Source organism: Triturus cristatus, chromosome 3_2 (assembly GCF_964204655.1).
Source record: "Triturus cristatus chromosome 3_2, aTriCri1.1, whole genome shotgun sequence".
Classification (NCBI taxonomy): domain Eukaryota; kingdom Metazoa; phylum Chordata; class Amphibia; order Caudata; family Salamandridae; genus Triturus; species Triturus cristatus.
In genome coordinates, this window is record NC_140584.1 from 299,966,193 (window position 1) to 300,038,281 (window position 72,089).

Genomic DNA, 72,089 nt, shown 5'->3' on the forward strand with positions numbered 1-72,089 from the left:
TCCCAAGATCAGAAAGTTTAACTAAATTAATGAGAGGAAAGTCCTCTTTATCTCTTAGATTGGAAGTGCTATACCATCCTACTCTGTCAGTTGTTCTGTCTCTTCCTGTGTTATAACACACTCAAAAGCATACTAAACAATCATGCCTGTCCCATGTAAGTTCTCCTTCATTTTGCTTTTCTGTTTGATGGGGCTCTGATGACTAAGGACACCCAAATTTTACCTATTCTAAGTTAGATTGACTACTCGCTGATCATCCCAGGCTATACAGTGACATGTCCTAGTAGCAGCAGATTAATACTGCATTAGCATAAGACTTTTACCCAGTGTTGCTCACAAGAGACTGTGGTCTCTTGCCTTCGTCATGTGTGGAAGCTCAGTATGTGTTGATTACTAATACTGGGTGTTGGAAATGTGCCCCTTTTGCAGGGTCACCTCGGATTTTCTTGGTCTTTTTCGGAACCCTATTTTTTCTGGCCATAGACCTCTGCGCACTTTACCCCTGCTAACCAGCGGTAAAATGATTGTGCTCCTCCTTTCAATATGGTATAATTGGTATACACCTGATTAGTTTATTTAATTTGCCTATAAATCCCTAATATATGTTACAAAGAACACCTAGGGCCTCTAGATTAAATGCTACCAGTGGACTGCAGCACTCATTGTGCCATCCACTGCAGCAGCCAGTGTCATCTTAATAATTTTGAGGCCCTAGGCAAAAAGTATTTTGGGGATCGCCATTTGGAACAACATTGAATTTTGTTTAGCATTTCTTGCAAATTCAAGACCTATGTTGTCTAGAAATTTTGAATTATATGTTAAAGGTTAAGATACAAAAATACACAGAAGCAAGCTAGAGAGAAAGTTCACTGTCCTGGGGGGGATGGGGGGGGGGGCTTCAAACGTGGGTGCCTTGGACAAGTGTTCACTTTGCCCATGCCTTAAAATGTTTCTAGTAGTTGCACAGTAAAGCAGGTTTTCAGGCCTACCATTATAGCTTGCTGTGCAGTTTTAAAACTGTAAATTCGGCCTGTCAAAATAACCCATTCTGACATGAATAAACCTTCCTTTTAAATATTTATGTCACCCCTAAGTAGGCCTTATTGCCCATATGGTAGGGTGCATAGTATTTAAAAGTAGGATATTTAAATTGTGATGTTAAAATGTGACTTGCCCCTCACAGCTATTTTTACTGTAGCAAGGCTGGCTTTTCCAGAGGAAAGCATTGGGATGCTATATTAAATACTAATACTGTATCTCAGAAATTGGACTAGCTAGGAAAATAATTATCAACTATTTTTAGTAGTTATTATAGTTTTGTTCCACATATTACAGAAAAGTAACGTTTAAGAAATTACCTTCGCCCTGCCTGAAGTCCCTGGAAGCTAAATCTGAATTTTGCTCTGCCACTTTGGACAGACAGTAATTAGCATTTAAATAGGCATAAATTAGGTGTGGACCTGCTACCAGAAGCAAACAATTGGCTGATCTTAAAGGGCAGAAATGACTCATCTGAACCTGACAGCATATGCTGGAGGTGGGACTGGGAGAATCCGTTTTGACATTAAATTATCAAGTATTGCCTGAATGCCCTATACTGTTTGACAGACCTGCTGGGCATTTTCATATGACACATGGGCAACACTTCAAAGAGGCCACTAGGGGAGAAAACACTAGGATTAGCATAGTACATTCACCATGTATACCCCCGGTCCTAAAAGCCCAAGTTTAGTGAGGCCGAAGACTTCAGCCATCTTGAAAATACCTTAGAGGGGGAGGGAGTCGGGGGTTAGCCCCATTGGTTAGTATGCCCCCGGGATTCATTCCCACCCAGTAGCTTGTGACAGGCACAAATGTGCCTTCTCTACCCACCAACTTAAGAACATTCCTGTACCTGTGGAAGATCAGAATAGAACTGAAACTGCTATCTGAGACCTGAGAAGTGCCATTTAGCTGGCCTTCTCTGCTGCAAGCTTACCTCCATGACTTTAAAAACGTATTCCTCACAGCCCTTTTGTACCATTTTGGCTTGTCCCATTGCCTATTTTGTTTTTTTAATACCACCACGCATCCGTTGACCACTGGACTCTTCTTTCTGAGGAGTCCTCTCCAGACCTACCCCATGCCGACACGGAGGAGGTCTCACCAAATCTTCCCCCGCCCACTGATGAGGAGGCCTCACCATACCTTCCTCCCTCTTGGCTTGTGAAGTCCAACGCCACCTTCAGGCTTGCCACTAGGGACCCTGACATTGCTTCCCCTCGGGTGGGTGAGCCTCACTAGAGTCTCTTGAGTTCGGACCGGTGTTTACACCTGGAACCCAAACAAACTTGACGAAGTCTGCGATACTGGAGCTCCACCGTCACCCCTGCCTGTTGCCTCTCCTCCCTGGAACCCACACCCAGCTCCTTGCGTCCGACTCGAAGTCCCTGACCGCTGTGTTCCCCTAAACCTCCCAGATCTCCTCCTTTGGGCCCCCGATCCTTCCCTCGCATCCCGCTCCCACTCGCTCTCCTCCACCGTAGGACTCCTGAGGTGTGCACCCTGCTAGCCTTACCCCACCCCCCTCCAACCACTGCGTGTTCCCGAAACTGCTTGTGGCAGCAGTGCTCTTCCTCATGACTCATCCCTGGGGTAAACCACTGTATTGGGCCATTAGGTCCTCCCCCCACTCCTCATCGGCTTTGGGGTATTTTGTGTGTGACAACAATGAGCAGGACAAAACAGCTCGCCCTATGTTTTCAAATGCTCTGTATGCCGGCCCCTGCTTGTTTCTTCCTTTGCTTATTCACTTAAGATCTTTGCGCCATGCCTCATGTAGAAGGCGGAGTTCCAATTTAACCTTCCCTAGCTTCCCTTCAGACTTTGACAACCCTCTGTGTCCGAAACCACCTCAAAAACTGTCGACTCCACCTGCTTGCTACAAGCCACTGTGTCACTTCACCATAAAATGGTGGCCGGTAGCCGAATATGCCCGGATTTATAAGGTGATTACAATCCTGCCAACTAACATAGGCCAAAATCCTGTTACAATCATCTGGATTGTACCACCTGCCCATGAGTCCTGGGGGGCATATCTCCCCCTGGTTACCTGCCCCCCAAACTCCTAAGTGGGTAGCGGCTGGCAACAACTGCCCTAATCTTGGTTGTGGTTGCCCTGCTCCTGAGGAGGCCTGACAAGAGAACTTTGAGACTGGCCAAGAACACGCTGGCACAATCTTCCACATGATGAGAGGTGATCTAACTACCTGATAAAAGATTCCACAGCTCCTCCAGCCTCCCACTGAGCTTGCACATAAAGTGAAAAAGTAAAACAGGGTATAGAGTGCTGGACACACCACACACTGCCAGTCGCGTTGCAAGGATTCAATGGGCCCAAGGTCAGCAATGAAAGAGGGGCCTCCATGCCCCTTTATTTAATAGTGAAACAGAGCCACAATAGAGCGGAAGATGCCCCCATACGTAGCGTTGGCACCTGGTGCCACTACGCCGCCTGCACTACTGTTAATAGTTTGCGGGCTGACCGACTGTCCCCGCAGGGGACCCTCATAAGAGGGCAGCCCCTTTAGTGCCACAAGATGGCCCACTGGGCATCCTAGTGTTTTCTTAGACCCCGGTTGTGGTCCTCCCTGCACGTCATTTCCGGCCAGTGGGGGGTCGGGGAAAGGTATATTGTCCTCCCCCGCCCCCCTGACGGCCTCTTTGTTACTTGTGCCCGATGTGGATGCGCCGCCGACTTTGGTGCTGCATCCCGGGGTCGAGCCTCGTGGTCGAGTCCGCATCGTTCGATATTGGGCAAACTAGCTGTTTGCATTGCTGCAGACACGGATTTTATGTGTAAAGTAGACGGTTTTACAGTGTAATTACAACAATATCTTCTCTTTTGAGAAAAGGGTATCAAATTTTAATTTTATCACTCGCCCACTCTTTCGTGTCGGCCAGGTATAGCGGTATTTCCCGGTAGTGAGTTATAGGCTGCACTAACCTGTTTTTGTGCAGGCTAGGCCAGGCTCTCTGCATCGGCGCTCGCTGGTGTTTTCTCAAACACAGGATGCCTGTTGCCGGTAATATTGCGGTGCGGATTCGTTTGCCCGGCTTTGTGGAAACAGAGCTCAGACCTGCGGGCCCCTCCACAGTTTGCCTCATTTCCTGCGGGCCGGCCGACTCATTCCCCGTGTGGTCGCGTCCACATCCGGTGATGCGGAAAAAACTTGGAAGTTATCTCAGGGGGGGCCGCCCCCTGTATATGTAGGTTTACCCCGAGCTATGGGGAGACAATGCGGTCCGTCGGCTGCGCTGACGTTTCAGGTGTAGGTAACCAGGGTTCGAGCCTCCAACTTGTGATTATGGGCATTTCTATTATTCTCCCCGTCTATGAATGTGAAATGTAAATGCGGCGATATGTAAAGCGCTCCTACACCTTCGGGTCCATTGCGCATTGTATATTCCTGTGGGCCGTTTGTGATGGCCGCAGAAGTGTCCAGTTGGGGGCCTGCTCCTGCTCGGGAAGCTCACCACGCGCTGGGTGCTCGCTGGGGGGTTAGGTCGCCTTCAGTGTGATGAAGCCCGGATCATAGCGTTGCATTCGCGGTGGCGGCACTTGGGTCATGCTTCTCACGGTCTCGCTACCCAGGAGGCTCCCTGCAGGCCCTTGTTGGGGGGGCCACCGACATGTGGGGCTGGGGTATTTAGTGTTTGCACGAGACTAGGCCCGACCTACAGCCCGGTCACCAGGGCGCGCTTTCGCCCCCTCCCCTGCGCAGCAGAGCGGTTTGCTGCTTCATGGACGGACATATTTCGTGCCGTGCGCACAATTGTTTTCCTCGGCAACGCTCTCAAACGCAGTTTGCTCGTCTTGCTTTGGGATTCCAGGGCCCGGTGTTTAAGTTAAGCAGGGTTGGGCCCGGTTAGTACTTGGATGGGAGGCCTGTTTTGGATCACCATGATGCTGCAACCTTGCAACGAGTTCAGGGTAATTTTGGGCAAAATAGGATCCTGGGCAGGCAGCATTGGATACTTGGGGTTTCACCAATTATATTTCGGATTTTGCAAGTTTGGCGAGTTGTGAAAGCGTAGCTATTGACTTTTATGATAGGGACGCTACTGCAAGTGCTTGGTCATGGGATTTAGGGGAAGGGACCAACGCAGGGGGCGAGGCAAGGCTGATTACGCTCGCCTGGCTTCCACCCCACCCACCCCCCACAGGATGGACTTAGTGGTGGGTCGCAATAGCATATTGTGCATTTTATGGGTGTCTTTTAACGCGTCTCTTTGCAGGTGCTGTCAGTCGTTTGGGGACAGCTGCGCGGTGGTTCAAATGGTCCACGGCCGCAGCAAGGATCTGGGACACAGGGGCCTGCAGTGAAGATGCGACAGGGCACTGGGGATCATGGACGCTGGCCTCGTCCAGGGCGCAATAATGATTCTTTTCTTTATTACAGGTAATACAGTTGTTAAGGACGCGACGTCGCTAGGGGTTTGACGCAAAAGGTTTGACAGCTTGAGTTTCAAGTATTGGTCAGGGATCACACCTTCGGGTGGAAGCAGGAGAGAGGGGTCCGGGTCCCACGGACCACCGGGATATAGGGGGATGGGCGTTTAGGGTCTCGTTCGCGCTCCAGGATCCCCCGCTAACGTTTCCTTTTTCTCCCCCCCAGCACTCCCACTTCATCAGCACACGCAGGGCATCCGTTGAGCAGCCTTCGGGTGCGTCACGCCTCAGGTTCACTCCCGCTATCACACAATAAGTAAGTACAGGGGATTGGGGGGCAAGGAGCGTCTAGGGAAGCAAAGGGACTTGAGGTGTCCGCAATAAACAACCAAGCAGTATCATGTTTTGATCCAATAAATGTATCTCCTCAGTTCAGGGGCCCGGCTGGAGTCAAAGGTCGCCATGGATAGCCAGGGCTCACCCCCCCCTTTTTCCGGAGAGATCCCAGGTGGACGACACGATGCCGGGCAATTCGCAGGACGCACAGTGGGCTAACTTCTTTGAGATGGCCAAGAGCAAAGGCCTGGCATGGGCCAATGGCATCCTGAACGCTCCCGATCAGCAGGACTCCGGGATCGTCGGCGATTCTCCTTCTGCGGGACAACAGCCCGGTGCAGAGGCAGGCCCATCTAGGCCCAAGCGGGTCCGCAAACCCACGTCCAGGGATTTCTCGGCAGATTCGCTGCCACCACCCAGGAGCAGGGCAGCTCAAGCCCCCAAGGAGGTCGTTGCAGCGGTGGGTGCGCCCACGACCCCGGGGCCACTTACCCCATTGGACAGTACCGCGGCCCAAGGTAACTACGCCACTAGGGATGAGCTTGCCAAACTCTTGGACACCATGAACAGTTTCATGACGCAGCTTCAAGCAGGTTCTGTGTCCACCAGCCCCGCACTCTTGTGCCCCAGTGGGGGCACTAAGGAAGGAGCTACTTTAGCGGCGACAAGTGTATGGGCAGGAGGTGTGGGGGAGCCAGGGGGGCAGGTTAGACATACTCTGGCAGTGGGCATTCCTCCTACACCTATGTCTGGGGTGCTTAGCACAGCGCCAACCCCCGCCTCGCTCCCCTCCATTGCGGCCAGCCCAAGTACTATTGCGGTCAATTCAAGTTCGGGGGCCACAGCTGTTTTGTCTTCCATCTCGCCCGCTCCTTTGCCCACCTTAAGTCACGACTGCACCCCTGCTGTCTGGGCGTTGTTCTCTAGCCTGGCAAGTGCCCCAGGCAGCCAAAGAAGGAATTTGGAGGAGGGATTTTGTAGACATTTTCACCCTGCTAATGCTGGGACAAGAGGGGTTAGACGCCAGGAAAATGGGGGCGAAGGAGGATGACAAAAAGGTAAAATATCAACCTTGGCCGGAGAAGAACATAGCTAATTGGCTGGAGGCTTTCTCCATCTTAGCATCCGTCACTATGGAGAAATTTCCGGAACAGGGGCCAGGTTTGGTGCAGTACTCCAGGACCATACATAACGAGGCTATGAGGTGGGGGGGCACTGGATGGTTGAACTATGATAGGGAGTTCAGGAGGAAGATGTTCCAATGCCCGGAGATGGGGTGGGACCAAAAAGAGGTACAGCTTTGGATGGATCATATGGTGTCACGTTCACAGCAAAGTGTAGGCACCCAAGGAAATTCGCAGGGGGGACATTCGTCTTCCAAGGGGTCATTCCCAACAAGCGGAAGGGGCAAACAGTCATTTCGCGGGGCACGTAGGGGAGGGGGACAGAGGAGAGGTTTCAGGAGGTCCCCCCCGGGCACATGCCGACTGTTTAACTATGGGTCTTGCTCCTGGGGTAGGACCTGCAAGTTCCAGCATGCGTGTAGCACATGTGGCGGGCCCCACCCAGCGGTTTCCTGCCACACCAAGCGGGATAAGCAGCGAGCCGCCAAAGGCGGGCAACAAAGTTGAGGCAGGAACAATACCGATTGCGACATCTCTAGACACCCCACCCCAACTTGTCTTCTCCCCGCAGTCAGTCCAACTTCCCTCGGGCTCTTCTCCAAAGGCCCTTCCCCTGTCAGCCTTGCTAACATCACGCCTCTCCTTAGACGCTACCCCAACACAACAGATAGCCGCACACTGATTTTGGGGTTCCATGAAGGTTTTAAAATCCCCTACGTGGGCCCCCTGGGCAGGAGAGAGGCCGACAACCTCAGGTCTGCGAGAGAGCATCCGGAGGTGGTCAGGGCAAAGGTAGAGAAGGAGATGATTTTGGGCAGGGTGGTGGGTCCATTTCTACAACCCCGCTTGACAACTTTGTAGTCTCTCCCCTGGGGGTGGTGCCCAAGAAGGACCCAGGGGCCTTTAGACTCATTCACCACCTCTCTTACCCAGAAGGGGCATCAGTCAACCATGGGCTACAGGAGGGCACCTGCTCTGTGTCTTATTGTACTCTGGACGTGGCACTGGACTTAGTCAGGAGGGCAGGCAGAGGGGCCTGATTAGCAAAGACAGACATTGAATCTGCGTTTCGCTTGCTACCAGTCCACCCGAGCAGCCATCGCCTGCTGGGCTTCAGGCTGGATGGCAGGTACTTTTTTGACAGATGCATGCCCATGGGCTGCACGGTGTCATGTGCCTATTTTGAGGTGTTCAGTTGCTTCCTGCAATGGGCACTTCAGGATACCTACGGGGTGGCAGGGGTGACTCATTATCTAGATGACTTCCTGTTCATAGGGAGTGAGGGCACGCAGGACTGCAAGCAAGCCCTTGAGGATTTTTAACAACTGGCCAGGAACTTGGGGGTCCCACTTGCACCAGGTAAAACGGTGGGTCCTGCCCAGGTCTTAACCTTTTTGGGGATAGAGCTAGACACCATCTCGGGTGAATCCAGATTACCGGCAGACAAGGTCCGCGACCTCGCACAACACATCCAGTCTGTGGTTGCACAGGGCAAGGCCACTCTAGAATGCATTCAAGGGCTCTTAGGGAAACTGAACTTTGCAGCGAGGGTCATTCCAGCTGGAAGAGTATTTGGCAGAAGGTTGGCCAGGGCCACAGCCAGGGTTGTAAAAAAGCACCACATGGTCAAGCTAAGTAAAGGCATGAGACTTGACCTGGCCATGTGAGCGGATTTCCTGGCCAACTTTAACGGTTCAGTTATTTGGAGGGCCCCCTGGGCAGGCAGCCCTGACCCAGCTTTACACACAGATGCATCAGGCAGGGAAGGATTCGGAGCCATTCTAGACAGGGAGTGGTGTGCTGAGAAATGGACCAGTGCCTGGCACAGGAAAAGGATCACATCCAACATCACAGTGCTGGAGTTATTCCCCATTGTGGTGGCTTTCCATTTATGGCCTACAATTCTGTCGGCTAAAAGGGTCCTTTTCTGGTCTGACAATCTAGCAGTAGTGCAGGCCATCAATTCACAGTCACCAAGTTGTCCCTTGGTTCTGTGCCTCTTGAGGGAGTTGGTGCGGGCTTGTCTATACAACAATGTTGAATGCAGGGCGCGACACATTCAGGGTGTGCAGAACACAGCGGCTGATGCTCTCTCTTATTTTCAGTGGCACCGGTTCCGGGAGGCTTGGCCGAGAGCGAGAGAGGAGGGGACACCTTTCCCAGCACATCTGTGGTTCCTGTTGAAGTGGCGAGACGTATGAGGGGCCTGGGCGAGTTATCCTTAGCGCCGGGGACTAACAAGAGATATAAAGCCTGTGAGAATAAATTCTGCTCAGTGACGGGCCCATGGGATGGAGGCAAACTATCTTTAGCATCCAGAGTGCAGTCCTTCATATTGTGGGCTAAAGACAATAGGAATAGCCATTCCTGGATAGCGGGCTACCTTGCAGCAATCAGCCACCACGCTAGACTCAGGGAGGAGTCAGACCCAACGAGTTCTTTTGTAGTGAGAGCGGCATTAAAAGGGGGGGCCAGGAGTGAACCTAAGGTACCGGATAGCAGGTCCCCCATAGACTTCGAGACACTCCAGGGGATGCTAGATTGGATGCACGAGGCCACTCACTCTAAGTTTGAGGCAGCATTGTTTGCGGCCGCGTTCAGCTTGGCTTTCTTTGGGGCACTTCGCATTAGTGAGTTGGTGGCCAAAGCGAAGAATGATGAGTCTGGGGTGGCTCTGACTTGGCAGGACGTGGTTCTCACTGGAAATTCCCTCAAAGTAACTCTACGTAGGTCAAAGACGGATCAGAGCGGCAAGGGTAGGGTTTTCTGGCTGCACAGTTTGGGGGACGGGAGGTATTGCCCAGTTAGCCTGCTCTCTGCCTACTTGGCCCTGCGTTCGGCAGCAGATGCTTATCTTTTCATACACGCAGACAGCTCGCCACTTACTAAATTCCAGGTGGAACACATCATGCATGCGTGCCTGGCGCTATCTGGTAACAAGGACCCTAGCAAGCGTTTTTGCAGCCACTCCTTCCGAATTGGGGCAGCAACTACAGCATTTCAGGAAGGCTTGCCAGCAGAGGGGATCAAACAAGTGGGGCGCTGGCAATCCCACTGTTTCAAAACATACATACGCCCATGAGCCCACGAACTTTATGGCATTCTCTGCAGCCCAGTCATGGCGTGCAATGGGGGCATTGTGTTTTAAGTCTCTGTTTACATTTATGTACGTTATTTGGTCTGCCTGCCGGAACCGGTTTCCTGGGTACAGGCGGGAGTGTGGTGTTAGTTTAATTTACATGTTTTATTTTGGCGTGCTGTGTTGGTAATAAACGTTTTGCAAACATCACATTTCTTTATTTGCCAGGAACAAAGGTCTGGGTGATTGGCCATTCTGGCGTCAGCAGATTGGCACAGTGGGCTGCGAACAGGAAGTGGAGGCATGGCTTTTCAAACACCGAGATAACTTGGCTGGGTTACCAGGGAATGTGATGGAATGGGTTGTTGGACAAACTGCAGCAGAGACTGGGGGGAGTGACAAGTCCCCCAAACGTGCTGGTCATTCACCTGGGGGGTAATGACCTGATGGCGCTAGGCAAGAGGACATTGCTTCAAGATATGAAAGCCACTCTCTGCCAATTAAGCAGTAAGTTAGGGACATGTGAACTGCGGTGGTCGGAGATCACCCCACGGCTCCTGTGGCAGGGAGCACGATCTGGGGAAGCAATGGAGGCTGCGCGCAGGAGAGTCAATTGCGCGATGCGTAAATTCACCGAACAAATGGGGTTCGGATTCATAAGGCATGGTTTGCTTCATGTGAAATCCATAGGGTGCTTTGAGGACGATGGGGAACATCTCTCCAGAATAGGCATGGACTTGTTCCTCCTTGACCTAGGGGAGGCCCTAGAAATAGCGGGATGCAAATAGGAGCACCGGCCTTGGTGGGGGGCCCTGGCTGCGACGCTCGCCACACCCAGGGCTGTGGCGGAGTTACATGGCGATCCGGAGGCGGAAAGGTACTCAGGGGTACCCTCTTCTGGAGCACAAAGCGTGCTGAGGCCCAATATCCCCAGGAAGTCTGTGCGGTGGACCGTGGGGTGCGACGGCGCCCCATCTGTTCTACGGGCGGTTGGAAACCTGTACAACCGGGGGTCGCTTGAACGCTCTGCCCCTCGTAGGGGGGTGGGGCGTGAGCTATATGGTGGAACAAGATTTCACCGGAAGGGGGAGGGGCTATCCCCTCACCACAACCGCTAAGCACCGATTGGCTAAGACCACGGTGCAAGTTGGCCCATCAGGTGGTAGGCTGCGAGGGGAGGCTTGCCTTTGGATCGCCTGTAAGATAACCCACCATATTGGCATATTTGGTATGCTAATAAACCTGCAGCAATTTTCTCCACCAAAAGTTGTCTTGTCTGCTTATTTATGCTACACGTATGTTGCTGCAAGAGGGCTGGTGAGTGTGGCCGATATTGGCACTAATGCCCTTGCACACTGGCTTAGTTGGAATCAGGCGCGCAACACCCATTGGGCTCACCGGACTTCAGCACCCCCCCCCCCCCGCCCCCCCCCCCTCATGTGTGGTGTCAGCCCAGCTGAGACAGCCTCGCGGGCTGGCGTCCGTCTAATTGCCGCCGGACCCGAGTACTTCACAGGTCTTTAAAAGACCATTTTCTCGTTAATGAGGCTTTTGTTGTGTTTTCACCCCTTCTTACAGCCACTCTGCCTATGGCTGGAAGACTTAGCCCCCCCCCCCCGAAATCTCTTTCAGCCCCCCCCCCCACCCACCCCCCGAAATTTGTCTCTAGTTGCCCGCCTGGTTGGAATAGAAATAAATGTGAAGAGCAAGCTCAGGGTACATGCAAACAAGCGCCAGGCGAGAGCTATCCCGTCCCTCCCTCAGACCTCCCCAATACCCCCCCCCCCCCCACACACACACACACACACACGCACAATGAAAATTGGGAGGCCACGTACCCATACCAAGACAATAAATGCTAAAAATACCAAATGTGAAAGACTCGTCTATGACGTAAAGGAAATGATTTTGAAAAAGTCAACGACAGTGAGCAGCGGAGAAACGAAACCTATCGCTCGGGCACGGAAGGTAAATGCAAGAATCCTGCCAGCGAGGGAAAGGCGGGTGCTGGGAGGAAGGAAGCACACACAAAAAGACATTCACCCTCACGCAGCATCTAGTGCTTTGCCCGCTGTGACCGGATCTACACCGTCCCTCTACAGAGGTGAGTCGTGGCTCCAGCCACAAGATACCCTGCTTCAGCACTCTTTTCCGCCGCCTATTACGCCACTTCCCTGACTCACCAGCCTCGAGCCAGGCTACGTCACACAGCTGTACTGCATTCAAAGCGGATGTTTCAAATGAAGTCCACGGGAGGCATTTTGCTCGTCAGGCGGGTGAAAATGAGTGAAAGGATGTTAGTTAGCACCCTTCCAATGATGACGGTATGGGAGATAAGCGGTTTTTATTCACGAGCACCTGTAATCCTGTCAGACACGGCAAAAAATAAGAAAATATTCCATAACTATTTTGTTGGTCTTTCTTCTACAGGTAACTGCATTATATAATATAATGCAAACACCTTAAATGAAAAATAAATGGACGTTAATCTGGGTGAAATGTGTTATGGTGGGAATGCTCTCTTGGATAATCATACTTTAAACACACAGAATACACACTGAATGAGAAAAGTTGAATCCAATTTAAAATAAGATGCCATAAAATATGCCAAAAGATTATGTTTAAGTGTTTACAGAGCTTTCAGAATTTATATATTTGGAAATAGACAGTAAGACTGTTCTTACTGCAACCCTTTTTTGTAGCTTGACATTAAAAAAGGCGCATTCGAGAACTTCTAACACCCCTACAGCTCCTCTAAAAAAAATCGTTGCCTCCATGAATCTTCATCTGATTCTGGCAATTAAAGCTTAAACTGGCTCCCATCCCACCTTTTCGTTTGTTGCTTAAAGGTTGCGGACACTCTGGAGAGAAGGCTTGTTTCTTCTTCACCTGTCTGCCCCCCTCCCCCTTCCTCCATCCCAGTTGTCAGTGCAGGAAAGCCCCTTCTTGCCTTTAAACCAGGGGCAACGCAAGGTCGCACTACCAGCCCCCTTGAAATTATGAAATTATTACTTTCACCTGGAAAGTCTGGGTGACAAAATAGTGAATTACCAGTGGACAGGATAAGGAATTACAGATTCCTCTGGTATTCCCTCATTTATTAGGTCCTCAATATGAGTGCCCAAATACAAACCCCATTATTTGCCCACCCGGACATTGATTAGAGGCTGGAAATAACAGGGATTACGCGTTTTGGGGGCATAACATGTGGAAAACAACTTTTCAGTGCCCACTTTTGTGTGTTTTCCACCAGAAAAGTGCTGGAAACTTCATATGGGAAACTGAGAACTTGCATTCTAATGGACTGGTAATTAAACACCTCGGATTTACCAGGCGAGTCTGAGTTTTTGAGGTCTTTCCCAACTACAATACTTAAAATGCAGTTCATGCTTCCCTATCCCTCTCTTCCCACACCAAACCATGGACACACATAGATTGTTTTAAACACTGCCTCACCACATTGATGCAGCATAGCAGATTTGAAAGAGGGGATATACAGACTGAGGAGACCCTTAGCCAAGGCCCACGATCACCGGCTTTTTCAGCATAGGATGGATAATGGGAAATGGATAATTTACTTACACATAGTTTATCAGTATGTTTGCTTGAGGGCTGAGGTGTGCACAATTCCAATAACCATATTAAGTATTAAGTAGGGTTCTCAAATATTTATCTTTTTGTTTTAGTATGCAGAGAGTGCAAATATTCTGTTCCGCAAACGGAATTGGGGGAATTTTGGTGACTCCATGTTACACAGACTTCTGGCCAAGTTTCGCCAATCGCTGTGTGGCAGAATTTCTTTCTTGCGTGCATGCCGAAAATGGTAAATTGGCAGGCACAATCCAGATTTGGCGTCCCCTAGTGTGATTTTCGGTCGCTAAGACGACATCCAGCAAGATTTTTCCAACGTGTGCGGTTGCTACTGTTCGCGATCAGAAGACTCTTGCTCGAGTGGAAAATCTACTTGAGCGGCAGCAAAATCAGCTAGAGTAGCTTCACCCTCTTCTGCGACGCATGGTACCGTTCGTGCTGAATCACAGCGCAAGTAGCGCGATGTGCCTATTTCCGCTTATGGGAAGAACTCTGCAGAATCTCACTGAATTTGTTTGTAACTCTGCGGAATTCTGCAGAGTCAAATTCCATGAGTTCTGCCCACCCCAAATGCAAATATTTCCCATCTACTATCTTCCCCTTTGCCACATAGGCACACATTGAAATCCATCCAGTCCTTATCTTACCATTTGCTTTTTGGTGTTTGTAGTTTTGTTTTTACCATTATAAATACAGGGCCACAAGTCGCAGAATGCAAGAAAACCGGAGTGAATCAGCTACTGATGTGCATCACGGGAAAGACTGACAGCTCTCTCGTTTCTTCTTTGGGCTAGTCCAAAGCTTTCTGAAAAGTAACAAAGTGTACAACTTTTCCAGGACTGCTCTTTTTTTGTTTTTCTTAGATTTAATCTGTTTTATAGGTCTGGTATACTTCCCTTTGCATTCCTCCTGCATCAATGGTCAGTGCCATCGTTTAGCCTTACGATTTCCAAATCTGGTCACTGAGAGAGAGTTGTGTATGTAAAACCCCAAATCCCAAGAGTAGGGCCAAGTCAAATGTTCTAACCTGTGGGGTAAATACAAAACTCTAGAATCAGAGTGAGATTACATTGCTCAAAATCTCTTTAACTGTTATGGAATTTAAAGCTACATAAAATCTTTTAGCACCCAGATCTCTTGACACACAGCTCTCACAAAGACTACAAGAGTTTGGCTTCTGGAACGGCTGCATGGAACGTATGATTCCACTTCCTTGAGTAAGTACTGAAGGCGGGACTTGTATTTGGTGCATGGTGATTATCTGATGGGAAGAAAAGTTTTGCCTAAAATCCAACTATACTATTTTAAACCAGGAGTAAGAGACCGAAGATTGGCCAAAGGAGGCAGCTTTCTGTTGCAGAGGGGTGCAACTAAGGATTTACTTCTTCATTGTAGAAGGGCAGCAGAGGGCGATAGTCTGTACTTTTGCTCTTTGAGCGATGGCAGTACGCAGTTTTATGATACTATATCATGGTCCATATTGGTAACTAAAAAAGTATTGCATCTACTACATCTCCTACCGCTCTATAGGCAAATTAAGTACACATTTACTCTTCTTAACTCAGCATCTATTTAACCATATTTGCCTTGCGATGTAGTAGATAATCAATATCATGGTTCTAATATTTGTGTCATGTGACATAAGGTATGTGATACAGTGGGAGAGTACCAAATGATCAGTTCTCCTTTGAGTGTCTGATTTCCCCCTCAAGTGCCCTAGTTACACTCGCTGGTCCTCCATCACTCGCCTAGAGAGGAGCTGCTCCTAGTGTATGAGGGGCCGATTCACAGAACTAACTTAAAACAAAATCCTAAACTTACTACTTTTGGTATTCACAGAAGTTAGGATTTTGTCTTAAGTTTGTCTTAAGACAAACTTAAGACAGACTTAAGACAGTCTTAAGACAGACTTAAGACAGTCTTAAGACAGACTTAAGACAAACTTAAGACAGACTTAAGACAGACTTAAGACAAACTTAAGACAAAATCCTAACTTCTGTGAATACCAAAAGTAGTAAGTTTAGGATTTTGTCTTAAGTTAGTTCTGTGAATCGGGCCCATAGAGCGTGAAGGACCACAGGCCAAGTCCATTGTTCCTTCAGGAAAACGCTGCCTTGTAACTTTGTAGGGCTATGTATAGGACGTTGTGGTAAGAGGGCAGATTGTAAGGCTCTATTGGGTTCATCTGGAGATCCTGAGGGTTCTTTCTTTTTCTGAACAGGTTGTGGAGCGCAGCCAACACTCACCATGTGGAACCAGTGGAAGACAATTGTGATGCTGCTTCTCGTCTCTTCCAGCTCCCTTGTGGTCGGTAGGTGCCACTCACACTCTTTCATAATTTGTCCATTTGTTAGAGGGAGAGATCAGTTTTACTGCGGTTAACACAGAACATCTCCATTTCTCCTAGCATCTTTACTTGTGTGTTTCACCTATCCTATTTGTTATTCAGGTCTGAAGTAGAGTGGATATTATGAAAATGGTTTGATAGACATTTTGAAAACGATTTGATAGAGACAAATAAAATAATTTCAGAAAACTAAACAGCAACGTGCAAATATTTTGCCTCATAATGTTCTTGAAGTGATTGCTATTTTAACTGCAGGCCTTAATCATTTGGCGGAAAATGTTGTTGCCATATCTATACCACTTTGTGAGACCCTTAAGAACTGTGGGACTCTCAATCACTTGTATGCTGATGATACCCAGATCTACCTGAAACTCTCATTCCCAGACGACATTACCCTTTCTCCAATTCTCTGACAAGAATTCAGACATGGACGTAAACTCAGAACCCTAAACCTGACTCTCAAAAAAATATAATTCTTTCTTATAGCTCTGAAGAAATCCAACCTACCTGCACAAAAATTAATAGGATTCATTTCTGCCCTAGAGTGCCAACCCAACATTGTTCAGAATGCCACGTTGATTGGCTTAATCCACAACAATCAGCTCAACCTCCAGAGTCGAATCAAATCCATGGGCTAGCAACCAGATCCAACGAAGGTTGATCAAGGGGATCAGATATCTCATTCTGGAACAGAACTTACATTCAGTTGTTGGTTTTGTCTAGAGTAGACTTTATGAACTCATTCCTTTGAGGCGTCCCTAAAGCACACTTAGCTTTACTCAGAACAGTTCTACATGCTGCAGCCTGCTTTGTTCCTGGTCACAAGAAAGTTTACAACATCACACCTATCATGCTGTCCCACCAATGACTTCTATTGAGGCGAGAGCTCCGTTTAAAACTTACTGTATTACACATAAGGCCTTGAATTCCTCTTTGCCCATCTTCTTAGCAGCAACAGTTTAAATTTCAGGCGCAACACAGGGTTCAAGAAATGCACAATACCTTCTCTTCGAGGTTCCCACCTTCAAATGAGAGCAATATATGAACCAATCATTCTCATGAAGCATTTGAAACTCCCTTCCTCTGGCCCCATGTATGACCACATGCTGTGCTACCTTTAAAAAGAAACTTAAGGTGGGGTGCAAGTGGGTATCGCCCTCTGATCCTGGGCGTGTATATTGAAAGTACAGAGTTGCGTTGTCTGAACAGAAACAACGTCCCCACTGTGCACTCCGTTGGGTGATCACCCTCTAACGACTTTCTCCAAATAGTTAAAAGTGATACAACAAATTGCAGGCGTTTAGATCCTTAATTTCATTTTATTGGAAACATCGTGTTGCATCACACATATAGATCTTTTTCATTCAACACCTGTCTTCTTTAAGAATCACTTTTTTTGAATCCCTTTCTGGATCACTCTTTATAAATCCCAATGCATTTAGTGATGGTGCCCTTCATCACCCGCACCTTGAAATTACATGATTGTAGGATGCTAGAAGGTAGAAAAGTGCAGTAGTTCTGGCTTTACTTAATCAAATCTCAATGATGCGAAAGAGGAAACACCATCTGTGCACAAGCAGTCCGAGGTGAAAACTCAGAAGGAAATAGTAACTTTAAGCATTTACATGCCTGTGCTCATATAAAAAATCCAAACATATTCATGCGACCGTTTGAAGGTTGGCAAGGTGAGAGGTCCCTTATCTCATTACTTGCAATAATGCTGGTGAAAATCTTGCATTTATCATGCATTTGTGTTGAGAAAAGTAACCACGAAATGAATGCGTTTCGTGTTTAATGCATCAGTGAATCAGTGCGCGTCTTTTAGTTCAGTTTATGTTCCCCACGTTATTTTATTAAAGTGCAACACATATGGTGGGTTCAGATTTAATCCCCATATAATGTTGGTGCCCCTCGACCGCAACTTAGATCTAGTGCTACACGTTGTGTATATCATGAAATGAAAAGTGTAGCAACTTCTGCTTCGTGTTTTAATCCATGCATAACATTTGGTGCTCGACGAATTACTCAAATACCCCTCATTTGTACAATTTTAAACTGAACTGTATATAAATAAACTTCCGGTGTGAACCCACGTAGTGGATAAAGTATATCGGTGTGCAGATTGTTAAACAAGTACTGTTTCGTTTAATCAGGATCTGCATATCGGTCTCCCGGCTGCTTCCATGCAAAGCGCAAGTCCCGCGCGTGAAGATAAAGGAGCCCAGAAAGTGAAAAAGGCATGAGAGCAAGTGAAAAACTATGTTTACGGCACCATCTTGGAGTGTGTAGCACTTTGAATGAACATAACTACTTCTCCTGGCTTAGCGTTGGTTAAAAATTCCTCCAGGGGTGAAATAGTAAAAGCGTGTGTGAAATGATTGTTTCATAGGTACAGAAATACACAGAAGCAACCTATTGTTATTCATGGTAAGCAAAGGAAAACTACACTAAAGAATAGTAATTGCGCGTGTATGAGGTGTATTTGGGAAACTTCAAAAAAATGTATTTCGGAGTGTGTGAGAGATACCATGGAAAAGTACAAACAAGTCTCAAAGAGTGTGAGAACATACAATAATACAAATGCACGAGTGCATGGCCATCAAATTATGTGTGACATGTCTATACGATGTTTATGTGTGAGATACATTTTCCATAGATATAAAAGTGCTCAGAAGCGACCTTTTCTTATTCATGGTGAGCAAAGGTAAACCTTCTTAAAGAATAGCGGTTACACGCGTATAGGGCATAGTTAAGAAAATTCTAAAGTATTGATAAAATGTTAAAGAGTTTCAGAGCATGTGAGAAATCTCATGAAAAGTGCTAACATCTCGCAAAAAGTGGGAGAATAAACAAAAGTACGAATGCATAACCATTACACCACATGAGGTATGTCTATACAGTGTCTGTTTCTTGAAATCCTGACGTCATGATCAAACTGCAAATACTGCTCCATTATGAAGTTCCTTATGGCTGAGCATGAAAATAAATTTACAAGTAACAACTGAAGTCTGAACGTTCGTTTAAACTTTAGGGTTGAATGCGTCTAATTTGTTTATGCAAAATAGTTCCTGTTGCTGCAGCCACTTCTTGTTGTCTCTTCCTTCTGAAATTGGCACCACTTCCTACACTAAAAATCTCAATTGACTGACATTGTGTTTATTTTTGCCAAAATGCACTGCGACCGGTGATTTTTCTCAGTAATTTCGTATGTTGCTCTTATGTTCAGTTAGCCGGGTCTTGATCTTCCGTTCAGTTTTTCCCACATATACTAGACCTTGTGGGTATTTTAGTAAGTATACTACATTTTTTGAGTTGCAGGTTGCTGTGGTATAGAGTTTTATTGGTGTGCCTTTTGTTAGGTGTGTCATGATGTTGCCTTTGATTATGTTGTTGCGGTGACTGCAATTTAAACACGGGGTGGTGCCTTTGTGGATCTTGGTGATGGGTGTCACAGGTTTATTCAAACATTCTTTAACAATTTCTTGTTCTTTGGTAAGCAAAAAGTGGAGGGTTCACGAAAAGTCCCTTGAAATCAATCCCATTAGCCAATGTTCCAGTATGATATTCTTAATTTGGTGGCTCAGAGTGGAGTATTTCGATACAATCACAGGTCTTTTTGTCGTTTTTTGTGTCATTAATAACTGTTCTCTCTCTTGTTCTGGCTCTTTGGACTGCTTTTTAATAACATTTGTGGGATATTTCCTTTCTCTGAATTTCTTTACCATTTCTTTGGTGTTGGCTTCATAGTAATCATTCTTAGATGAGATCCTTTTCCACCTTCAAAAGCTGTGAATAGGGTAGATGTTTTTTGAGACCGATTTGATGGCAACTGTTATAATGAAGTAAATGGTTTCTGTCCGTTGTTTTGGTGAATATGTCAGTTTCTAGTTTCCTGCCTTGTATAGTAATGGATACATCTAGGTATGTGATGGTCGTGTTACTCATGGTATTCGTGAATTTAATGTGCTCATCAACGGTGTTCAATTGGTCGATGTTTTTTCCTTCCATATAAGAAAGATAGGTTCTGCGACCATTCTGGGTTGAGTAAGATGTTGTCAATTTCGAACCTGTGCATAAAGATGTTCGCATAACAGGGGATTGCGCAATTGCCCATCAATTTACCCGACAGTTGTAAGTAGTATTCGCCTTTCCAACTGAAATAACTGTGTAAAAGTGAAAAATTTGATAATTCCAACAGGAGTAACTTAAAATCGTCGTCAATCTTGTGGTTCACTAAAAATGATTCTACAGCATCTATTCCTTGGTTGTGGGGAATTGAAGTGTACAAAGAGCATATGTCTATTGTGCATGAGGTAGGCATGCTGTCTTCTTCAAATTCAATGCTTCTGATTTTGTTGAAGAGGTCCGTGGTGTCTCGCAGATATATGGCCATTTTCTGCACAATGGGTTTCAAGTGTCGATCTAAGTATCTTCCTGTCGGTTCGTGGATGGAGTTCTTCGTAGATACGATTGCCCGGAATGGTGGATTTTGTAAATTCTTATGCATTTTCGGCGCCATGTACAAGTAGGGAGTTCTAGGGTGATCTTGTATTAGATATTTCTTGTCGTTCTCGGTAATTGTACCCATCATGGTGCATGCTTTGTCTAAGATAATTTTTAATATCTTCAGAAATTCTTCAGTGGGATTCTGCATTAATTTCATGTAAGTTGACCTATGATGTACATGGTCATCAACACTTTTCGTGTAAAAGTCCGTATTCAAAATGACCAATGCTCCCCCTTTATCAGCTTTACAGCATTTGATGGTGGGATTGTTTGTCACTTGATTGATCGCTTGTCGTTCTTTTTGAGTTAGGTTTGTTCTTTTAGGGTTGGGTTTTTTTAAACACCTATTTTAGTTCTTTTGACACTATGGTTTCATAGGAATATACATTTTGTGGCTTGTAGGTGCCACAAAAGTGCTTTTCTTTCTAAGGCCCTTGAGGGATCCCTCTTTTCTTTGTGATCGTGATTCCACTCCATTGTCAAAGAAATGTCTTAGGCGTAGATTCCTCATGAATTTGTAAAAACTAATCTAATTTCAAATTCATTTGAAAGATATGTAGGAACAAAAGCAGTCCATTTTTGTAACATTTTGGTCTGAAATTTTGTGAGTTTACAGCTAGAAATATTGATCACTAGGTTCTTTGGCTCCTCGTCGATTTGGCTATCGGTTGATCTTTGGTTCCTGTAGCCATGTGCCCTCCTGGTTTGACGCTGATGTTCTGGCCTCTCTCTAAAAAATGCACATCAGGAATGGTGCTGGTGGACGCTGTTGCCGCGTTCAAAATGCGTGTTTCTTTGTTGGTGTTATCTCTCATGGGTCCTCCTTTGTCTATTGATTCATTGGACGTGGAACTTTATCCATCTGTAAATCTTGTTCAGAATGGTTTCTGTTGTCTTCTGCGGGCGTAAATCTCTGCCCATTATACACCTCTCCCAATTTATAGTCTATTGTGTCTCGTTTATATTTTCTTATTTTACTTTCGTTAATCTCTTTCGTATATGAGTTTAATTGTTTGTTGATGTCTGTTAGTACTGTGTCCAGTTCCCAGTCCAGTTTTAGTGTTGGTAGTTGTGCCAATTTCAGAAGGAAGAGACAACAAGAAGTGGTTGCTGCAACGGGAACTATTTTGGATAAACAAACTAGACGCATGCAACCCAAAAGGATTAAACGAACGTTCAGACTTCAGTTGTTACTTGTAAATTTATTTTCATGCTCAGCCATAAGTAATTACATAATGGAGTAGTATTTGCAGTTTGATCATGACGTCAGGATTTCAAGAAACAGACATTGTATAGACATGCCTCACATGGTGTAATGGTTATGCATTCATACTTTTGTTTATTCTCACACTTTTTGCGAGATGTTAGCACTTTTTCATGATATTTCTCACATGCCCTGGAATTCTTTAACATTTTATCAATACTTTAGAATGCTCTTAACTATGCCCTATACACGTGTAACCACTATTCTTTAAGATGGTTTACCTTTGCTCACCATAAATAAGAAAAGGTCGCTTCTGAGCACTTTTATATCTATGAGAAATTCATCTTACACATAAACATCGTAAAGACATGTCACACATGATTTGATGGTCATGCAGTCCTGCATTTGCATTATTGTGTATTCTCACACTAATAGAGACTTGTTTGTACTTTTCCATGGTATCTCTCACACGCTCCGAAAACAATTTTTTAGAAGTTTCCTAAATACGCCTGATAACCGTGCAACCACTATTCTTAAGTGTAGCTTACCTTTGCTTACCATGAATAACAACAGGCTGCTTCTGAGTGTTTCTGTACCTAGGAAACAATCATTTCACATAATGTTTTTACTCACCCTGGAGGAATTTTTAACTAATGCTAAGCCAGGAGAAGTAGTTTTGTTCATTCTAAGTTCTACAAACTCCAAGATGGCGTCCGTAAACATAGTTGTTCACTTGCACTCAGGCCTTTTTCACTGTCTGAGCTCCTTTATCTTCACGTGCGGGAATCGCGCTTTGCATTGAAGCAGTCAGAAGACCGATATGCAGATCATGACTAAACGAGACAGTACGTGTTTAACAATCTGCACACCGATATACCTTATCCACTACGTGGGTTCACACCGGGAGTTTATGTATATACAGTTCAGTTTAGCATTGTACGAAAGAGGGGTAGTTGAGTAATTCGTCGAGCACCAAATGTTATGCATGGATTAAAACACGAAGCAGAAGTTGCTACACTTTTCATTTCTTGATATACACAACATGTAGTACTAGCACTAGATCTAAGTTGCGGTCGCGGGGCACCAAAAATATATAGGGATTAAATGTGAACACACCGTATGTGTTGCACTTGAAGAAAATAACGCGGGGCACATAAACTGAACTAAAAGACACGCCATGATTCACTGATCCGTTAAGCACGGACCACGTTCATTTCGTGGTTACTCTTCTCTACACAAATGCATGATAAATGCAAGATTTTCACCAGCATTATTGCAAGTAATTAGATAAGGGACCTCTCACCTTGCCAACCTTCAAACGGTTGCATGAATATGTTTGGATTTTTTATATGAGCACAGGCATGTAAATGCTTAAAGTTACTATTTCCTTCTGAGTTTTCACCTCGGACTGCTTGTGCACAGATGGTGTTTCCTCTTTCACATCATTGAGATTTGATTAAGTAAAGCCAGAACTACTGCACTTTTCTACTTTCCATCATCCTACAATCATGTAATTTCAAGTTGCGATTATTGCGCCTTTTGCATTATTGAATATTGTGACATTTGACTATTTTTCTAGAAAGTTACCCCTGATGAAGGACACTGTCCTGAAATGCATTGGGATTTATAAAGAGTGATTCAAAAAGGGATTCCTAAAACGTGATTCTTAAAGAAGACAGATGTTTTATATGTATGAAAAAAAAACGTAAGTGTGATGCAACACAACGTTGCCAATAAAATGGAATTAAGGTACTAATCGCCTGCAATTTGTTGTTTGACTTTTAACTATTCAGAGAAAGTTGCTAGAGGGTGATCACCCCAGGCAGTGCACAGTGGGGACGTTGTTTCTGTTCAGACAACGCAACTCTGTAAATCTATGATCTGGCACACATTCTCAAATGCCAGTTTTTTCTCTTTTCCTGTGATGTATCTCAAATATATTCCTGTGATGATTGTTTGTAATTGTACTCTTGCATAGCTCTATAATGCCCCTGGGCCATGTCTGTGCTACATAAAATCACAAAAAGAAATAAATAAACCGGCAAGTTTAGCTGCTGAGCCACGGGCTAGCTCTGGAATGTAAAGTTGCATGTGCTCGAGTTAACTGGAACACGCTGAACGGCGGACAGAAATGTGCAGTGCCGTGTATTTTTAAGGCACTTGACCCAGCGCCATAGAGTTTGCCTAGGCCCCCTGTTGAGATGAGACAATAGACACTACTTGTGGTCCGAGGAGACTGGACAGGAAGTGGGAGGAGCTGATTGGCATTCTGGTGAACAATGGTGTAGAAGCAGCAAGATGGGAGACAAGCATACCCTGAAATTTAGGAACAAATCAGGGAAGAGGTTTTCCGTGACAAATAGCAAACTAGTGATATATCTGTGTCATCTGTTCCCCTGGACTTTGGAACTCCGCAAAAAAATGGTCCTTAGGGTCTGGTCGATAAGAGGAGATTATGCATCACTGGCAGGATACAAACTTAACATAAGCAGGCCAGAAGCATTACCTCCTCAGGAGACAAGACTGAAGACCAGATCCCCAATAGCGACTTTAGGTGGCAGAATCCAAGTGTACGTCATATGCAAATCGAGATGACTTTGCCACAAAACCGTTAAAATCATATGTTGAAGTTAATGAGGAAGGTTCAATGTAAATAATCTTTAAGGCCCTGAACACGACCGAGCCCATATTGCCGTTTTAGGAGCAAATTTCCATTTGTTTCTAAAACTGGATTACAGTGAGGGAAACAAGACAGAAGTAGTTGGTTCTGCGATTTGCTGCAGGTGAAAATTGGAGCAAACCGCAGAAGCACATAGTGCACAGGCACTGATTTACCCACATTGATATGAGGAATAATATGCATGGTTAGCATGTTATTCTCCATTCCAAGGTAGCCAACATGCACATATTTCGCACTTGCCTTGTTGCGACCCTTGTCTAGTCTCAAATTAGCGGGTGTGTGCAATTTTACCCAGATTGTAGCAGGCCAGTTGTGGCCAGGCCCTGAGTTTACAGTGATGATAAAATTACAGTTTTCAGTCATGAGCAAGTATTTTTCTGTGTTTCGTTTTTAGCGTCAAAGGATGAAAGCAGTTGGTCTTGGTCTTCGCTTGCTTACGTCGCCGTGGGTGCAGGTAAGGTATTACCCCTATTCCCTTTCTGCAAGCATCCTGTCATGGCGTTCCAGGCCAACGCAGCATAATGGGGGCACCAAGAGGCAACAGGTTGGTGGTTTATGTAGCATTTTAATATTCATATGGTCATCTACATTTTGAGTGACAAGACACTGGCCATGTCTAAGGGTGCAGATCCTAGGGTGTCAGGTAACCAGAGTGTGAGACCAGTGGGGGTAGCTGTAGGCGCCTGAAGGGGATTCATGTGTAAGGAAGACTCAGCTACTGAAGGACGAGATGGTGAAATAAGACAACAAGGCCTAGGAGCAGCAGAAGGACTAGGGAGCCTCGAAGTCCACAAAGCGCCATGTTCTCTTTTTGCAGGTAGTGATCCCGGCACCAGGGGATCACAGATGACAAGGAGAAACAATCAAATGGTGGAACTTCAAGACAAAGGCCACAGGGTGGGAAAACGTCTGTATTTTGTGCCAAAGCTTTATCCTTAGAACAAAGCTAATAAACACTTATAGCAATGGAGATAGAGGTGATGTATAATTGTTCCTTCTCTATTTAAACACAAATACCCTCTAACTTCCACCTTTCTAGCGCCGGTTCTGTAGAGGAAGACTGCAGTGCATTGGTAGTTCCAGGTTTGTTGGTAATATTAGTGGAATGAATGTGCAGAGGGACTGTAGGTCAGCGGTGAGCTAGATTTACAAGCGGTTCCTTTTTTAGCCTGGAATAATGGGGAAATTGAGTACTTTGGTATAGTTCATTGTAAAGGTGAGTGAGGTTGTTTCTCGTGTAACATTGGCCTCTGTCTCTTCCTCTGCACAGGGATTGCTACTGTTGCTGCCCCTGCTGTATTGGCTGCAGCTGGTTTTACAGCAGCTGGTATAACAACTGGGTCTTTGGGAGCAGCAATGATGCAGTCAACAGCTATCGCCTGCGGTGGTGGAGTGCCGGCTGGATCAGTTGTCGCCATCCTGCAGAGCGCAGGTAAGAGAAGCACGGTGTGAACTGGTGGAATCTCTAAAATGAGGCACCCTCAGTCAGATTTGAGAGCTTACCATGGCTCTACGGTTACTATCATTTGCATGTTTCTTATTAGAAGTCTTGCCTTCAACTTCTTGTGTGTGCTTCTCCCCTCCTCTGGTGCATACCTTCTTTACACTCTTATTGAATAGCAGACTTGTATCCTATAACTGCTCATATATAGGAAAATACTTTTTTCTCTTTCATTCAGCAATCCTTGAGAGTCCATGTGTTACTCTGTCTGCTGCTTTCCACTTCAAATACTGGACCCACATGCTGTGTTACTCCCTACCCCTCCCATCTTGTTTGTAAAGCATAGCAACAGGGATATTTTTGCTGGGCGATAGCTGAATAGTAGACTTTCCCTTGTATCCTGTTGAAGGAAAGTACAAACTTTGTCACACACAGGCCTTTATATTTCTTGGGGAAAGGCCAACTGTGGCCCCTCTGGCTGATCTGGTGTGTTCATTTGGGTTTTAAGTGCTGTCATATGCAGATAATACTCAAATCATTGTATCTATTTTGAACGACCTGCCTTTGGTGGTGGGAAGGTTCAACCAGTGCATGTCCAGCATTATCTGCTGGATGAAGGACAATTCCCTGAAGATTAATGCAGGCAAGACTGAAGAGATTGTGTTTGGCTCTCAAAACTCCATTTGGTCAAACACCTGGTGTCCAGATGTCTGCGGAACTCTCCCCACCCCCTTCAAGTCAGCTAAAAACCTCGGGGTCATCTTTGATAATACTTTGAGTTTTGATGCACAGGTCAGTCGCATTATCATCACTTGTTTTTACAGCATTAGGACCATGAAAAAGATCTTTCCTTACATTCCATCAGAATTGCACCAGACAGTCACTATCGCCCTTGTCACCTCAGGGTTCAACTACGATAATGCACTTTACCTTAGCATCAATAGTTCTTCGCTGAATAAACTTCAGGCTGTACAGAATACGGAGGCTCGCCTTATTCTGAACATTTCCAAACGGCACTCCTTTTACGACGGGATTTGTTCCCTTCATTGGCTCCCTGTCAAGAGGCAAATTTCTTTCATGGCCTTGTGCTTAGTTTTTAAAGCTCTTCATCACAAGGGCTCCATCCAAATAAATGCTCTTTTTCATTGGTACACTCCTGGCAGACCACTTAGATCCTCATGCTGTAAAAAACATAGGATCCCCAGATTCTAGAAGACTAGATGGGGTGGGTGCTCCTTTTCGGTACCACCCGCCAAAATGTGGAACACTCTGCCTACCTATATCTCAGAAGCAGATTATGTTATGTCCTTTAAAAAACATCTGAAAACCTGGCTCTTCTCATCTCAGAAACATGGATTCATAGCTGTGCTGCTCTTGCTGATTCATCTTAGCTATAGCGCTTTGGCATCTTCGGATTTTAGTGCTCTCTATAAATGTTATCCTATCCTAACTGCTGCACTCATTTAGCTGGTGTCTACGGCAGAAGGTGTGCTTAACATCATTCTTCTCCTTGAGGCCCATAAACCTGTTCTATAGGCTTCTGCAGACAACCAAATGTCTGGATTGGGAGCAAACTAATTTAGAGTTCGGCAGACGGGTTACTCTCTTACAAACGTGACAGATATCCCATCTGCCATATTACATGTGCCATTTGATATAATTATGGCTCCTAGTTTTATGGTATTTATGTTTTGAATGTTTCGGTCTGAAATTATCCATATTTATTTTTTGGCCATCTTATTAGTATTTGTGCATATCTATTTACTGTTTTGTGAATAAATTAAGTTGGAACCTGTATATTTACACATTTATTTAACTAATAAATATGCATTCATACTTTGATGTCCTTCAGGTTTTAACACATTGAACTGCCAAATATGATAAAACAATACACCTATATGTAATTATTTGCATTATACAATAAATATATGTTGAGATAAGCATTGATTTAAGGAAATCTCAACCAGTTTTTTGAAATCCTAATGCTGTCAATCTGCTCAACTGTTGACCTGGAATTCATGAATAACAACATGGAAAGTCGCTCCAAAGATGCCCAATGATTTGTATTTTTCTGCCTCTAAAAATAAATACCAAAAGGAAACATATTGTTTATTGTCTTTATTTTTCTGTAAATATTAGTGAAACCTTGAAACTGGGAGTCTTGGATATAATGCACTAATACGGCGGATGGGATGTCTGTCACATTTGTGTCAGAGTAACCCGTATGCCAGACTCCAAATCAGGCCCTAAATTAGGCATTGAAGTGTTTCCCTATACATTCTGACACTTTCTCTATTTTCAATAAAATTCTATTCAGATTTTCTTGAGTGAAAAGTATTTAAAAAATAAACCACTCCATATATAAAGACTGAAAACATTCAATTCAATGACCAGATTAGAGATACCATAAAATGTGTTTGCTTTTTTTCTCCAGTATTTTTGCTTAGATTTCTTTTATTGGCTTTTAAGAACATAAATCCACTTATAAGCCCAGCACAAGCAATGATCATGATACCGAGGACCAACAGGAGGGCCATCTCGATGGGCGATGAACCATAACAGAATACCCAAAGTCCCACCCTCTCCCCCTTCCTCTCCAACCTTCAAGCTCTACAAAGCAAAACAGTGAGTGACCAAAGAACACACTGCAAGATTTCCCAATGGCGTGATTCTAATGGTTTGCAGGAGCGTCCGTGTCTACACTTGTGAGTGGAACCGCGAGTCGTAAGAGCCTCATATACTTAGGGCAGGTGAGCTCTGTGAACTCTGTAGTCGGCAGAGAGGGGAATGTTTTCCACAGGTCATGGAAGGTGGCACCTGGGTGCGTGAGTGAGAGTGAGATTGTTTTCATCCCAATGATTCCTCAAAGCCTGTGTAGCCAGCCCAGGTAGGTTGGTGCCTTCGGAGTACCCCAGCAGGAGAGGATATTTTGTAGGGCAGCCCCTAAAGCTAGCGCCATCTGCCGACCCCTTCGAGACCTGAGTGGAAAGATGAGCGGGTTGGGAAGGCCCAGAAGAACATACGCTGGGAAGCGAGGGATCTCAGTGTCGAAGTCGGAGTCGATGTCTTCTAGGATTTGTGCCCAGTATCCCGACAGCAAGGGACAATCCCTTAGGAGGTGAGTGAGAGTGCCCAGAGAGCCACACGCCCTCCAACAGTGAGGACTGCGAGAAGGGTTTCCTTTGTGGAGGAGTCAAATACCAATAGGTGACGATTTTTGTGGCCGTTTCAATGGATGTCACATTTCAGGCAGTGTGTCTAGCCCTGTAGTAGATATCAGACCATTCTTTCTGTGTCAGCGCACGTCCCCGTTCCCCTTCCCAGCACAGCTGGCAAGGCGACTTCCCGTTTCTAGGAGCGTCCTTGACGAATTTATACAAGTCTGTTGTCAAGTGGGCATCGGTGTGTCTCGTAAGGAGCCACTTCCCAAAGGAGGTGAGGTGCAGAGCCGCTCCTTCCGGCACCTCAGGGTGCATCACCCAATGACGTATCTGTAAAAAACGGAGCCGTCCATTTCAGGAATGGCCTGGTCCCGCCGAAAGTCCAAGAAAGACCGGGGACCTGCTATGTCGAAAAAGTGCCCTATAGAGCGTTGGCCTTCCATGGCCCAATGTGAGAATCCCACCGAGTCCGGCCCCAGGGTGAAGTCTAAGTTGTGTACTATGGGTGTAAGTGGTGATGGGAAAGTTGTAAGTCCCCGGGAGGTAGCCACTCTGTCCCATGCTAAGAGGGTTGGGTGGGTCACCTTGGAGAGGTACAGATTCCGGGACCTGGCAGAGCCAGAGAGGAATGGAATACCCCACAGGGGCTGCCCGGCCAGAGACCTGTAACCATGACCATAAACCACCAGTGCTTCTCGGATTCCGGGTGAGACCATTCGACCAATGCTCTCAGCTGCACTGCCCACCAGTAAGCCAGGAGGTTGGGGACACCCAAGCCACCGTCCACAGGGTCTTTATAGCTCAGGTCTCTGCGCATCCGGGGTTGCTGATTGCGCCAGATGAAGTGCTCTATATCTCGTTGAAGGGAGAGGATGACTCCCGACGGGGGGGCCAGCTGAAGCGTTTGAAACAGGTAGACCAGCTTGGGAAGTATGGTCATCTTTATAGCTGCGATGCAACCCAGCCATGAGAGTGTATAGGGCCGCCACTTTCGAAGACAGTCCCGAACATGACGTAGTATCTTCGTATAGTTTATGCTATTAGTCGTCTGAATGTCAGCGGAAAGCTGCAAGCCCAGGTATGGAATTGTACCCGATGCCCACTGAATTCTATAGGACCGCTGTAACAAGGCCAGGGTGTCAGGGCGCAGAGATAGATTAAAGGCCTGAGACTTGTGCACGTTAATCTTGAAGCTCGTCACCGAGGAGAACTGGTCGAGCTCCGCCAGCAGGGCAGGGAGAGATTCCCCAGGCTTCTCCAGCGTGGCCACCACATCATCAGTATATAGGCCGATTTTATGCCTCGTCCCCCCAAATTGCACCCCCACAATGGAGGGGTCATCCCTGACATGTTGAGCCAGAGGCTTCGTATATAAGGCGAACAGAAGGGGTGACATAGGGCACCCCTGTCTTGTTCCTCGTCGGATGTTAAAGGCCTTCGAGAAGAGCCCTTTTGCCCTCACCGAGGCTGTAGGGTTCGAATAGCTGCTAGGCACCCAGGAAATATAGCGCTGAGGCAGGCCAAAGTGGGCTAAGGTCTCAGCGAGGTATGGCCAGTGGACTCTGTCAAATGCCTTTTTCGGCGTTGACTGAGAAAATCATGCGCTCAGCAGAAAAGCATTCGGACCGATCTATTAAGTGTAAAAGTCATTTTGTGTTGTCGGAGCATTGACACCCAGGGACAAAGCCGGATTGGTCCGTGTCTATCAATCTGGGCAGGTGGGGGGGAAAGACGCTGAGCCAGAATCCCAGTAAAAATCTTTAAGACAGTGTTAAGGAGGGAAATCTGGCGGTAGGAAGCACAAAGCTGTGCATCTCTGCCGGGTTTAGGAATCACAGTAACAAACTCTTCCAGCATCGAGGATGGGAGAGGGCTGAAAGCCCAGATGGAGTTGTATACCCTCACAAGCAACTGAGCCAGGAGCAAACAAAAGGTCCTAAAAAAGGCGGAAGAGAAGCAGTCCGGGCCCGGAGATTTATGAGGCTTCAATTTAGATATGGCCGAAACTACCTCCTCAAGCCGGATAGGGGCCTCCAGCTCCTGTACCTGACTTGGGACAAACTTGGCTGTAGCCACCCCTTCCAGAAATTGGGCTGGACCCCCCGCAGGGATACCCTGAGCTCCGTAAAGTGTCTCATAAAATTGTCGGAAGGTTGCAGCTATCCCTTGGTCCGTGGTCTGTACCTGGCCCTGTGAGTCTATGACTCCGGAGATGTGAGATGCCTGTCTCTGAGTGCATAGCCTATTGGCCAACAGTCTCCCGCACCTATCCCCCCCACACAGAAGGCATGCCGAAGCCGAAGGGCGGCATATATGGCCCTGTCCATGTCCAGCCCGGCTAAATGAGCCCTCGCCGCATTAAGTTGTTTCCAGACCCTCGTAGTACCCGTTCTCTTGTGAATGCTCTCTAGATTTATAATTGCATTCGAGAGTTGTTCCCATTTCTCCCTTCTAAGCCTATTGCCCGCCGCCGAGATCCCCAAAAATTCCCCTTTGACATTCACCTTTAAGGCATCCCACAGGGTCGCCATCAAGTCATGTTGTTATTCGCCAAATAGTCAGTTATTGTGTCTTTGATCTGCTGAACCACAGAGGGGCGTTACAGCAGTGTTTCTTGAATATGCCAAAGCCGACGGGGGGGATAGCCGTACGGCTGGGATAGTGCCACCCGCACCGCGGAGTGGTCAGATAAAGGGCACAGAAGAATCTCTGCATTCTGAAACTGTTGTGTAAGTGTATCAGATGTTAAGATATAGACAATTCTAGCATACGTTTTGTGGGAATGCAAGTAGAAGGTATATTCCCTGGATGGCGGGTGATGGGTCCTCCAGAAGGAAGCCCTGTGTCCGTGAGCAGGCGCTTCCATCCATCTCATTGTCAAAAACCAAATTGAAGTCCCCCCCATAATTACGGACCTGTCAGGGAGACTCACTAGCTCCTGGATCGCTTCCTGTAAGAACCTCTCCTGCACTTCATTAGGGACGTACACTGAGGCCACCGTGAAGATATGTGGTCCTACTGTGAAGGTATAAGCTATTAGTCAACCCCTGAACTCAGTCCGCTTGAGACCTATGGTGCCCTGAAACCCCACAGCTACTAGGATTGCCACCCCCGCCATCTTTGTGGACTGGGAGGAAAACAGTTGGTGAGGGAATGCTCTGGACCACAGCCTTTGTGTATCGTGAGAAAGAAGGTGTGTTTCTTGGAGAAGACAAATATGGGCATCTGAGTTTCCCAGAAAGGACAATAATGCCCGCCTCTTAGTGGGGCTATTAAGGCCCTTGACATTGAGTCACAGGATTTTAACTGAAGCCATCGCAAGAGAATTTATCAAAAATGCCCATGAAGAGGCTGGAGAGGAAGGGCCCGCCAAGAGACCTCAAAGCCCACCGCATCCCATGAATCAACATGGTATTCAAGCGCAGAAGAAGGAGGAGAGGACCCCATTCCCAAACAACAAAACAAACCCAACTAAACTGGAACTGGAACAGTCCATAAGTGTCCTGGTGAACAACCCCATGGGGTGGCGTGGGATGTCCAGCAGGAACCCCCTGCCGACCCAATCCCATCCCAGACCCAGCCTAAAAGGCCAAGAGAGACCCCTTAATAACTCGCCCCTGTAGCATCAGGTCTGTGTCGTTTTCAGTCCGCTGCAGCCAAATCCTCCGCCAGGGTTGCAATCACCGCCTTACGTTCCTTCTCCATGGTGTCCGGGTCGGGCCGCAGGAGCAGAGAAGTATTCCCCACTCGCTTCCACCTGCCAGGTCCCCGGCACCGATCACCAGCATCCTCACGTGCTGGGGCTGCTACGTCCTACTCGGACAACCCCAAGAGCGATGCGGCCTCCTGTAGGGAACGGATTTGGCGCAACTTGCCTTCCCACTTAAAGACAATCCTGAAAGTTTGGCCCCAGGAGTAGGGAATGCCCTTGGAGCACAGGAAAGCCACGACAGGCATAAACATTTGCCATTTCTGTAGAGTGGAGGCGGCTAAGTCCTGGAAGAGGAGAGGTTCAGCTGAACAAAACTCTATGGAGTGGTTGGCCCATGCTTCCGGCAGGATCTTTTCTTTGAGTTGAAAATCATGGACGCATGTTAAAATGTCTGGGGGGAGCAGTCGCCAGCCACCGAGGTCTGACCCGATGGGTCCGGTCCAGCTTAATCCGTTGTTCTGGGGAGGCACCCAAGATATGCCGAAAGAGCTCCACAACGAATGATTCGATATCCTGACCCTCAATGCCCTGAGGAACCGCCCGGATCCTGATGTTGTTCCGCCGGGATCGGTTCTCGAGTTCCTCTGCGTGGGCCTGAAGGTCCAAATGCTGATCTTGAAGACTGAGAACTTCCTGCTGAAGCTGGGCAATCTCGTTGTCCCTCGCTGATGCCTGCGTCTCCTGAGTGTCCACTCTCTCGCCCACCGAGTCAATGTCTCTACGGATTTCGCGGAGCTCCAAGGAGATCTCCATCTTTAACGTGTGGAATTCCCCGGTGAGTGTGGTGAAGAGAGACTCAAGGACACTGCGAGTGACCGGGCCCTCCGCATCGTTCTGGTCCCGCTCTGCAGGATGTTCTCCCGGTGGAGGCGCCACCTCAGCCTCACAAGCACCCGCCTTGACAAGAAGATCCTTAACAGACTGCTCCTTCCTATTCTTGAGGTTCGCCATAGTCCGGAGGGATCGCCGTCCGCAGCGAGCACAGGTATCAGGGGCGCAGGCACTGCTGCAGCAGGAGCCACGAAAAGACCTGAAGATCTGAAGGCCGCAGTACGCCGCCACCAGCTCCCTAGGGTGACCACCTCAAAGCACTCGCCTCCCAAGGGCTGCTCTCAGGACCAGTGGCCACCTGTAATCATATTGATCCCCCCAAAAAGCGGAGCAGCGCTTGGGCTGGTGCAGAGGGAATGTCGTAAGGGCCAGCCTCCAATATCAAAGCAGCCCAAAACCTCGCTGTGTAAGGAGGCCCAGAAATGTGCACCACTGCTCCCTTCCCCTACCAGGCAGCACCTCGAAGCCAGGTCCCACGGCATGGTGAATGCTTGTCTCGCCGCACACCCTCCAACAAGCTAGGCAAGAACCCCTCTGCAGGATCCACGATCACCGCTCACCTCTCCCAGGGTGCTTGCCCCCTCGCCCAGGACAGTCGCTCCCAGCAGTATCCAGCCCATCCCTCTGCAGTGCGGACCTGTGAATGATGCATCAGTGAGGGGGGGGGGGGTGGGGAACACCCGCTGAGGCGTCCGGGCCTATCCGGGAACGTGATCCAAGACTCCCTGCTGCCAGGCCTCCAAGATGGTCGCTCAGGCCTACTGTCCACAGGTGTTGCCGGCGGGCAGATCCTGGTCTCTGGGAGATCTCGTGGCCCACCTCGTGTAGCGAAGCAGAGTCCAGGGAAAAGGTGTGGCGCCACCCGAGTCACACAGTGAGAGTGCGGGGCATGGAAGGTTAGCAATGCCCCGGGGTCTCCAACATCGGGCTCACCTGCACCCACACTCGCAGTCCAGACTCTCCCGGCAAACACAGGGCCCAGGGCTGCTCCACTCTCTCTGCAAAGTGGGAGGCACACCGTCAGTAGTCTTCCCTCCGCGGGGATAGACACCCCCAGAATGGAGGATGAAGGGCGTCACTGCCGATTACCGCCTGAACTGCCTCAAGGCACCGCTGCGGGGGGGGGCACTCCCGGAGTGAAAATCGGCCATGAGGCGCGCCTGCTCGTTGTCAGCTATGGAGCACGCCAGCCTCGCAACAGAGATCAAGGAGCCCCGGTCTTGGGGAACGCACTACGGCGCAGCTCCACTCTCGTGCCCAGGATGCCCCTGAAGTGTTCGCCAGTCCATCAGAGAACCAGGTATGTCGTCCGGGGCTCGCCGTACGTAGCTGTAGGGCCAGGGCCTAGGCGAAGGACCGGAGCGGCGAGCAGGCACATCCTAATCGTCCGCTATCTTGGTCACGCCCCCCTTCTCCAGTATTTAAAAGTTTTTTTCTTTTACATTGTTTTAAACAGTTCTTTACAGATAAACATTGGCAAAGCCAACAGATTGCCACTCTGGTTACAAAGGCGAAACATTTTGGCTTTGCTAATGCTTGTTCTAGTAGGGCACCTGGATTTGGCTGAACCTTTCCCAAATATGTAAGTACTGTGACAAACAGCTCCTTTTTAAATCAGTGCTGTTCACCACCACCCCTTATTAGTTCAGTTTTGTATGACATCAACTCTTCCACCAACACACGTCACTTGCTCCAGTGCCCTTTAGTGCTTCTTTGATGAGAGAATCCATTTTGTTTCAGGAGCAACAACTGGAGGGGCCTACGTTGGTGCTACTGTCGGTGCTGTTGCTGGATATGTGTATGATAAGGTCACAAGCAAGTCGGACAAGACGGAGAAAAACTAAGTTGCCTATCTTACTCTTCACAAGGTAATTCTGCAATGGGTCAACCCGTGTGGAAATTCGAAGCATGCCAGTGGGCTGTGTGACACTGCATCTTTTACTCTTGCATTCTAGTCAGTTGTCATCAGAAGCCATAAGATCTTTCTCAAGTGCACATTCTGGATAATGTTGTATATGGCGCATCATTCGAACATGTATGGGCTGGGTTTATTGTAACACAACTATTTACACGTTTGTGTAATGATATTGTATTTCATTGCACTAACGTAACCTTTTGCAATCATTTCTCGCTAGTTACTTACCACCCAGGAGCACGGCCTGTGGCATCGGCTTTAAAGCTGATGGTATTAGAAATTAGGGCCTGAAGAAAGTCTAAAGCCTTGGACAGTTGTCAGAGACGCACAGTGGCGTTCTTTGTAGCCTGTGATGGTGGAAGCTCAAGGATCGTTGGCTTACCAAAGGCTCACCACTAACCCCATCCATGGATACAGGGTATAGCTCTTCAAATTATAGGTCACAGCAAAGCCATAGTGAGGGTCCGCTAAAGCTTCTTGTCGAATGATATGTATAAGTTGGTCCGGTGAATGTTATGACTTGGTAACAGTGTGGCTTTACATATGATGAAGGTTATTGACCTGTGCATGCTCTGGTTGGCTCCCTTAGGTGTCAGTGCTACAAACCGCTTAATAGGGGCGGGATAACTGGAGGTTTCCCTGGCGACCAGTGATTGGACGCTCATGTTCAGTGGGTCATTTGGAAGCTAAGTGTCTGTTGGAAAGAAAGATGACAGGACAGCTGGTGCTTTAGCCTCCTCGCAGAAGTATTCATGGATAGGCCCTGCCTGCGAAGTGTCCTAGCACGGAGGAGACAGGAAAACGACACAGGGGTCGTCAAAAAGTTGGGATTAAACATCCCAGCTTCATCCTGAGACACTGGCTAGTGTTCCCCTTGGGGGTCTTAACCCTTCACCCCTTAGTGGATGCTACATGGATTGGGGGTGTCATGGCCAAGTAAATGGGCAAACATCTTGAGTCACCACATTGAGGCCACAAACCCGGCAGATAGGTCTGGACACCAGACAGTTCCAAACTTCATGCTGGGTGGATGCTGGTGTGAAGACGACATTAATCCTGGGCATTATTGTAGCAAATGAGTCATGACTGTCTATTTCAGCTTTGTACAAAACTACACAATGCATACATTCCTCAGTATGTACCTTAATGATGTGGTGAGAGAGGGTAAGTTGTCGAAGACAAGGCATCGTCCATCCAGTGATGTTGCTGTTACTCTGGTAGGATAAGGGCTACGAGGGAAGCATCTAAGACTTGGAAAGCTTTCGTCACCGACTGTGAGTAGATCTCATGGAACAGGGAATGAGGACCAATCCCACTCTCCTTAACCTCGCAGGTGAAGAAACTGTCAGGGCCTCGTGTGCCTGCGAATCACCAAATAAGGGCTTATATATGTCTGAAGAATGTTGGTTCTAAAAGTTCTGGGTGGCCTCCATCTCTTTGGAAACTATTTCTTGATTTGCCCTCTTCAAAGTGGCACTGATGCCTTTTTTATTTACCCACAATAAAGCACCTTGTACATCAAATGTTGGTATGTGTTCATTTGTAAACGACTGAAGCCGACTCCAAACTGCCCAAAAAATCAATGGGGTAACAAAGACCTGCATGGATTGGAGCTCATGGGACACTGCATGCACCACGCATCACCCTTTCATCCATGGCTCATATTATGCTTTAGGCCTACTGGTCCTCATGTCCCTCAGATTAACAGGGAAGAGCACCCAAACCTGGGGATGAGTGGTTATGGCATGCGTTTACAACGCATGCCATAACAACGCGGTCGTTACAACGACTGCGTTGTTATTTCGCATACCGTTACAACGCAAGACGGAACAACGACTTGCTTTTAGGGGTCGCTAGATGATGAAATAGTATAATTTACTATTCCAACTCCAGTCTTTGTGGACACTAGGGAAGGTGTTGGATTTTAAATCCTACACCTTCTGCCCCCTTGCGTTGTAAAGGTATGCGAAATAACAATGCGGTCGTTGTAACAATTGCGTTGTTATGGCATGCGTTGTTTAGCATGCAAACTAAATGCTGTTTACCCTGGGGACCTCATAGATCCCAGGAGGGACATGTGGCCAGGAAGGCTTTTAATGTTACATTACGTTTTTTCGAAGGAATGAGATATGCTTACATCTAACGCTGTGCGAATAATATTAGTCTCCTGGGATACCACTTGAGCTCGCTGTTGCACTATATAAATCTTCATTTTACACATTCAAAGAGTTAATTGAATTTGGAATTTGTACATTTTACCTATCCTTTTTTAAGGAAGGGCTATGTGACCCTTCGACATGCATACACTCATTAGTATTAACTTGTAAAATATATCCAAAATGTTTTATTTAAACTGAATAAGTTTTTGTAGTAGTATTACCAAATATTTAGGTTCTGTTACCCAAGAGGGAGGGTAATCACAGGGAGTTATTGACAGGAGCCGAGTCAGAGAGTCTGTGGCGAAAGTGCTCAAGGACATATTCCATCCTGCATATGGGTTTTGAACCTGTTAATCTTAATATTGTTGTAATATACAATATCTTTATACATGAGGAGTATAAATTCATACTTATTTTGCTCTTAATCTAATATATGCTGGATGATTGTCCTCACTGATTCCCATCTTTTCTAGGATGGTTGAGCAATCACAAGACAAACCCTGGCACCCTAAAGGGAAAATCTGATGGAACAAACTTCACAGCAGTAAGCAGCTGGACAATCAGTCATTGAAAAGAGGAACTCGGTTAATTCACAGCCTTGGAATGTCTTAACACAGGGCCTACTTTGGAAGTGTAGTAATATAAAAACCTTTGCAATGTCTCCATCATAAGAACCATATTGTTACGGAAATCCTGCCTGAAGTTTTGCCTTCCCCTAGAGATTGGAGGACTTCTCATTACCACTGACATTAAATCAGGTCTGTAGACTTTAAGCTTAAGTTTGTCTTTACTTAATGTAATCATTTTATGGAATTGTCAATTAAATCATTACAACCACCAATAAACTCCTTGTCTTCTTTTGCAAATTAAACACAAGTATAAAAACAAACACTGAAGCATTCATCCACACTAAACATGAAAAGTCAGGTCAGCTGCCAATAAAGACCACCTTTATTATAAAGACTTTTCTGTATATTACATTTTACAACAGGCCTCAATTACGACATAACTGCTATTTTATGATCCCCACACATACTCCTGTTTGCGCAGGTATCTCAATTACACATGCAAAGTTTACCACATCGAATAAATGCCACGTGCAATAAAGTCTGCATCTCCCACATAAAAGTTGGCAGGTCAAACCTGCTGGAATTAAACGGGTGGAAAAGGCCCGATAAATATCACAACATGTGGATTCATTGCTAGAAGCATCAAAATCTATATTGTATGCCCCATTTTAGGGCAAATCATGAGATAGGTGCCATTTATCGCACCCGCTAAATTCCGAACCCTCGTGGTGTCAGATATTATGGGGAGCTAGAAATACAGCATACTCTTGCTAAGCAATTGTTATCGAGTCTCAGTCTAATGCTAACTCCTTCCCCCACCCTCCAACTCACATTATCATCAGTTGTGACAATCCTCTCCTGCTATGGAAAACATACAGTCAATGAATCAAGGACATTTCTCTCATTAATATCTTTTCAATTCTGATGTATATTTTTCACCCCAGAGTTCGCACCTTTAAAATATTCCCAGACTGGATCCGGAGAATTCTACACCAATGCCCAAGTGCACCGGTAAATGGCACTGTGTGGCTCGTTGGTGACTCTGTGCTGCCCCGGAAGTGACAAGAGCAGTGCCTTATATAAGCATCACTCCTGCACACTAATGTCAGGATATTTTTTCTGCGCCCTTTGACGGATCCAGAGCACTGCTCCCAACTTCTTCATTTTTTTTAACAATTCCCCCAAAACTTTTAGTGTGCCAGCGAACATAGTTCCTACCAAAAACGACAGAATTCAAATCATATTGAGACTGAAGAAAGCAGATGTTGCACCGACCTGTTTGAGCAGTGTCTATGGTGGTGTGGCTCCGGGCATGACCTGTTAGTCATGTGACAAGTGTGCCCTCAAGCATCCGTAAGTGATTTAAGACCAAGAGATAAAACACCATGGCCCTCATAACGATGTAGGACACAGTTGCGGGAAAGGAACCGCTCGACCATAGTTCTGCGGTTCAGCGTTCCCAATTAGTTTGTGACCGCACATAGTGCGGCCGGAAACATACATGAAAATGGCCGCAGCACAAGCTCCCATTGAAAAATTGAAGTTTGTAAACATCCCAGAAGCATGTGTTACTGTCTGCTTCATAGGTATTGCCGTGGCTGCCTGCGCCCTATTTGCTAAAAGAATAATAAAGCACACATAAATAGGTGATGTTTCACCGGAGGCCCGGCGTATGGCTAAGCTGCGTTTAGAAATCGTAGCGCGTCTCCTGTGGGGTCTCATCGTAGTAGAGTACTTACTGTTGCGTCGGGGGCCGGCTCAATCAGCACCTACCCACTGCCAGCACTCACCCACGCATGCGCACTTATCAGCACCCAAAAAACCAACGGTTTCCACGTCCTGAGCAGGAAACAGGAAACGCCTTTTTCCAAACTATTTCAGCGAGAGTACGAACAGGACCCGCACTTCACACAGGCAGCCGCTGGCAGTGGGTAGGTGCTGATTGAGCCGGCCCCCGACGCAACCGTAAGTACTCTACTACGATGAGACCCCACAGGAGACGCGCTACGATTTCTAAACGCAGCTTAGCCATACGCCGGTCCTCCGGTGAAACATCACCTAATTATGTGTGCTTTATTATTCTTTTAGCAAATAGGGCGCAGGCAGCCACGGCAATACCTATGAAGCCGACAGTAACACTTATTATGGTAAGCCACACGGTACGAGTGTCTGCTTGTCTTGCGTGTCTTGTCCTACCATCTCCATTTGATGTACCCCCTTGGGGTTTGCTGAGTGCCCACGAATGAATTGAACAATAGCGGTAATCACTACCTTAACTTTTCAACACACTCAGGGTGCTCGCCCGCACCAATTGATCACCCTCATGTATACGGACCTCCCGTCCACGTTCGCCTGTCTGAATGCCACTTATGCTGACCTGCCTTGAGATGGATTCGCTACCCATTACACCGCTCACCTCTTACATAGACCACGGTATCCCCCGCCTCCATTTTTTCATGTTTTGTCTGTCATGAATGATGTATGGTTGGTGTATACATCCCGGTATGCTATAAATCGAGCTACCCCTTGTCTGACTGCACAACCACGATTTGGATGGCAATCGGGGTCACTGACAGTGTATGTTGTGCTAGACCCGTCACACTGTTATTCTCTTCATACCAGTATTGCCTCAATATATCCATTTGTGTTGTGTCTTTTGTCTCCTTCCCCCCATCCCTTTCACTCTCTTACCCGCTCCCTCCCTGTTTGTATCCCCTTACAGGTATACTTACGTTCGGTACACCTCGTTGAGATCATTTCTTGACTCACACTGCGATCTTGGTCACTGTACCTCGCCGCTCTGTACCTTACACTACCTTCCTTTGACGCGGGTTACCCTTTTAATCCCTGGAACTCCCGTCTGTATCGTGCACACCCTTTCACTCAACTAGGTCCTGAAGAAACGTCACTGACCTTCCCAGGCTTCTTGGGCGTGAAACATGTCGACCTCTTTTTGAGTCACACTAGCACCTTGCGCTTTTTGGTGACTCCCCGACCTACCGGTCTATTTAACTTTGCCAGGGGTCCCGCTACATTAAAATATCGTCTTTTAGGATACCCCTAGGTAATTTTATCCACACACTTTGCACGCACGTAATCATCTACCTCTTGGATCCACCACCATTTTTTATCCCACACACTCGCACTCACCTATCGGCTTTTCTCTTTAAAAGACCTCCGACAAAGAGACCCTTCGGGGGACCGTCGGGCATTGCAGCGCCGGCCCGACGAGGAGCAATAACAAGCCCGATGATGAAGCAAGACGTCCTTCGGGGTGTGTGAGGGCCATCAAGAGGCCATACCGAGTCCTCCCCTTCGGGATTGGATCCTTGATACTGGGGATAGTTCTCTCTGCCTCTTTTCCCCTTCACCCCTACCTCTCTTGTCCTCTTCTCTCTCCCCCCCTTCTCCCCCCCTCCTTTTACACTCTCTTTCTCTCCTCTCTGCCTTTTCACTCTTCCCTTTGTTGAGCAGGTGTGCACTTTTTTCACCGCCAACATGGAACAATGTCCTCTTTGATTTAATTATCTGAACTTTGTCTTCATGTTTCTCATTTGCACGCCTTGGATCCTTTGCACAACTGTTCTTTAAAACTATTAACACAAAAGACTCCCTTCCTCATTGCTATTATCTCAGTGCGCCACACTAGCACTTTTGATCCACCCCCCCATACACCACCTTTTTCCCCAATAACCCGATACCGATGACTGTGGCGGTCATCTTACCAAAGGTCATGACTCCCTTCTACGTTGGCCAATCGATTACTCTCCCAGTGTTTTTTGGGCCGGCTCACCCCTCAAAGGAGGAGGAGAGACTTCCTCAGCTTCAGCCTAGGAGGGCTCTGAGCTTTTATATTTATAGCAGAAAAGACCATTGTGTGGATTATCACCTCTTCATCAGTTTGTCGATGCAAAGAAATGAAATGCGGTGCAGCAGAGGATCTTGTGAAGGTGCCTAGTCCTGTGTATTAAAATGTGCTATACACTGGCCATGAAGCTACACACCGATGGCCAGTGGGTGCATTGCAGCAGAGCTAAGCCCCCTCAACGGCTTTTGCGAGATAGGTATCTCTTCCCGACATCTGCCAGGCTGTAACATGGGTGCTGGTGCATAGGTTTACGAAGTACTACTGCCTTGAAAGTCAAGTCCAGTGTGAAGGGCACTTTGTCTGCTCGGTTCTGCAAGACTTTTTATTCTGAGCCCACTTCCCAGGCCCCCCACCTTCTGGAGCTACTGCAATGCTATTTAATCTAAAGGCGAGGAATCTGTGGCTAGAAGCATACATCAGAATAATAAGTTACTTACCTTTGGTGACACTCTATCTGATGGATATTCTATCTAACCACAGATTTATGTCTGCTTGTTCTGTGGAGTCGCCTCTTTACCGTCTAAAAAGGTGTCAAATTAGGAATCAGAACACTCACTCAGGCAATTTGTTCTACAGTCCACGTCTGTGGGCTTGGAGGGAAAAAGATTCAAGAAACTAACCTCAGGACTCACAGGTGACGCTTATATACAGCTCCGCTCTGTCACTTATGAGGTGAAGGGAGTCACTGCAGATCCACACAGGGTTATCCAATGTCATGTGAGAGCAGTGCTGGAGAATTCTTCACATCCAGTCTGGCACCTGTGGATATTCTTCCATTCGAGTGAATGTTTTACATTTGTTTGCAAGTGTGCTCTGGTACCACTAATGACTATAGAGGTGTACACTCTTGTGTGAGTATTTTGTAAAGTCTTACAAAGCCATTTCACCATCGCACCACATCCCTCATATGGCGTGCCCTCCTACGGCAGATGAATGAAAGTTTCCCTCACCCAGAACTTGCATCCTGAACTCTGATTCTGTGACATGGTGAGGGGAAACATCAATTACCACGCATTCAAAACCATGCAGTGCCTTTACAAGGTGGGCACTGCAATGAATGCGACGTTACTACACATTCCTTTAGCATGTAAGTCATTACAACGACTTGCTTTAGGAAACGCGATGTTGTATTTTAAGTCAAACACCTTCCCTACTTATACACAGACTGGAGTTGGAATAATAAATTATACTATGCCAAAGTCCATTGCTTTCCTAAAGCAAGTCATTTTAACAACGTGCGTGCTAAAGGAACACTTGGTAACGAGGCAGTGTTTGTTTAAACTGCGATGTTAAGGCACATGTGGTTTAGGCATGTGTGGTTGTGTCACACAGCCCATGGTAATGTTGAGGCACTCCCATGACTTACTTGTAAAATCATGCTAACACTAGGCCATGAATGAAATATTACAGGCAAAACAAAGTAAGGTATATTTGCATCATCAAGCAGAATTAGAAACAACCTTCATAACAGACATGATTTAAAATAATGACCATATTAAGTAGGCTCAGTAAAAATAAACTTATTCGGCTCATGTGTCTATAACGATCATACCAGAAACCTTTTAATTAACCCTGCATTTGGTATATTTTGAAATAATTATAAAAAATCTGAACAGTAAGAACATTGATCATTTCAGTCGGGTAGGACTACACATACTTTTTATGTTGTGTATAATAAACACCTGCCGCAGGCAATGTCGGTTATTAAATGCCTTCAAATTTCACACCTGATCTGCAAGCAAGGGCCAACTCCGGTCTAGCTCAACACAACCCACCCCTCTCAGGGGTCCCCCAACCCCTGAGTGACTTTATCCCAGGTATAAAGTCCGTTTACAGTTTCTAGCAAGCAACTGATTCTGCAACGACTCTACTGGCCCTTCAGAGATTCTGGCGTCAGACTGACTTTCATCATCCACATCCTTCCAACCTTTTACAGGAGTATCTGACGTGAATGATCCTAGCTCATCTTCTGTAAAACTCAGTCCCCTTCAGGTGCCATCAATGAGCACTAGCAAGAAAGTAACCACCCAGCGAGTCAGACACTTCTGTGCTGTTTCTACAACCAGTTGGCCGTAGGGTGGAGCCCTGGAGCCTACTCCCCTTTTTCACTCCAATAAGATTGTTGGATTGTAGACTGACTGTTTCTCTTGCAGTGCAGAATGACAATTTATCACACTCTAGGACACCTGTGTATAATATAGACAGTAGCGGCCGGCATGACTGCAGGTGGGCACAGGGGGAGGGTATGTGTGCAGGGGGTGCGCAATGGAAAAAAATATATACACTTACCTTGCTGCCGGGTCCCGTGTCTCTGCTCCCCGTGGGACAGGAAGCCAGGCTCCCCTGACCAATCACAACCCTGCAATGCACCATTGTGATTGGTAGGCACCCAGGCTCCCCTTACCAGGCACAACGCTGTAGTGCAGCTGTGTGATTTGTTTTGAGCTTAACCAGGAAGTGGGGGCCTGGGCATGTTCTCCACACAGGCTGCAATGCAGCCTGAATGGAGAACATGACTGTTTTGGGCGTCCCAAGAAGGTTAATCAAATATTCATTGCGCACTTAGGAGTGGGCAAACCACTCCTCCACTGCCCTGCTCCGAGAGCAGAGCAGCACCGCCCACACGCCCGGCCCCAAAGGAAACAGAAAATGATAAGAACTCAAAGTTATTATCATTTTATATTTCCTTTACTTTGCACTGCTCAAAAGCGAAGGAGCCGCCACTGAATATAGAAAGTTCTTTACCACATCTATTGCATTTATACAATGATCAGATGTAATGGACCTTCAGATTGTCTAAAAAGAATCTCCCCGAGCTCCTATAGAAACACACAGCATATAATGCTCAGCAGCAGAGTGTAGGAGGTTCTCACAGAAACTCTAAGCAATGGAAAGGAATAAGGGACAATGTGGCCAGCAGCCACTAGCTGAAGAAAACAAGATCGACTGCAGGGGTGTGCCTGGGTGACCATCAGAGGTAGAGATCCATCTTAGGGCTTCATGGTCTGTCTATAACAACCTGTGGTGGCACTTTATCTATGGCCAGAGGGCTACCCTGAATACTGTTCCTGAGGCCACATGTGCACAGTGGATCAGTGGGACGGGGGCAGCCATGAAGCAGAAAAGACTTCAGGATCCAGAGATTGGAAGCATGGGGAAAGGATGCACAGTTGCTCCTCGAGTGTGGTAGTTTTAGGAAAAATGGTTGGAGTGTAATGAATTGGGTGTTGGGGCAATTTGTGTGAGCTGTGTGCAGGGTAACTCAATTTATCCACTCCAACCATGTCCTAAGTTAGTTTGACCACTTACTCAGTTTGGCCTGTGCTAACGGTTTATTTAATTTATAGCAGATAAATTATTTCTTTAGAAGTTTTGCAGACTTGAGGGGTCCTGTACTACAGCTCCAAGACTGCAGGGTGGATTATTTTTTGCCTGTTTCCATAAGCATGTTGTTCCCATCGGATAAACAGGTTGTCCACAAACCGCCAATGTTGTGAATTTCATTTACACTCACTGTCAAAGGGAATTTCTAAAGCATTGTAAAACCTTATGAATCTGTGATTGTGGCCACTTTAGTTCTGTGAGGGACCACCAATACCTCAGGTGGTCATGTTGTGGCACAACTGCACTTAGCATTTTATACACTTGTCCATGGTAGGCATTCACCTGGTGGACTTTTGGTGTGGGGATCAATCAATCAGTACATTTGTAGAGCGCACAACTCACCCGTGAGGGTCTCAAGGCGCTGGGGGGGTCCGGGATGCTGCTACTGTTCGAACAGCCAGGTCTTGAGGGGTCTCCTGAAGGTCAGCAGGTCCTGGGTCTGTCGAATGCGGATGGCGAGGGTGTTCCATGTCTTAGTGGCGAGGTGGGAGAATGATCTGCCACCAGCGGTCGCTCGTTGGATGCAGGGAACGATGGCGAGGGCGAGGTCGGCTGAGCGAAGCTGGTGGTTCGGGGTGTAGAAGGTGAGTCGTTCGTTGAAGTACGCTGGTCCGGTGTTGTGGGGTGCTTTGTGAACATGGGTGAGGAGTTTAAAGGTGATCCTCTTGTTGATGGGGAGCCAGTGCAGGTCTTTTAGGTGGGCTGTGATGTGGCTGTGGCGGGGAATGTGGAGGATGAGGAGTGCAGAGGCTGTCTGTATGCGTTGCAGTCGTTTCTGGAGTTTGGCTGAGGTTCCCGCATAGAGAGAGGATTGAATAGGTGTGTTTATGGTACTCTAGCCCCAAAGAAATTTCCCCAAAATTTCCCAGCAATGAAACGTTGGCCACCAGTTACACACTGGTGAGAGCATGCAATTTTTCATTATGCGCCCCAGTCTCTGTTAATTAAAGTATTGCAACAGTCCCTTGGACACATTCTAAATGTTATGGTCATGAGATCTTGCGAGTAGAGAACAATACTCTAACACTGGGGCCCAGCACAATTAGCAGCAGGGACGAGTACAGAAATCCACACTATATCTCCAGGCTGCATAACTCTAACTGCAGGTTGTGTGCCCTTCATGCATAGGAGCATGCCAGTGATGAGTAGCCCTGCCAGCTGGAACTGCTAAACAACAGGCACAAGGTGGCTGCTAACACAAGCTGTTTCCTATTCCCTTTTTAGCACCTGTGGTTGCTCTCTTTACTGACTAACTAGTCACCCGATTGAACTTAATGTTTATGGTCATTAGTCCTACCTGGATTGAAGCTGTTGCAGGGATGAGACTAGGAATAACTTATGTAGGATGTTGAAATTAAGGGTTCTTTGTTTGTTATTAATGGAATAGAAGCACAGAACTCCTTTGTTTCCTCTCAATCTAAGGACCCCCAAAGAGACATCCCTACAATAGCATGGTCTACAAAACCCCTCTGTTTATACGTTTTATCTTTCCCATTCAACCATAATACATAGTGGTGCTGCTTGAAAGTTTGCTCTTTGGCTCACTGTAAAGATCAAGACCTTTGGCTGCTACTCTTGGTTGCCATCCTTTCCATATGAAACTATTGAGAGCACCAGGGAGAGGCTTGAGCAGTGACATTGGCAATGGAAGGGCTATAGTTTGAAACAGATGGACCTTGCGGACGGCTGTCATTTTTACAGAAGGAACCCTATGCAGCAATGGAGAAGCGTTATGTGCCATAACTGCATGATCTTGCACATATCAATCAAAAGTGGAGAGTAGATCAAAGTAATGATTACTTTGGTGGATGAGTTTATCCTGGTTTCTCAGTAGGACACTGCTTTAGACCCCCAGTGTATCTGGAAGAGGTTTTAAATTACAGCCTACATGGAGAACCAGCCCAGGCCCCCGTTCCCTGTTAAGCGTCAAATCAGAACGCTCAAAACCAATCCCAACACTGCATTGCAGCATTGTGATTGGCCATGGGAGCCTGGATGCTTACCAATCACAACGCTGCACTGCAGCGTTGTGATTGGTTAGTGGGCCCTGCTTCCTGTTCCTCGATGTGCTGGAGGACAGCAGGAGGAGAGATGTGGGACCCGGCCGGCGGCAAGGTAAGTTTATTTTTAGGTTTTCAAAAAAATTGAGTCATGTGCAACCCCCCTGTGACCTCCCTGTAGGATCCCCCCTGTACAATGCCCCGCGCCTGCTCCGCCACCCGCGAACAATGCCAGCCGCCCCTGGGTTAGTTTAATCATGTCTCCACCAATCTGCACTCCTTTAATATTGTTTCCTGTTTGCAGTCTGTTAGAACTGGGGGTCTCTAGTTGGCAGAGGTAGGTACCTTTGGCCAAATAGGGGCCCTTGCTTCCAAGTCAGGGAAAGGGGATAACACTACTGGATAACCCCTGCTCACCCCCTTAGTAGCTTGGCATGAGTAGACAGGCTTATCTCAGAGGCAGTGTGTTAAGCATTTGTGAACACATACAGTAATACAGTGAAAACACTACAGATGGACACCACACAGGTTTTATAAATATAAGTATTCTTTATATAGACTTAACACAAGACCACAAACGACAAAAATCCACAATACTGTACTAAAAATAGACTTAAAGATGGTAGAAGTTACTTAACTCAAGGTGATGATGAATGCGACAAAGTCTCACAAAAGTACCTGGATGGGTAATGCAACACAAACAAAAGGTTCGCAGGGATGGAGATGGGTCGGTTTCTTGCTTTTGGGGAGACGATGCATTGCGCCTCAATGCTTGCGCAGAGTAGGGGATGCGTCTTGGTCCTTACCGGAGAGGAGGTGATGCGTAGGTTCTCGTAATGCGTTCCAGTTGCGATGCAACAAGATGGCGCTGCGATGCGACGATCTGGTGCAATGCAATAAGATGGCGCCCTTGATGCGACGACATGAAGACGATGTGTGCACGCTCGGCGGCAGTGTGGCGACTGTAACTTTGGAGCCGCGACAGGCCCTGCGACATGCTTCTCTGGTGATGCGACCTCTGTGGCGGTGACACGCTTCTCCGGTGCTGCGTTGGGTAACAGCTTTGACGAAGGCACTCTTCTCTGCTGATGCGGCGGCGACCTCCGCGGCGGTGACACGCTTCTCCGGCGATGCGACGGTAACAGCTGCGACTGCGATGCACTTCTTCTTGTTGAGTCGCGTTTCCCGCTCCCAGCGACACACAGGCTTCTGCAGATAGAATTCCCAGCAAGGAAATTCAGAGGGGAGCTGGTGGTGAATTATTTTGTCCCTGAGACTTCAGCAGGAGGCAAGCACACGTTCAAGCCCTTGGAGTAATATTCTGCAAGATGATGAAAGTTCTATGAAAGTTCCTTCTCCTCTCCTTGGCACTAAATACACCACTGTAGGCCAACCCAGTAACACAGCACACTGGCAGGGAGGCAGTCCAACTCCTACAGCTTCCTTTGGTTCTTCTCCTTGGCAGAGGTTCGTTTTGTTGTTACAGAAGTGATCTAAAGTCCTGGGGTCTGGGTTCCCATATTTATACTACTAAATCCTTTGTCCTCTGAAGGCAGAGGGGCCTGTACCTAGTCTATACCAGTTCTGTGCAGTCCTGGAACACTTTGTTTACAGGACTCCTTCTTTCCTTTGACAGTGTGGGCCAGGGGCATTAGACACACCACAGGAGGTGGAGCCAGCGTTGTGAAAGGCATGCACAGCCCTATTCAGACCCAGGTGCACTCCTCCAACGACTCTACATGCAGATAGGTCTATTCAGACCTGTCCTGTCTCCTGGAATCCCCCACCCCCTGTCACTCACAAACCAGACATGGATTACACAACCTAGCAGAGACAGTCTTGGATAGTTAGGCAAGAAAATGTCTACTTTCTAACAGTGGTATTTTCAAACACAGAATGTTAAAACCAAGTTTACTAAACAATGTATTTTATCATTCTGAGTTCAGGCATACTAAACTCGAATTTCTACCATGTTGCCTGGGTCAGTTAGGATTATAAGGTGTTATAATTAAACTGCCCAATCTAGCCTATGGGGACTGGCAGCCTTGCAATAGTGAAAAACGAAAATGGCTGTAAGTCACTATTAGGACATGCCACACGCACCAGGGCATGTCCTACCTTGCAATGCACCCTGCCCTGGGGCCTACCTTAGGGGTTTCTGATATGAAGAAAAGGGAAGGTTTAGGGACTGGCAAGTGGGTGCACTTTACCAAGTAAGCATGACAGTACTAGACTGCACACAGGCTCTGCAATGGCAGGCCTTTGACACACTTTACAGGCTGCTTCTGTGGGTGGCACAACTAGTGCTGCAAGCCCACTAGCAGCATTTTGATTTACAAGCCCTGGGTACACATGGTGCACTGTACTAGGGTCTGACAAGTAAATCAAATAACCCAATCATGGCGTCACTAATCAATACATCAATTTCACATAGGGAGCACTTGCACTGTGGCACTGAATAGCAGTGGCACAGTGCCCAAAGCATCTAAAACCAGCAAACAGATCAAAAACAGAGGAGGCAATCAGAAAAAATGGAAGGGAGACTCACGCCAATGGTACCAGGTCTAACACTGTCAGTCTGCAAAAGGTTCCAAAGTAGGAACACAAAGCAATAGTGTCCGAAGGCACTCTGTCTTGTATCTTTTTTGATGCTGATATTCTGAGTGGTCTTTACATTTATCCAAATATGCAACCTCGGTTCGATAGTTACCCATCAGCCATTCCTAGAACCGCAGGACAAGAAGGAGGTGTTGTATCAAGCATTTCAAGTATATCCATTTGAACGTGTCAAATATCTTTTCCTCAGCTAGTGACAGAAGCAACGCATTCTTGCAGGTTATCTGGACAGTTTCTTCTATGTGAAGGACCTTCTTAATATTATCTTCACTTTAGTGGTCTGAGATTAAGGAGCATTGATCAGTGGTTACCAACCCTGGCATCAGTGGTCCCAAACGAGCCTCCAGGGTCCCTTTGACATTGTTCGCATCTGGATTTTAGAGGGAGGTCAGTCTATATGTCCCATACTGCGATGGTCCTTGCGTTGTTTTGGGATCACTAATATTGTGGCATTGAGCATTGAATGAGTGACTAGGCCCGATTTGCCTAAGAGGTTAAAAAGTCTTAGTGCCAGTGGCCTACAGTAGGTTTTTATGAATTAAGGCTTTAAAGTCATCTGGCACAGATTTGCCCATTTCTAATCTGTGCTTGTCATCAATGACTACTTCTAAGTCTCTGGGGTCATCTAGGATCCCGTCCTAGTGTATTAATTGCTAGCCGGGAGTATATTATTCAGCATTTGGTTCCTCCTTGTACAGCTGCAGGCAGAAGGCTGTCTATTTTGATCTTGAGCTTGTCATCCTGTAACACAACAATCAACTCCATGCCCACCCCATTGCAGAAAGAATATCGGTTGCAGCTAATTGCCCAGGTAATCAGATAAGTCGTTCATCCTGATCAACGCCGTCATCTGCCCCATCTACATGAGGTGAGCTGCAGTATTCCATTTCTTAGCTTATCGTCTCTGTTTTTGCCTGTACAATGTCTTTACGAGAATAACACCCTCTTTCTCTCCGGTGTGCAGTCTCTTCTCCCTTGTATTTGGCTATCTTCTCGCTCTTGGTCACTCTCAGCCAAGTTTAGAACCATGCCTCTTCCAGGGAGCATGCTGACCGCTTCACTACTTCCCACCTGAAAAACAGGTGGAATGGGTGGCCCCATCCATAACTCACAGCACATTTTTTTTGAGAGTCAGTTATAGGTTTAAATTAAGTTCCTTCTTCTCAGTTTCGAGGCTGCCAAGTGGTGATATATTTGCACTGTGACCTTTGGAGCTTACGTTGCCTTTGGTTCTTGCCAGCGTCATAATCTCCCCGCTTTTCAGTCCTTCTTTTGGCGTGACAAATAACCTCTGCTGTCCAGGCAGCACCAGGGGTGGCTGGTGAGATTTGAAAGTGGTGAGCTCTAAAATGATTGGCGTACTGCACCATTGCGAGCGAGTGTAGCGAGCCCGAACCACCAGAAGGGGGATTTGGGGGGGATCTCCCCCCGAGAAAATTTTGAAAACAGAGAAGAAAAATGGTGCAATGTCAAGCAAATTTGAGAAAGCAGGAAGGTTAATAAAGAAATTGTGAAAGTGCAGTTATCACATTAATAAAGAGATGTCATATAACATAAGTAGCTGCTTATTCAGTATAACCACAGAGCTTCATAACAGACTTCGAGATACAATGCATTTCTGAGTACCTCACTCACAGATGTTTTTTATTTAACAAACAACTAAACTGGTCGCAAAGTAGCAGCATTCAACATTGTTTACTTTTTGTAAATAAAATCAGCACATCTCTCTTTAAGAGCAGCAAACTTGTCAATAACTTTAATGTTAAAGTCTGGGATTTTCTGAACTAGCTTGCTCTCTACAGAGAGCATTGCCAAAGCATTGAGTCTTTCCTCAAGCATGGTGTTCCTGAGGAATGTCTTAATCCTCTTTAAGGCTGAAAAACAGCGTTCAAACTCGGATGTTGTCATAGGAGTGGTTATGAAAATTTTGAGTAAAGTCACTGTCTCTGTAAGTGACTTTTCCATATGAAGTTTATGTATTAAAGCCAGCAAAGTCAAGGCACTTGTGGCCTTCCGGTACACAGGCATTGCGTACAGTACAGTATATAATTATTTGTATAAACTTTTATTGTTTAGTTAATTAAAACCGTAACAAACGATCAAAGTATAGTTTAAAAGGCAAAATTTCTAAGGATCACAAGAACTTTAACAATTGCACGTCAGTAAGGCAATCATTAATATAAAAAGCCTTTTTGTTTTAAAATTTCATATTGCTTTCAAACGCTTTTCAAAGGCTATCAGGAACTTTATCAGCTTACAGTTAATTATGGGGGATGTTGAGTCCAGAGCACCAATAATGGCAGACCTGCAGGTGCGTAGTCTCTTGGCCCTAAAAATGTTCTTTAAAAAGTACATACGCTCCTGGTTCAGAGTCTTACAGTGGCATACGATGTGGATTAAATTTTCTTTTGTAGTGCCACATAGTCGACAGACATCTGAGTCTGGTCGTTTCCAGACCGGTTCGTCTGCCAGAGTTGGTAATTTACCGAATCTCAGGGCCATCAGCCTCTTTTTAATGAAAACCGAATATGTTGTTTCTAAATAGGCAGCTGGGGTGAGTTTTTTATAACTGTTAATCACGGACCAAGAATGGGAGCGGTCTGAAAAGATGGCTTTGTCTGTAATTAATGAGTGAAATTTGGCTCCCTTATTTAGTGCCTGTTTAAAGGAAATATATGGCAGGTTTTTGTCCCAAAGTTTGGCGGTGCATGTTTGCTCCAGTGCACAAGTCAGATATTTATTAGCGGCTGAGTTTTGTTGGCTTTCTAATTCCTGCCACAAAAATCAGTTCATAGTGTTATTTGTGGAGTTCATTTTAATTCGGTACCATACTCTGATGCTTGTGTAAAGTCGTCCCAGTAATTCATTCATTACGCCAAATTCTAGGCGCACCTGAGCAGGTGAAGCTGAGCTTGGTAGTTTTAGACCTTCTTAGGCATTGCGTACAGTACAGTCAACTCAGTTCTCAGCTGCTCTTTTTTGAGCATAGGATAAGCTTCCACAGCCTCATTCAGAGCACGCTCCGGGAAGGATTCATCATATTTTGCAAACTCTTCAGTTTGCAATAATGTGGCACTCACCAAATGTTTAGTGAAAGAAAAACATTCTTGTGCCTGCACAATTACAATGTCACATATCTCCTTTGCAATTCGGACCAGAGTGATGCTGATTTTCCTGCGGTTTGAAAAAGTAGAATGCTCTGGCAGTTTGCTGTCTAAATTGTCAACCCCATCTCTCACTTTGCTTATGCTTTGTACAAACATAGCAGTACATACTTTCACTTTGACAGTATCTATCTCTCGTGCTTGTAACTGATGGTATAACAGGTTGACAGCAACCATTATATCATGAAATAAAAACAGTAAGAACTGAAACTCTCTGTCTTGTAGTGTTCTAGCAAAGCCACGGGCTTCAGTCTGACTTTTGTAATCAAACTCATTATTGGCTTCTATGGCGGCCAAACATTTCTCAAAGTCCTCCCTATGTTCATAGATTAGGTTGACAGTACGGATGCTAAAGTTCCAACGAGTTGAGGATCCCCTTGCAACGCTTTTGTCCACAACCTCATGAAGTGCTTCCATTCTTTTGGGGGAACGTGAGAAGAATGCTGCCATGCCTCCTACATCCTGAAAGAAAATTCATGTCTCTGTGATCTTTGATACTGCCTGTTGCATTATAAGATTAAGTTGGTGGGCGTAACAGTGCACATAATGAGCATTAGGGCACACATCTTGAATTATTTTCTGTACTCCACTAAGGCTTCCACTCATTACGGACGCACCATCATAGCTTTGTGCGAAAAGTTTTTGTTTTTGAGGCAGCTATGGAAAAATTAAGTTCAGTTGACACAGTATAGCTGCAGTAATGGTTTCTGCACTAGAGTCTCTTAAATGTGTGAAACCATAGAACCTCTCCAACTTCTCTGTCATTCTCAATGTACCGAAACACTAATAAGGACTGTGTTTTAGTGGCCACATCAGTGGTGTCATTAGCCTGAATAGACAAAAAGTCAGTGTTATGCAACTCTTGCACAATATGGCTTCTCATAATGTCGAGCATACACTCAAGGAGTTCATTTTGTATCGTTTTAGAGGTGCCCTTAAACACTGTAGCGCTTGCTAAATGTGTTTCCAATTCTTTGTCTATGCTTGCCATTAAATCCACTAGGCCTCTGAAGATCCCAGGTTTTGAGGAACTTTCTGATTCATCATGGCCTCGCAATGCCAGTTCGAAAGCACCACAGAAACAAATGCAATCAATTATTTTGGATAGAATCTGTCTGTTCCTATCAACGGCTTCTTTTTTTAAAATTTATTTTTATTATTTTTCTTGCAAACAAAAGATATGGCAGATCATGATTGACAATTAACGGCAAATTTTGACAGAATATTTCACAGAAAGAAAAGACATATGAAAACAGATTCATCCTATCCAATCCATAATAGGGGCCCAGATTTTCTGGCCGTTCTCGCGTCTTCTTCGACCTTTTAATCTATATACTGCTGATTCCATATTATATATGGCCAGTATTCGGGCCCTCCAGTTTGTGAATGTGGGTGGGTCAGGGCAGATCTATTGAGAAGTAATGCCCACTCTGAAAACAGACATAGCGATAAGCAAAAAACCTTCTTCAGGTTTACTCCGTCCTGCCAAACTTTGCATCTGATCGACCCCCAAGATCACTAAAGTGGGTGTTATAGTCAGAGGTTTACCCGTAATCTAGACAAGAAAAGATTCAACATCTTGAATATATTGGGCCAGCTTAGAGCAGGAATAGAACATGTGGATCATGTCAGCAGCAAGGGAACCACATCTGCTGCACAGATTCCCACGATTGCTAGACCATTTGGAGATTTTCCCGGGAGTATAATATTGACATGAAGTGTTGGGCCCTAAGACTGCCAGTTATTAAGGTCTGGTTAGCTAGCTCCAGAGAAATTGCCAGATCCGTACCTTCTTGTCCAAATTTCCTGTCCCACTTGTCGTTTTCGGTACTCAGATCGTCAGGCAGGTCAGAGGTGAGTGTATGATAGATTAGCCCAATCCTTGATCTTTTCTCTATAAGCCCTACAAGAGGAATTTTCTCGAACTTTACAGTTCCTAAGGTTGCTATCTTCAGCAGATAGCTCCTGATTTGTAGGAACTTAAAGAAATGCCTAGTAGGGAGCCCATATTTGTCTTGGAGGTCAGAGAACGAAGCAAATTGACCCTCAGAGAAGAGATCGCCCAGTACATTAATCCCTAGATTAGCCCAACTAAAGATGAATGAATCCAGAAAGATTGAGGGCAGTAAACCGTATGACAGAAGGGGGTTATGCGCATTAATATTAGGTATGCCAGACCATCGTCGAACCTTTGTCCAAACAGAATACATTGATTGTATAACTTTGAATTTAGTTTTCTTATAATAACTTGGTTCAATTTTTCTAACTAAACAATTGCATGCATCCTCCCCAAGTAACATTTCAAAAATTGTAGGTCTAGCAAATTCAGGCACCATTGCCTTACCCCCAGATATTAATGGTCCCATTTGCTGTAAAAGTGTGGCCCAGTGATATAGCATTAAAGAAGGTAAGCCCCACCAACCCCTTAGTCTAGGGAGTATTAGCCATTTAGAAGCCCTTCTGGCTTTGTGATAGCCCCCAAAAAATCTTAAACAAGCCCTTTCTGCACTAGAGATGAATTGCACTGGGAACTCGATTGGGATGATCCTAAATAAGTATAGGAATTTCGGGAGTAGAGACATTTTTAATACATTGGAACGACCCTGGAGTGAAAGGTGCAAGTGGTCTAATCTCTCCAGAGTCTGATTCACTTCTCTGATGATAGGTAATATATTGATTTATGGTATCTTCTCTACTATAGGGGTGATCTTTACCCCCAAATAAGTTGCAACTGAAGCTATTGGGGGACCTACAGGTTTAGCAGCATCTGAGTGTATAACTTGGGTTTTGTCCACATTAAGACGATAGCCCGAGACTGCCCCGAATTGCTTAGCTACATCATAGACTGCAGGAAGAGCCAGACAGACATCCTTTGTAAAAATGGCGACGTTGTCGGCATAAGCTAAAGTTTTATAGGCCACACCATTAACAATGGCCGCCTGTATCAATATGTTGTTATCCAATTTGCTCAAGAAGGGGTCAATGTAGATTGAGAACAGAAGCGGAGAGCAGGGACACCCCTGACGGGTTCCTCTGCTGATCGAAAAGGAGCGCGACTCTTGTCCTGAGATACGAACAGAGGCCTCTGGGGAGATGTATACAGCTTGTATGGCTGTAATAAACTCCTGCGGGAATCCCTTGATTTTTAGCAGTTGCCATAAAAAGCCCCAGGAGACCCTGTGGAACGCCTTTTCGACGTCCAACAGGATCATTGCCAAAGGTTGTTTACGCACCTGAGCCCAATCGAATAATGCAATTGCCCGTCTGATATGATCTGATATATCACGGCCAGGCACAAACCCGTGCTGTCGAGTAGAGACTAGGGGGGCAATGACCTTTCCTTATCTAAGTGCGATGATTTTAGCAAAGATTTTACTGTCAGCACATATTACGGAGATTGGTCGATAAGAAGAGGGACTGACCTCTGGCTTGTCTTTCTTTCTAAAGACTACAATGGTGGTCTTATGCCATGAGTCAGGGGTCCTGCCGGTCTGTTCAAGTGCAAACAGGGATTCCAACTCCCCTAATAGAATATGCCTGAATGTTAGATAGAATTCGAGGGGTAATGAATCAGGACCGGCGGCCTTCCCCACTACCAGTGAGGAGATCGCTAGTTCCAGCTCTTCCCTGGTTATCGGGGAGGAGAGTGCATCCGCCTGTTCCGGTGTAACCTTGGATGTTGTATAGTCACACACAAATTCCTGACCTGGTAGGATTGCATCATCCTCTTCCACGTCTGGAGCATAGAGCGTCCTATAAAACTCTTGAAACACCTCCAGCACCTTGGCCAGTTGATCCTGAATCTGGTCTTCTTTATCTTTAATGTGACTTATACGATTCGAGACTCCCTTATGCTGTAGTCTTTTAGCCAATAGTCTGCCTGTATTTTCGCCAAACTCATAGATATCCGATTTATACTGAAAAACCTTAACCGCAAGTTCCTCCCCGAAATATTGATATATTCTGTTTCTACCAATAGCTACCTGATGTTGACATTCCTCTTTTTGGACCTGGTCCCCGATAACCCGAATAAGTTCTTCCTCTGCTTCCCGAAGTTGGTTGACCCACCCATTGATCCTTTCCTTGATCACCTTCTGGCGATGTAGAGAGAAGCTGAGAGTCTCACCCCTCACAGCTGCCTTGAAGGTGTCCCAGACTATTAACGCGGAAGCTGTACCCTTGTTTCTCTGAAAAAAATCTATAATCCAATTTGACATATATCTACAATACTCTTGGTCAAGTAATAATTTTCGCTCAAATGTCCAAGCTGCCATACCTGGTTTTGGACCACTGAGCGGTAATTGTAGAATCAACGGATTATGATCCGAAATTACTCGGGGATGTAACTCGCAGCTAGTCCCTTCAAGGATTGGGTCAGTAACAAAAAAATAATCTAAGCGTATGAATTTGTTATGGGGAACGGAGAAGAAAGTAAAGCCTGGCTCAGTAGAGCGCAATCTTTGCCAGACATCTATCAAGGCATGTTCGTGGCAAAGCCCACGAATAGCTTTAAATGTCCTGCCCTTCCTCCCAGAATATGGGGTATTCTTATATAGATCAAAATTAGAATTTAGGTGAATATTAAAATCCCCACATAAAACTTTGGGAGAGGGCCATAGAGCAAGTTCGATGCTCAAAAAATCTAGAATAGCGGGGTCATCAAGATTGGAGCCACATAAAGAACATATAGTATATGGTGATCCCTTAATTAGAATATTAGCTATTGCCCAGCATCCTACATTATCCACCTTTACTTGCTGGGTAATACAAATGCCTTGTCTGGCCATTATAGCTACTTCCCTGATAGTTGTGGTTTGCCGGGAGCAGGCAATCAGATCCAGACCAAGTTCCTCAACCAGGCACGGTTGTTCCAGGAAATGTGGGTCTCCTGCAAGCAGAGTAAATCTATGTCCAAGTGCCTGATTAGTTTAGCTAGGATACCCCACTTCCTTCTATCATTTAGACCACAACAATTCAGAGAACAAATTCGAATAAAGTTGTGCCTATCCATCATCTGAAAAAACTATCAGGACCAGCCCTGTAAACACCAGACATATCGGACGAGTGTCTCTAATCAAAATAACATCTAAAATACGATTAGCCAGAACGGGCGCTGCTGCACCGGGGAGGAGAAGTCGGCACTGGCACGTGGGAGCCCCTTAAAGCCATGCAGTGGAGCACGGCTCGGGGCAGGTCCGTGCAGAGCCGCACTGGTGATTAACAAGGCACGCATGATCTTCCTATGAACTGTACCAGGCCCCTGCTGCCGCCTCTCTCTCTCCCAGGCTCCGCTGTGACTGCACGACCCCCTCCAATGGTTCGAGAACACAATGAGCTCCACCAGGGGCTTCCCATCTTGGAGCCATCAGACTCTTGTTCGTGATATCCTGAAACCCAAGTTACAACTCCACTCAGAATGCCAACCAATGTCAAAACTACAACAATTCTATCAGGCTGTTGAAGGCCACAAGACTTAACTGGGTTAACAAATCTCGTTCACTGTGTATGTGCTTATCGAGATCCGCTGTTATGCTGGTGCCAAGAAATCGGGCAATGCTATGTATCGAGTTTTAATCACAAATCTTGTTCCCTGCTGATTGTACGCTCTCATATTGTTTAAACTGGCTTTTCGAGGGCTGGAAGTCGGGTTGTTGATGTCTCAAAGAGCAAGAGGGGAACAAAAATGTTTGCTAGTGATTGTTAGAATCAATTCAACTTAAACAAAAAGAGGGGGGGGAGTAAGCTGCACTATGTAAATTCTGATATTACAAAGCTTGAAAAATGTATTAAACGCGCTTGTTGTGAGCGGGACGCTTCTGTGTCTATCGCAGCTCTTCCTACCTTCCATTTGGGAACTTGTACTTGCTTTGCCAGAGGCCCACTGTGTCCGGGCCATTCCGCAGCCGCCGCGAGGGAAACGGCTTGTGTACCACATCTCCCGGCGTCCCTACCTACGACACACGCCGGTGACGCCGCTGGGCAGCGACAGCACGTGCTAAAGCCGCCCCTCGCGCCCCGCAGCGCGGGACGCGCTTGTTGTGAGCGGGACGCTTCTGTGTCTATCGCAGCTCTTCCTACCTTCCATTTGGGAACTTGTCCTTGCTTTGCCAGAGGCCCACTGTGTCCGGGCCACTCCGCAGCCGCCGTGAGGGAAACGGCTTGTGTACCACATCTCCCGGCGTCCCTACCTACGACGCATGCCGGTGACGCCGCTGGGCAGCGACAGCACCTGCTAAAGCCGCCCATCGCGCCCCGCAGCGCGGGACGCGCGCGGGCGAAGCCCGGGCCCGTCCTTGCCCGTCAAAGGCCGAAGGAGGCCGGGCTGGGCCACATCTCTTGGTTGCTGACATTGGGTTAGTTCGGACTCTCCCTCTATTGATGTTTAATTGATTATAATTCATTGTCATTATATGTACTATTCAGCCATAAGCTGTGTATAGAGTGTTCTATGTTTAACAATTTTTTGTTTAGATTTTAGTTAACTCACTGAAAAAACGAGTCTATTGCTCGATAGTGTTTGTTTTTTTTGTCATATTTGTATTATATCTTCTGTGTTTTAAATTTTAAAAAATGATTAATCGGGGCAAGAAAGTTAAAACTAAAACCCCAGCCACACGGTCATACACTAAGCTGCTGACAGCAGACTCTCAACCTCTACCTACTTTGACCGCCATTGATAAAATGCTGCAACTGACCACTGGCGTTGTGGTAAATGCTATTGAGAACACAGAGAGACGGCTATCTAATACACCATCACTATGTATGCCAACTCAGGAAAGAGACATTTCAATTACCATGACTGATGTGTTGGAGGTTAGCTCCTATATGACCTCATCCTATGTAGATCTGCCCTGTAGTCAGTTGCCTGCAGAAACTCCTATAGACCCCCAAGATCGCCCCATTATTTTGACTCCTCCTTTTCCAGAGAAAAGGCTAGATGCATGTAAGCCTTGCCCTACGAATAAGAGAGCAAATATCCCAAACAAACTGAGTAAAAATAAGCCTACAAACCACGATTTGGTGACCCCATCTAGTAACTTAGCTGATTCTACGTCAGGAATACCATGCTGGGTCGCTAATATGGTTTCGGACCTACAAGCATCCTTGGAACGGACAATTGTTACTCAACTTAAACCTCTGGTATCAAAACTCGATAAACTAATTTCCATTATAAATACTAGGGGGGGAGGGACAACTGAGCCAGTCAAACTACGAAGAACCCCTGCACCCCTTGCTACTGAAGCTTTACCATATAATGCCCCTTGTAACATAACAGCTGGAAATAATAGTCCCTCAGCACAGACTACCAACGTAGGAGCAACGTTAGGTACTCAAAAACCCACACCTGTTCCACCGCAAGCTTTACTTAGTACTGGCTTCCAGAAAAAGAGCAGCCAAACTGCAGGAAATCTGGCAAGTGCCGTAGATAAAGTTCCAACTAAGGCAAAAGAAGGTGAAAAGGGGGATAAAATTAATTCATTCATGAAAAGCAATGCAACATTAAGAACTACTCCCCAACAGTTGCCAACAATTAATCTACCCCCTGAAGACCAACCATATGTCGTTGCACTTGCAGGAGTACCACCCTTAAGTGAGGGGAAAAGAGAAAGGGAGGATGAGTTAAAAAACAAGTGCATTCAGTGGCTCACGGTAAATAGACCCTTGTCAGCGAATGCCTCAGGCGAAATTCTGCTGGCCAGAAGAGTGGGTTGGATTGGGAGGGACCCAAAGACAGTAGCAGGCGATGTAATAATTTTGAATTTTAGGGATACCTCTGTTGTAGAGAATATTTGCAGTACTCCTCCCTATAGGCAAAACACTCAAATATGCCCACTGAATCTCTCATATTTTATCCTACCCCTAGTTTGGAATCATACCGCCCCAGAGTCAGGTTTGATAACAGGGGGTGCTACCTTCTGTTCCATAACCCGGAAAACGGGGGGACATTTAGGGAAGGTAGGTCTACCCATGCCCCCCTCTTTCCGCTACAACCGCATTGGAACAGGTTTAGCGTATTGGAAGAGGTGGACTGACTCAGATTAGGTGGAAATCAAATTCCACAAGTCACCAATGAAGCTTCTAGTTGGGTAGGGACAAAAGAGGGAAATGTTTTACCATCAACCCCTAGGGAGGACCTAAAAACTGACCAGATACCTGTGGAAAGGACTAGCATTAGAGGGAGGACGGCAATTGAGGGCTCTGAAAATTTGGTGGAAGGCTGCCTCAAACTGGTCTCATGGAACATAGCCGGCCTAAAAAACAAATTACATACTCCGGAGTGGGCCGCATTTATGGCAAAATATGATATCTGCCTAATGCAAGAGACCTGGGCACTGGAAAAGAGTTCCAGCCCGACTTTTGCTACTTTTGATATTTTGGCAGTGTCCACAGGTAAAGGCCGCCCATCTGGTGGATTATCAATTTGGATAGGCACCCATTTGGGAATCCAGGCAACACAAATTCCAACAAAATCCCTGGATGTCCAGTGTGTCTTATTAAAACCTCCAAATAACCCACCAGTAGCATTAATAAATGTTTATTCGAGACCAACTAGAAATGGCCTAGAATCAGACACAATTAAAGATTTGGGCTCTTTTATTTTGGGGTTAGACCCCTCTACTGCTATAATTCTTGGTGGGGACTTTAACTGCCAATTCGAACCGCTGGGAAGTGTCGAGCTGGGCGAACAGGATGAAGTAGATGTGCTATGGCACATCCCGGATCCTAATATCGTCCCAGTTAGAGCATGGACACCTTTGGTGCTACAAGTAAAATCCCTCTCCCTTGCAACATCCCTGCGGGCGTGCAATGGGAGAGTGGACCCTGACCGCCCAGCAACAGAAACATTTAATCGGGCTAATAAAACATCCATCATTGATTATGTAATGGTAGAAGCCAAAAATTGGGATAAGCTGAAGGATTTTAGAATAGAAAAAAGACAGGACAGTGACCACAATGCCCTGGTCTTAACTTTTAATCCACGGTCCTTTGGACTAACTAATCCTGAACCCAAATCTGCTATGGCAATGCCCCCCTTCGTACTAACTAATAATAGAAGGAGGGTGAAATGGCCCCATCTGGTAGAGTCACCCTCACAGCTCGCAAAAATTTACCAAATTGTAATACCCTTCATAGCCCAGATGGGTGATCCAACTGGACAACTGCATGCATTGGAAATACACAAACAACTAGTTACGGTTTTGGGGGATGTTTTTAATCCTGTAGGCAGAACCAAGAGGTGTGTGTTGAAAACCCACCCCTGGTTTAATGATGCCTGCAGGAAATCAAAAAAGGAGTTTCTTGCAGCAATTAAATCAAAAAATAAAGTGAATATCAGGGCTACTAGGCAGATGTATAAGAAGGAACTGTCTAGGGGCAAGATAGAATGGGAAGAAGATAGGTGGAAAAAATTGAGGGATGCCCTAGTGTCAAAGGATGCTAAACTATTTTGGGCATTGGTAAACTCTGCCACGAGAGATAGTGGGGAATCGTTTTGACCAAATATTGCTTCCTCAGTGTGGGAGGCACATTTCGCCGCACTTTACACTTCTCCTTTGGTTGTTATACCTGAACATTTGAATAGGGCTACGACATTACAACCAGATGATCCTCTCTGTACTCCCCCGGCCCTAAACCTCCCGCACGAGTATCGACTGCGGGATGCCTCGGACTGCGGAGATCAGACAGGTCATTTGGATGCTGGGTTGAGGCTGGCCTCTGGAAGTGTCGAGAGTATCTCAGTCAAGGAAGTTGAATCTGCAATTGCTAGGCAGCTTCCTAATAAAGCACCAGGCATTGATAAGGTACCGGGTGATCTTTTCCGTTCCCAACCTAAAATTTGGGCACCGTACCTAGCCGTATTCAATGCGGTTTTGTTGGGAGCCAAACTGCCGGACACCTGGGCAGGGGCCGAGATTGTTCCCATTTTTAAAAAGGGTTGCCCCTTAGTCCCCTCAAATTATAGGCCGATAAGTCTTTTGGATACTACCCAGAAACTCATGGGCCGGATCCTTCTGGATAGAATACTTAGGTGGGCGGATGAGAACGAAATAATAACTACCCTCCAGGCTGGGTTTAGATCTGGGATTTCGACCTTAGACCAGCTCTTTAGGCTACAGGTCCTTTATTGGAAGACTGTAAGTATTGAGGGTGGTAGCCTCTACTTGGTCTTCGTAGATTTACGGGCCGCCTTTGATCTTGTGCCCAGGGAAAATCTATGGAGGGTCTTTAAAGAACTAGACCTTCCGCCCTACCTATTAGACATCCTGAAGCGCTTCCACGAAGGGAATTATGCCCAGGTTAGATGTGGGAAGAATGGGGAACTATCGGACCGCTTCCCTGTAACTAGAGGAGTGCGCCAGGGCTGCGCCCTGGCCCCTACGCTCTTTAGCCTCTATATAAATGGCCTGGTGGGTGAGCTAGATACTGTTAGGGATAGCGATGCCCCTCGACTGCCATCCGGACGGGTGCCTGCTTTGATGTTCGCAGACGACACCCTACTGTTGTCTCGAACTTCTACAGGCATCCAGAGGGTATTGGATGGTTTTGTATCATTTTGCGCTTCGCGGGGACTTGAGATCAACCTAGAAAAGACGAAGTTTATGATCTTCGGTCCCCCGAAGCGCACCCGCCCCTGCCCAGTTTTAAATGGTGTCCCACTTGAAAGGGTTAGAACTTTTGTATATCTGGGTGTTACCCTGACTGAAGATTTCGGTTGGGGTCCCCAGGTAACTAAATCTGCCCTGAGGCTTACACAGATAGTGGGAGGTATTAGTAAGTTTCAGAGGAAAACCCAATTCAAACCAGTCTCGCCAGCCCTTGAAATTTACGGTGCCCAAGCTAGACCTGCCGCAATGTACGGCGCAGAACTCTGGGGTCACACGTGTATATTGAGCCTCTCTAAGGTTGAGCACACATTTATTAGGAACTTGCTAGGGCTCCCCCAGAGCACTCCGCTTATACCTCTGAGATTAGATCTAGGTCTAGAGCCTATCTCTGAACTCCTATCGATTCGACCCCTCCTGTATTGGAGAAGGTTGTGGACAGTACCTGAACTTGGTGATTATAGAGCTGAGTTCTCTGCAATTTGGGACCAGCTGAAGAGTAGAAATATACCCTGGCTATCCCATATTAAAGCTGTTGTACATCAAATAGGCCTGCCTCAATTATGGGAGACCCCAGAGGAAAGTTGCCCAGCGGTGCGGAGAACTGAGCTGCTGGCCCTACTTAGACAGCACAATCTAAGTTTGTTGCACCGCTCGCCAGCAATGGGTAGGTTGACCACAGAATTTCTGCAGATAAAATTTGTGCCCAGGAGGGAGGAGTTCTTAGATTTGATTCAACCCCCCATGGCAAAAAAGTTATATACACAATTAAGGCATGGTTGCCTCCCGATTGGGGCATTGATTTGCAAATGGACTGGACGAGGAGAGGGAATCTGCCCAGTTTGTAATGAAAGTAAAGAAGATATGATCCACGTGTTATTCTTTTGCCCTGCTTATAGTGTAATACGTAGATCCTGGTTGGCATCATTGTGTAGAAATCTGGGCCTAAAACAATGTGCCCAAGCCTGTAGGATTTTAAGATATGACACCTCACCCCCCATTGTGTTTTCTGTCTCTCGTTTTTTATATGGTATGTGGCGGAGGAGGTCTGCCCTGATTAATTGTCCTTAATATTGATGAATTGAATTGTTTCTTATGTCTTTCTTGATAACTTCTTGTTTAATAACCTTTTAACCTAGGTGCTTAAATATTTATGCATTTTATCTTGTATGTATATATTTTACTTGTGCTTTTATGGTCTCTGACCGAAATAAAGTTATCAAATGATTAGCCAAGTATTGTTTTAACCAGTTTTTGTATTGTCTGCCATAATTATTTTTACAAAGAACAATTTGTGCCCCCCACCCACCACCACCCTTAAAACTAACCCCCCAAACCCTCCCTCCACCCTGGAAGGCTTCCCGCCCCAAAACCCACCCCTTCTTTCCCTCAACATCAAGGGCATGGGGACCAACGGTCCCTTGTGATGCTGAGCTGGGAGAACTCACACTAAGAGTACTCAGAAGTATCTTGTTAAGGGAATAGAACAAGAACTGAGAGACAGCTATTTGAAGGAAATGGGAGAAAGAAAGAGAAAGAAAAAAAAGCAAGAAAAAGAAGGGTGAAGAGTGACACAAAGAAAAAAAAGGAGATATTGACCCTAAAGAGACCGGACGGTACCAGGTCTAACAGAGTCAATCAAATCTCAAGTGTGAGTACTATACTTGTCTGGAAATTAAGTCAGGAATTTTGTCCCGTATTCATAGATGATAGATACTCCTTGGCCTGAGCCTCTGATTGAAAAAAATAAGTTTGCCCTTTATAGATCGCTTTTAGCTTGGCCGGGTTCAGGAGAAAGATCTGAGCACCCTTCGCCTGGAATTCTGGCATCAATTGTCGAAGGTGCCAGCGCAGTTCTACTGTTTTCTGGCAGAAATCAGGACGCACAAAAAAGTTACAGCCTTTCCCAATTCTTTTGCGATCAGGCCTAGCCAGGTCGTACAGGGACTCCCGGGCCAGAAAGTTATTCAGAGAGATCAGGATGGCACGAGGGCGACTGTCAGAACGACCACCTGTGCTACGTTGGTTAAAAGAAAAACAGTGAGCCCTTTGAATTTGGGTCTTCCAATCCCATTGAGGGAGATCCAGGAATGCTTCCTCGAAAAGTTCAACCACAAATTGGCGGATGTTGGCGCCCTCTTGGCCTTCAGGAATACCCAAAATTCTTAAGTTATTGCGTCTAGCCCGGTTTTCCAAATCAGATAATTTGTACACAGTGTCATCCCTGATCGATTGGATTGTTTCCACCTTAGATTTCTGCTGGGCAAGATCATCTTCGAGATGGGAAATCCTAGTTTCTGCTCCTACTATTCTTGAAGAAAAGTCAGAACAGGTCTTAGCCATCATACGGATGGAGTTTTGAAGTTTCCTATAAGCCCCTTGTGTGCGGGAGCTTTCAGCCCTTGACTCCTCTCTGTGTGCCATCATCACCTGATAAATAGGTGATAACGTGATTTCTTCAGAACCAATGATAGCTAAGGCAGTGCTTACAGTCGTTACTCCATCCATTGTATTGTTTTTATCTCCCAAGCCTGGTGAAAATGAATAATCCCAGGACAAAACTCCTGTAGTCACTGCAGGCAGAGTAGGACAAGCTGAAGTTGCTCCCGTTTTTTTTACAGTCTCTAAGCCCAGCTGGGAATGATCCACATCGGCCTCCCAGTGAAAGCTGCTAGTGTCACTGCCATCTCCAGCCCAGTCTTTATCCTGATTTTCGTCCTCATAGGAATTAGATACATCAGACAGGGAATTTTTTTTATCAACCGGGTCATCTTACCTGTTAAAATCAAGATCTTCCTTTTGACCATTCAGAACCCATGGTTTTACATTATCTGAGCATTCTGCCACCAGTATACCGGCTGAAAGGACTTCACTGACCAGAATGCAGCTTGTTTGCTGGCTGGAATTCGAGACGCTCCTGCGCTAGCTAATCTCGCACCAGTAGTTTCTGTGTCCTGGAGTATTGGTTCATGTGCAGACGGGAGCGTAGATACAATGGAAGGCTCCCTACTGTCTTGACCCCCCGCGCCGACGTCCGAAGTGGAAATAGGCGATTTCAATGACCCAGAGCCACTAACCCCGGTCCTGCTACTCGGCTGCTTGGTTTTCTGTATCTGCGCTCTGAACAGTGCTGTAACCGTCTGTCTCCCCCGGCCAGCGGCATTGCCTTTCAGCGTCTCCGGCGCGGCGGAAGGAGCTGCTTGATGACTATCGACCTCCCAGCCGTCAGCGCGAACATCAGCAGCAGCGGGAGCCTTCACTAAGACACCAGGGGCAGACAATGGACCCCTGCCCCTGACGCCTTTACTAGATGCCTTTGGTGGCATAGTGACAGGTACCAGAATCCGTAGCCCGGTCTGCAATGCTGATACGGCAGACCCAGTAGATGACGTGCTCAACAGACCCAAGGACTCCAGAGATGCAAGGTAGAAGGGGAGCAGGATGCTCCAAGCCCAAGACTGGAAGCGCCAGATCATTTGAATCCTCCAGGTGAGCAGTTAGAAAGTGTGTCCAGTTTTTCACAATAAGGTCAGTCCAGGCAGCAGATCGAAACAGTTCAAACAGTTCAGACACCAGGGTTCTCCATTACAAAAGACAAAGCAACAGCAGAGAGTGTGAGAGCAGCTCACTCGGCCGTCACGACGGCCGCCATCGATCAACGGCTTCATTGTGTTTCTGTATTGTTTTGCGGTATACATCGTTTATCTGCTGCTCAATCAGTGCGTCTTCCCCCAACATTCACAGTCTTGTCAGGTTTTCCATATGCTTTCTTGTGTATGCATGCTTCTTTATTTTTTCCGACAAATGCTTCAAGTCTGTTATTCCTTGATTTGTCCAAGAAAACTCACCACCAAACAGCAAGCAGGGGAAGCAGAACAGAGGATTTCTTAAAGGGCACCCTGTAAGCCAATCAGCTTTTGTGTACCAGGCATTTGAGAATGTACGTTTGGACATTTTTCCTCTGTCCTGGAGAGTTTTCTGTAGGTTTATGTCAGGCTGATGAGGTCCTAATTGCTTTAAATGTAGTTTCCCTTCAAGTGGCCGTGCCTGGAATGACCTTGTAATCAGCCCTTGTACTGTATTCATGATGCCTATGCTGGCCTTACCAATATAGTTGGCCTAACGGCTAGGGCGCTAGACCTCGGACTTGGAGAACTGGGTTCGAGTCTCGGTAATGATGCCGAACATCCTGTGATTCTGGGCAAATCACTTAATCTCCCCGTGCCTACCAAAAAAAAAATGAATGTGTGTCCTCATGTAACGTAACTGGTGCTATGCAAAGCGCTCTGATACCTGATTGGATTTGGGTCTAGTTCGTGCTATATAAAACTCTGGAAAAAAACCCATAAAAAAAAAAACTATATATATATATATATATATATTATCTACTGGCGGTCGCCAGTAGATAGTTATAGTTAGGACCGAGTTTCCATAGGAAATCTCAAAATTCTATTTTGAATAACTTTGGCGCCGATTGACGAATCCTCGCGAAATTTGACGTTTCGACCCTGGTGCAATGAGGGTAATTTATATCCTCTGCAGGCGGGTCTTCCTCAGGACGGGGGGAGGGGAGGCAACCTAGGGTGGGGTACAGTCAGGATACAGCCCCTGAGGAAGACCCGCCTGCAGAGGATATAAATTACCCTCATTGCACCAGGGTCGAAACATCGACACTCTCCCCCAGTGGGCCTGCACCTGATATCATCCCAGCCTGCCTTATCACAGTTGAATGTTCTCTGTGCATCATCAGAAAATCATGAAATTAATATTTGTAAATCCATAAGGGACTGGTCTATCTGTAAAACTGGTGCCACTGTGAACCATGACCAGTTTTACTAAGGATACCAGAATGTGTAATTGATTGGTTATTGAATTTGCCTTTTGGATTCCCCTCCTTTATATCTGTCCTACTTCACAAGCACTTTCCTTTTTCATACTCCCCTTTGAGCAACCTCTTTCTCTATTTGGAGCATTGAATATGATGATCTGTTATAAAAGTAACTAAATAATAAACAGTCACTATTGGAGCGATATTTTGTACCTTTGTGTCTTTTGAGGATATACTTGTTTGCATTGTAAAGAAAATGGGGGTATATTAATGATACAATGCTAATTCTATATGTACCGGATGCCCTTTGACTAATGAATGTTTTTCATTACTGAATTGTAGCTTTAAAGAAGTCTAGGACCGCTGCTTCCTATACCAATCGTTACCCAGGTCCGTGGGCAATTGTGGGCTACCCCATTATATCATAATGGATGCTCCCCATAGCACTACGGATGGCTTGATTATGCCAGTAATGCCCACCATTATACCAGGGTCACAGTTGTGCCAAGGCTGGAAACCAGAAGGATCAGGGATAAGACCACATATCAGTCATGACCATTAATATGCCAGGAATAGGTACATATAGGCCAGTCATGCTCAGAGTAGGTCTATGATGGCTGCCAGCATACCACAGCTAGACCAAAAATACTAAAATAGTCAAGGATGACCATAATTATGCCATTGGCACTATTATGTCAGGAATGGACACAATTATGCCAAATATAATACTGTTATGATGGGGCTACCATATATATTTGGTGGTTCTTGGCACCAGGCATAGTTTCAGGAAGCAATAGTGTTTATTATGGGCACACACATAAATGTTGTTGAATCTCTTAATTTTCTCTGGTCTGGATCATACCCTGTTCTCCTCAGGTCTTGTGCTGATCATGCATCTAACTGACACATTTTCACTCTGACTCCTGCAGTCCCGCACTTTGGTGGGTCAGCATTGATTACAGCTCAGGCTACTGCTGCCATACTTTTTTGATGGTGCACTGTTCACACACATGTTGTGACTGATAAAGGAGGGACTGCAACATGGTCAATCTTCTTGTGGCTTAATTATAGTGAGATTGGATACAGACTGTCATGTAGCAGGTCCTATAAGCTGGCACAGTGTATATTTGAGTGTTAGTATGAATTACTGTGATAAGTTTGGCTGGCTGTCACTCTTAGGGTCTTGAGATGATCAGTGCTGCCTTCATTAATAGACACCTTCTCTGAAATTGATACTGGGCTTGACTTCACCTCAGAGAGCTACTTTGAAGGTACTGGCGAGCTACCAGTAGCTCCTGAGCTACTCGTTGGAGACCCCTGCACTAGGGTAATCTGAGACTAGGTGAAAAAACACATAACGCTCCAATTTTTTCCTTGCAGTTTGCATGCAGCTCTTAGATGACAGTTAATAGCTCACTGTTGTATGTTAGGATTTTAACTTACAAACTGCAAGTAACAAAAGGATCTCTCTGACAAAAGCAGTGACTCACTGACCTATTTACATCATGTGCATTTTGTGATCTGCATCAGGTACATGTTCTTTGCAGCAGGCACATTAACCTTCTGCGCTACCTTTCCATGAGTCAAAACTTCCACTAGACAAAACTCTGATCTCTCTCTAGGAAGAAAAATAACCATCAGCATTATCATAACATTTTTATTGTCTCTCGTTAGGAGGCCGCTTGCTAAAGTGCTTTGCTTCCCTCAGCCCCACACTGCTCAACGCCACATGGCATCTCTCGCTAACATCACCCAGATCCAAAGAAGCAACATCATCTCCTATTTCAATGAAACGTAGCTCATACTTTCCCTCTCTGACAAAACATACAGCATCCGGAGCACCCTCACTGTATGCATGTCTGAAGTCACCAGCTAGATGATGGCCAACTGTCTGAAACTCAACACAGACAAAACTTAAGCGATACTCTCCAGCAAGTGCACCACAATATGGAACTCGCCGTGGTGATCAGCAGATCTCGGACCCACACCTTGTCCAACCAGCCAAGAACCTAGTAAAAGTGCTGGACAACCAAATTGGAATAACCTGCCAAATCAACTCAGTCATATCCTTCTGTTTCTACACCCTTAAGATCTTCAGAAAAATATTTAAGTGGTCCTGATCAACACATGCAGAACTTCACTCAGGCCCACATCTCCAACAGGTTGGACTAAGGCAATGCACTCTTTGTCAGCACCACCGGCAACTGACTAGAAGACTCCAGACCATATAAAACGTGGCAGCCAGACGCACACTCATCCTCCTCCCTCCTCCTCCCACACACAAATATCCCCTCACAACTCAAGAGACCTCCATTGGCTCACTGTTCATAAACACACACTCAAACTCCTCACACACACAAGGTCTTGGACAGCCTAGGGGCACCTCCTACCTTAGGAGCTACATCAAATTCCACACATATACCAGAAATGTCTGCTCGGCCAGCCTCCTACTTGCACATGGAAAGCCAGAGGTGGAGGAGGTTGCACTTTCTCCTAAGTCTCTCCAAAAGTCTGTAAAAAACATCAACCTAAAAGGGAACGAGGGTGCGGAAAGGAACGTGTGAGCGTAACGGAGGATGGCAAGCTTTAACATGTGGGGCCTTTGAAAAGGGATCGGCTTATGTTGTGTGTTCATGGAGTTTGTGTCTTTGTTTGGAAATGTATTATAAGAAATAAATATACTTTTTGGATATGCTTTGTAAGGTTTTATTTATTCAGGTATTAGGTGTATTATGTGGTGAATGACTTCTGACAATGTCACTATTGGCAGCAAATGTATCTGAGAATGTTAAGTTACTTATATAAAGTGCAATACTTAATTGGAAGTGTGGATGTGGCCTAGACCACCCACGCACATCAGTTTACTTGTATGTGTATTGTCTTGACGCCGGATTTTAAACTGCATTTCTTTCTGGATTCTACCAATGGAACAGCTCAGGGCTGCATAATTGGGCTAGTGCTTGACGACAAGTGAGTGTTCATTAACACTGCTGCTGTTCATGCATTTAGAGAGCAAGGCTGACTTAAGTGTTATGGTGCCCAGTACAACCCTTCTTTTTTAATCTCCTACCACAACTCCTCCAACAGTGCTCATTGCACCTTTTTGTTTCATTTTTTGTGTGGTGTTACTCCTACCAGTGTAGTGTCAGCTCTTCTCATTATACAGAGACATTGAATCATACATGTGTAAATAGGTCTATAGTAAAGTTTGAGACAAATTAAGAATTACAAGGTGTAGGAATCAAGTCTGACATCCTAGTTCTGGAGAACGTAAACTGAGGGATTTTATACATACTGATACTGCAGTGGTTGGCTTTCCTAATTAGGTTCTTCTCAAACTACCTCTATTGCCAACATTAAGATAATGGCAGACTGGGGAACAACATTTTGATCTATACCATTCAACTTTTGGTTCACAGGTCCCTGAGACTAGGATTGTTACTTATAAACAAAGGATCTGAAACCATAACCCACTGGCCTAGTTATGATCTGCAAGCCACTTCTTTGCAGCGGGCATATTCACCCTCTGCACTGTGACG

The 72,089-nt window shown here is 46.1% G+C and overlaps 1 protein-coding gene across 1 annotated transcript; it reads left to right on the forward strand.

Annotated features, from left to right (window-relative positions):
- Nucleotides 1-11,698: 11,698 nt before the first annotated feature.
- Nucleotides 11,699-38,362, forward strand: LOC146857202 (uncharacterized). Its single transcript, XM_085646808.1, has 6 exons — nt 11,699-12,074; nt 15,783-15,872; nt 24,693-24,752; nt 25,569-25,730; nt 35,184-35,311; nt 37,991-38,362. The coding sequence occupies exons 1-5, from the start codon at nt 11,786-11,788 to the stop codon at nt 35,285-35,287; spliced, it is 705 nt and encodes a 234-aa protein (XP_085502934.1). The 5' UTR covers nt 11,699-11,785; the 3' UTR covers nt 35,288-35,311; nt 37,991-38,362.
- Nucleotides 38,363-72,089: the final 33,727 nt, after the last annotated feature.

Bases quoted from the DNA above. Each gene is read 5' to 3' on its own strand.
- LOC146857202 (XM_085646808.1), top strand. From the start codon at position 11,786: ATGAAAATTGGGAGGCCACGTACCCATACCAAGACAATAAATGCTAAA. The intron at 15,873-24,692 runs GTAGGTGCCACT...TTTCGTTTTTAG, and splicing joins TTCCAGCTCCCTTGTGGTCG to CGTCAAAGGATGAAAGCAGT. The intron at 25,731-35,183 runs GTAAGAGAAGCA...ATTTTGTTTCAG, and splicing joins CGCCATCCTGCAGAGCGCAG to GAGCAACAACTGGAGGGGCC.